A 70,348-nucleotide genomic window follows, 5' to 3' on the forward strand; every position below is an offset into this window, starting at 1 on the left:
AGTCCCGCTGCTTTTCCTTTGAAACTCAAAAAAAAGTTACAGAGGAACATTTTTTTTTCTTTTTTAAATTTGGCTGCATTAGTTCCCCTACCAGAGGTTGAACCTGAGCCCTCAGCAGTGAAAGTGCGGAGTCCTACCAACTGGACTGCCAGGTAATTCCCCTTCCTTTGTAACTTTAAAAAATATATATTTATTTATTTAGGCTGTGCTGGGTCTTAGTTGTGGCACGTGGACTTCTCAGTTGCAACATGCATGCTGGGATCTAGTTCCCTGACCAGGGATCGAATCCGGGCCACCTGCATTGGGAGCCCGGAGTCTTACCCATCGGACCACTAGGGAAGTCCCTTCTTTGTAAGTTGTTTTTAAAATGAATTGATTAATTTATTTACTTTTCTTTTTGGCTCTGTTGCATCTTTGCTGCTGCATGCGGGCCCTTTCCAGCTGTGGTGAGCAGGGGATACTCTTTGTTGCCCTGCCCAGGCTTTTCATTGCGGTGGCTTCTCTTGCTGCGGAGCACAGGCTCTAGGCCCACAGGCTCAGTAGTTGTGGCGCACGGGCTTAGCTGCTCCGCGGCATGTGGGATCTTCCCAGACCAGGGCTGGAACCCGTGTCCCCTGCATTGGCAGGTGGATCCTTAACCACTGCGCAACCAGGGAAGTCCCCCTCCTTTGTAACTTTTAAAGACGGAGTTTAGCTCATTAGTTTGGACCCTTTCTTATTTTCCAATATATACAGTTGAGGTCATAAATTTCTCTCTAAGAATTTTTAGCTGGGTCCTCCAACATGGATATACGATATTTTCATTATGACTGTAATCTAAAACAACACAAATTTATAATCTATTTTCTAATTTCTGTTGTGGTTTTTTTTTCTCTTGGCCAGACATCTCATAAAATGTTTCTTAATTTCAAAATAGGATTTTTTTTTAATCTGTCTGTTGACGATGTTTAACTTAATTATATTGTGGTTAAAAAAAAAACAAACAAACCACAGACTGAATGATTTTAACTTTTTGAAATTAGTTCCGTTGCCTGATGATCTAGAATTTGATCGATTTATTGGGAAATGTTCTGCATACACTGTTCTGCATTTAGGTGCAATGGTCCACTAGGTCCAATTTGTTAACCATATCCTTCATATCTTTTATACCCTTGCTAATTTTTTCTTTTTTTTTGCCTGCACGTGCCATAGAATCTACAAATAAGATTGTGATTTAATCTGCTTTTCCTTGTGGCTTTATTCTATATATATACATCTTTACTGCTTGTTAATCTTACTTTTAAGAATAAATTAAGAATAAATAAATTTTAATTGCTGTGTATTTTAGAGCTTTTTTTTTTTTTTGCGGTACGCGGGCCTCCCGCTGTCGTGGCCTCTCTTGTTGCGGAGCAACAGACTCCGGACGCGCAGGCTCAGCGGCCATGGCTCACGCACGCAGCCGCTCCGCGGCATGTGGGATCTTCCCGAACCGGGGCACGAACCCTTGTCCCCTGCATCGGCAGGCGGACTCTCAACCACTGCCCCACCAGGGAAGCCCTGCTGTGTATTTTAAAAATCACTAAGTAAGCATGCTCTTTCTCCCTAGTAATGCTTTTAACCTGAAATTTATTTTTTTCTGATACTAATACTGTATAGCTATTCCAGCTTTTAGTAGGCATTTGCCTGATATTTTTTCCATCCTTCTGTTTCCAAACGCTTTATATCCTTATATTTATATGTATCTTTTATAAATACAGGCATACCTCAGAGATAGTGTGTGTTTGGTTCCAGACTACTGCAGTAAAGTGAATATTACAATAAAACAAGTCACAGATTTTCCGGTTTTTCAGTGCATATAGAAGTTATGTTACACTCTACTATTGTCTATTAAGTGTACAGTAGCATTATATCTAAAAAAATGTACATACCCTTAATTTAAAAATACTTTATTGCTAAAAAATGGTAACCATCATCTGAGCCTTCAGGGAGTCATAGTCTTTTTGAAATAGCAACACCAGTCACTGATCACAGGGACTTCCCTGGTGGCGCAGTGGTTAAGAATACCAATGCAGGGGACACGGGTTTGAGCCCTGGTCCGGGAAGATCCCACACGCCGCGGAGCAGCTAAGCCCGTGCGCCACAACTACTGAGCCTGTGTGCCACAACTACTGAAGCCCGTGCGCCTAGAGCCTGTGCTCCGCAACAAGAGAGGCCACCGCAGTGAGAAGTCCGTGCACCACAACGAGGAGTAGCCCCTGCTTGCTGCAACTGGAGAAAACCCACACGCAGCAAGGAAGACCCAACGGAGCCAAAGAGTCACTGATCACAGATCACCATAACGAATATAATAATAATGAAACAGTTTGAAGTTTTGCAAGAATTACCAAAACGTGACACAAAGACACGAAGTGAGTGAATGCTGTTGAAAAAATTACACTGATAGACTAGCTCGACACATGGTTGTGATAAAAGAAACGTTCACATATTGAGGTGTGGGGAAGTCTTTCTGGCTTATACATGAGTTAACTTGAATTTTATGCTAACAAAAACAGCCTGTTTGTGGCCTATCAAACATACATTGTACATCTGCTTTAATTATTAAATAAAAAGACACATTGACCAGAAGTAAAGAATGTCCATGTTTAAAATGATGATTAAATGCCTCTCTTCCTGGGATGTCAATGCTGATCCTCCTTTGATGATAAGACCGGTTCCCAGATGCTAAGGCCATACTGACTTGCTGTATACTTGCTGGTCTGTTTTTTTTTTTTTTTTTTTGAAACCGTGAAGAAATGTATTCCTGATTTGTTTAATGGTCTTTGTTCTGGCAAGATATAAAACCATGCTGAAAGTCATGCTTCTCTGGAGCAGTTGCTCAGAGTAATCTGGAAAGCTGGCTTCCGGGCTCTAGCCCTCAGTTTGGCTCAAATAAAACTCTTTTCTAGGGTATTTCCTGGTGGTCCAATGGTTAGGACTCCACGCTTCCACTGGCAGGGGCAACTAAGATCCCACAGCTAAGATCCTGCAAGCCGTGCGATGCAGCCAAGAAAAAAACAAACAACAACAACAACAAAACAAAACGACTCTTCTATTCCTATTATAGGTTGTTTATTCATTATTTTTGTTGACAGTTGTCACAAACCTTCGATTTGTAAAAAATGCAAAATAAAGCAAAACGCAGTAAATGGACATACGCCTCTAACTTGTAGTGCAATTATTTCACAAGTAGTATATTAGTTAGCTCAGTAGAAATTATGCTGTGATAAATGTAGTAGGCAGAATAATGACCTCCCAAATATGTGCACCTCCCAATTCCTGGAACCCATGAACATATTATCTTGCACGGCAAAAGGGACTTCACAGATATGATTAAGGACCTTGAGATGGCGAGATTATCCTGGATTATCCAGGTGGGTTCAATGTAATCACAAGCGTCCTTAAAAGTGGGAAAGGGGTCAGGGTCAGAAGATGCTATTCTGCTGTCTTTGAAAATGGAGGAAGGAGGCCACAAGCCAAGGAATGTGGTGGCCACCGGAAGGAATTATACCTTGCTGACACCTTGATTTTAGCAGAGTGAGACCCACTTTGGACTTCTGGCCTCCAGAACTATAAGATAATAGATTTGTATTATTTTAAGCCACTGAGTTTGTGGTAATTTGTTACAGCAGCAAATAGAAATCCAATACAATAATACCCAACTCCAAAATCTCAGTGGCTTTCAAAAACAAGTTTTTTTTTGTTAGAGGAATTAGAGAAAACGTTGTTTAACAAGAGTCTCCTTTTTTAAAAAGAAATTGAGGGCCTCCCTGGTGGTGCAGTGGTTAGGAGTCCACCCCTGCCAATGCAGGGGACTCGGGTTCGAGCCCTGGTCCGGGAAGATCCCACATGCCGCAGAGCAACTAAGCCCGCGAGCTACAACTACTGAGCCCGCGAACCACAACTACTGAAGCCCGTACACCTAGAGCCCGTGCTCCGCAACTAAGGGAAACCACCGCAATGAGAAGCCCGCGCACCGCAACAAAGAGTAGCCCCCGCTCGCTGCAACTAGAGAAAGCCGGTGCACAGGAATGAAGACCCAACGCAGCCAAACGTAAATAAATAAATAAATTAAAAAAAAAAGAAGATTGTAAAATAATATTTTTTAAAAATTGAATTATATTTGATTTACCATGTTTCAGGTGTACAGCAAAGTGATTCAGTTATACATATATTCTTTTTCAAAAAGTTTATTTCTTATTCATATTCCATGTCCTTTACTGTTTAGCTTTGGGTCTGCTCCATGTCTTCTTTATTCCAGACCCCAGGCTAGAGAGGCTGCCACTACCCGGGGTACACCTGACCCGGGGCAGATGGAAAAGGGGAAGTGCAGAACCACCTTGGAGTTCTTAAAACAATTTCTGCTCAGATTCCACTGACTGAAGCAAACCACGTGAGTAAGCATACATGGAGTAGGGAGTAGCATCCTCCCAGAAGGAAGGACACTTTGTCCTATTGGGAGGGGGCAGCATGTATGAAGGTCCTGGGGCAACTGGGGGTGGGGGTGGGGATGGGGGAGGATGGGGTTGACAGAAGAACTGAAAGAAGCTGCTGTAGCTGGAAGATGGTGATGGAGGGGCAGGGTCGGGGTGCAGTTGGAGAGATGAGCAAGGGCCTCGTAAACCATTCATTCATCCAAAAAATGTGAGCAACACGCTTACACAGGAGGCTCTGAGTCAAGGCTGGGGGTTTGGGGACTGACAAAGCTGCAAGGTCCCTGTTCTTTTTTTTTTTTGGCCACGCTGTGTGGCATGTGGGATCTTAGTTCCCCGACCAGAGATGAACCCGCACCCCCTGAAGTGGAAGTGCAGAGTCTCAACCACCGGACCACCAGGGTAGTCCAAGGTCCCTGTCCTGAAGGCACTGACCTGGTGGGAAGAACGCATGAGAAGTCAGTATTGTAAATAAGGAAGCAAGATGATTGCAGACAGTGATCAAATAAGTGCTATAGTTAAAACTTTGTGCTTTATTAAAAGGACTATTTTTAAAAGATCATTCCAGCTCTAGAAAGAGCTGGGAGCACAGGAAGTTGGGAGACTGTTTAGGAGAGTGTTGACGTAGTCCAGGCAGGAGATGAGGCCGCTTTGGCCAAGGGAGGCAGTGGGGAGGAGAGGCAGGCATGGATTAGAGAGAGAGCTAGAATCCATAAGATGCGGTGATAAATTTGATGTTGGGGGCAAGAAAGAAGGTAGAAATACTTCCGAATACTCATCTGAGAGAACACTGCCCAGTGAGGGGAAGGAACACGCAGCCTGACAGAATCTCCCCCCAAAGCAGACCTACTGTGTGCTTCTATTTACATCAAGTTTTAAAACAGGTAAAACTTGGGACTTCCCTGGTGGAGCAGTGGTTAAGAATCTGCCTGCCAGTGCGGGGGACACAGATTCGAACCCTGGTCCAGGAAGATCCCACATGCCGCAGAGCAACTAAGTCCATGAACCACAACACTGAGCCCGCGAGCCGCAACTACTGAGCCGGTGAACCACAACTACTGAGGCCACGTGCTGCAAAACTGAAGCCTGTGCACCTAAAGCCCGTGCTCCGCAACAAGAGAAGCCACCGCAATGAGAAGCCCACACACTGCGACTAAGAGTAGCCCACGCTCTCCTCAACTAGAGAAAGCCCGCGTGCAGCAACAAAGACCTAACACAGACAAAAGAAACAAACAAAAAAAGAACAGGCAAAACTAACTATGATGATAGAGGCCAGAAGGGTGATTAACCTTGGCAGTGTGGGGAGGACTGGAGCCTAGGAGGGGGCATGAGGGGCTGCTGTGATGTGCTGTTTCTTCATCTGGTGCTGGCTCCACGGGAGTGTTCTGAAAATTCATCAAGCCAGTTCTTTCTTTCTTTCGGCTGTCCATGCAGCTTGTGGGATCTTAGTTCCCCGACCAGGGATCGAACCTGGGCCCTCGGCAGTGAAAGCACAGAATCTTAATCACTGGACCACCAGGGAATTCCCAAGCCAGTTAGTTAGTTTTTTTTTTAAGATTTATTTATTTTATTTTATTTTATTTTTGGCTGCATTGGGTCTTACTTGCGGTGTGCGGGCTCTTCGTTGCAGCATGCAGGTTTCTCTCTTGTGGCCTGCGCAGGCTCCAGGGCACCTGGGCTCTATAGTTGTGGCGCGCAGGTTCCAGAGCACATGGGCTCTGTAGTTTGCAGCACACAGGCTCTCTAGTTGAGGCGTGCGAGCTCAGTAGTTGTGGCGCTCGGGCTTAGTTGCCCCTCAGCATGTGGGATCTTAGTTCCCTGACCAGGGACTGAACTTGTGTCCCCTGCATTGTAAGGCAGATTCTTTACCACTGGACCACCAGGGAAGTCCCCAGTTAGTTATTTCTGATCTGTGCACTTTACTGTCTGGCTGCTGTGCTGTAATAAAAAGTTTACTTAAAAACAATGACTCTCAGGTTTGTTTGTTTGTTTTAAATTTTTTGATCAACTATTGGTAAGTAGATGGGGAAACTGAGGAAGGAACAGGTTCGTGGGGACAGATAATGAGGTACCTGGAGAAAACAAGTGGAGGTGTCCAAGAGGCACCTGGAGGTACAGGTGTGGACTTGGAGGAGCATTAGGGCTGCGAGAAACTTTGGAACCCCTGGAGGGATTCAATGCCAGTGGAATAGATGAGGCAAATCAGGGAGGGTGTGCAGAGGCAAGGGGCGCCAGAACCAGGCTTGAAATGGTGGCTGCCCTCTGCCTCCTGGATCTGTGATCTATGGCAGTCCTCTGGCCACACCCACTCAGGGCTCATCCCCCTCATCTACAACTCCCATGCCCTGCCCACCTCCCCACCCAGAGGCCTCTCTGCCCTAGCGTGGCCTCCTACACATCTGACCAGGGCAGCTTGGAAGCCCCAGGCCTCTGGCTCCTTCTTCTACAGTGGCCTGCCTTTGGCTGCCTCTTCTCTTGGGTTTTGTCTACTCTCTGGGGCTTCTTGAGGTCTTGGGGGATGGGAGAATCCTGCCTTTGAAACCCTTCCCACAATCCATACCCAAAAAAAAAAAAAAATTGATAATTGCACATCATCAAGATGAAAGACTTGCTCTGTGAAAACAATGTTAAGAAAATGAAAGGATGAGGGACTTCCCTGGTGGGCACTAGAATTCAAATTACCAGATGTTTTAAAGAGATGGGGTGCCAGTTTTCAATTCTGGTTTGAACACCACGTTACAAGGAACTATTTTTAAAAATAAAAAAGGATTATATGTATATGTATAACTGATTCACTTTGTTATAAAGCAGAAACTAACACACCATTGTAAAGCAATTATACTCCAATAAAGATGTAAAAAAATATTAAAAAATAAAAAAGTATTAAGGGAAAAGAACAAAAAATAAGAATATCAAAACCGTTGAATGCACCCGTTTGTTCCCAATAAACTTCAATCACATCTGCTCTCTCCATTCCCAGTTCTTTTGGAGTGTGATTATCAGCAATTCTCTGACCTTCGAAGAGAAACCTGAGTGAATTCATGGGAACTCCCTGTCTTTGACATTATGATTCTTTGAGTTTCTTGAGATGTGTCGTCATTTTCACTTTGAAGTGAATCTCACTGCCATCCTGTCCGATGACTTTGAGTTTTATATATTCTCCTTCCTTCTTAGCCCCCGAGTCCTCAGTTGAAGGTTTTGAAATGGGGAGGCATTTAGTGAGTACTTAAAAGTGTGAACTTAAAAATGTTAAGGCAGGGACTTCCCTGGTGGCACAGTGGTTAAGAATCCGCCTTCCAATGCCGGGGATACGGGTTTGAACCCTGGTCTGGGAAGATTCCACATGCCGCGGAGCAACTAAGCCCGAGCACCACAAGTACTGAGTCCGTGCTCGTGGAGCCCGTGCTCTGCAACAAGAGAAGCCACCTTAATGAGTAGCCCCCGTTATCGGCAACTAGAGAAAGCCCGTGCACAGCAACAAAGACCCAACACAGCCAAAAATAAATAAATAAATTTATTTTTAAAAAGTTAAGGCAGTAAATACTGTTAAATTTATGTAATGTGTATTTTATCACAGTAAAAAAAAAAATAGGGAAAAAATGTCACCTGTCCCATGTGGAAAGTAATGCAGGTTCTGACTGTCCAATACAACTGGCTGTAAAGCATAACTGAGCCAGTGAAGATGAAAAGGCTTAACGTCTGCTGTGTGTGTGGCGGGGGCGGGGGGTGGCGGTGTGGAGAGGATGAGCTAGGTGGTCCTGGGCAAAGCCTTCCTCCCCCACCTTGGAGCTGCTGGCCGGGCTCCCCATACCCCTAAAAGACCTTGGGAGGAGGATGTGGCCCCTGGGAATTCTCACGCCAAGACAATTTCCTCTCTGGCTCCCAGGTTTGGGGATTCCTGGATCTGAAACAAACACAGACACATCCAGCGACCCTTCCCCAGCAAGGCTCAATCCCTGAATCACATCTTACTCATCAGCCGCTCGCCTCAGCCCAGGTCGGTAGCATTCCCGCCCCGCGCCTTGGCTCTGCATTTGTAAAGAGCCGAGAGGGGCTCCTGCTGCCTTTCAGGCTGTGGGGTCCAGCTAGCCTGCCTTCACCCCTCTTGTAGGTGATGAGATCAACCCTCTTGTAGGTGATGAGACTTTGGAGGAGCTTTTACCTTGGGGAGCCGCAGCTGGGAGAGGAGTGGTGGAAACTGACTGGATTTTCTCCAAGTAGAGGTGGGTGGTGATGGCGAGAAGCCCCACCCTTTCCCAGGAAGGGGCCTGATTGGTGGAGGGCTGAGGGGGCGGGGCAGCCCTGGGGCTATATAAATGCGCTGGCTGAGCTTGGAGTTGCGCTGTAGGTTAAATCCTGAGCTCAGGTAATGCTTCTGGAGGGAAGAGGCTGGGCTGCTTGTGGGAAGCAAGATGGAGGCCCCTAGGTTGACTGAGGGGTGGTGGAGGGGTCCCTCCCTTAAGTCCCATAGTTGGAGTCTCTCTCTTCGTAGCTAAAAATGTTTGAGGTGGCCCCACCTCAACTTGCCCTAAACCCCAGTATTTGTCCAATAACCTTCCTCTCTCTGGGCCTCAGTTTTCCTTCTGGGCGGTAAAGGGTTGCTGGTTCTTTCAGGGCTGCCGCTTTGGTGAAGGGTGAGGGGGTTGTTGTGAGGTGGGAGACAAGAGGAGCCGTTAAACTCTGGCTTTGGGGTCAGACAGGCTCCACCTTGAAGTGGCCTTGAGACCTCCATGCTTCAGTTTCCGTGTTTGCAAAATGGGTCTACTTACCAGGATGAAATAAGATAATGTCCTTAAAGCATTTAACACAGCTCCAGGCACTTAGGAAGCCCTCAGAGGTGTTTGTTGCTGCTGTTCTTCCTCTCTGGCCTGGTCTGGGGTGCCAGGAGGAGGGCGGAGGGTGCTGTAGCTTCCAGGAGCTCTGCTGCTTTTCTGCCCCCATCCTCGCCCCTTCCCCCCACCCGCTGCGCCACATCTCAGTTTCCTTCTGTTCTGAGCCCCCATTTCTCCATTTCCCATGCCTCCACTTCCCGGAGGTCATCTGTCAGGCCAGCATGCTGATCCCCTTGACTTCTGGGGGGCAGTGGGGTAAGTGCTAAGTCCTGGGCTGCTTCCTTTACAGGTCACCCCATCCCACCCCACCTCACCCACCCCCACCCCCCAAGAGATGAGTGATGCCCAAGATCCTGCCACAATCCCTGCGGTTGGCACCCAGGTGAAGCTGAGGGGCTGGAGCCGTCAAGGGGAGGGGGGTGAGTCTTTCCATTTCCGCCGGCATGAGGAGTTCCAGGCCTTCCTCAGCCTTCTGGGTGAGTCCACTTGGGGGCTGGCACGGCAGGGGCCGTGGGGACCAAGCGTGAACAGGTATGGGAGGTGGGATCTCAGCTTGCCCGTGCAATCACCTGCAGCCTCTGTCCCTTCTCTTCTCAGGTGGCCCCAGTTTGGCAGGTGGGGAGTGTCATGTCAGAAAGTGGGTTCAGGGGAGGCTTGGGCTTTGGAACGACTACTGCCCCTCTTATCTTGTGTGTGTTGGGGTGGTAACCCCAGTCCACCGTTTCTCCTCTCTACCCCCAGAGCACAGTTTCCTCCAGGATTTCCTCTCCAAAGATCCCTGTTTCCAGATTTCAGATAAGGTGAGAGGGCACAGTGGGGGCAGAGGCCAGCCTCGCTTGGGGAAGATTGAATTAGTGGGGCTCCGGTGCTGCTAATTCGTTGGGTCCTCTGGTCTGGTGGAGGGAGCGCCTCCCTTCTAACCCTTCTCTTTGCAGGCCCCTCCCCACCATTTTACCCCAGAGTTTTTAGCCCCACCAGAACTTCCTTGGGTGCAGAAGGGGCTGGCGCAGCCCCTCCCCACCCAGTGCCTCACTCTAACTCTCCCCATTTCTGTGTCTGCAGTATCTCCTGGCCATGGTGCTGGTCTACTTCCGGCGCGCCAACCTGCAGCTCAGCGAGTACACCCACAGCAATCTGTTCCTGGCACTGTGAGTGGCCTGGGCGTGTGATGGGGACCCTGACTCGGAGTGGCAGGGTGGGGCAGGGCAGATGCTTACAGCCTGTGTTCCCTGCCCCCTGCCTCTGTGGCCAGGTACCTTGCAAATGACATGGAGGAAGACCTGGAGGACCCCAAAAGCGTGATTTTTCTGTGGGCCCTGGGCCAAGATTGGCATCATCGAGTGTCAGACTTCCTGTGTCAGAGGGACAAGCTATGGGCACGGATGGGCTTCAGGGCCGTGGTGAGACGCCAGAGCTGCGAGGAGGTGAGGTCCCACCAGCACCCTGGGGTGGGGGAAAGAGGCTGGACCTCCCACCTCCCATTTATCATCCACTCTTCTCATGCCAGGTCATGGCCAAGGAGCCGACCCATTGGGCCTGGACTCGGGAGAGGCATCCCCACCACGGCAGGGCTCAGAGGAGCTACCCAAAGGCCCAGATCCCCCTCCCCCGGGGCCCCGGCCTCTCGCCACCCCACTGTCCCCTGTGTGGCTTGCCCCCTTGCCACAGCCACCGCTGCCACCACCCCTGCCCCTTGCCTGTCATATCCAAGTGCCCTTCCCAAAACCCTGAGCGGCACCGCCCTCCCTCCCAAGCTTGTCTCTCAGTGGCTGGAGACTCCTGGAGTGGGGCCTTCCTCATTGTCCTGCCCACCCAGCTGCAACTGGAGCCAGGCACCTACACCCTCCACAGTGAGTAGGGTACAGTAGGGGGAGGTGAGAGGGGCTGGGGGGCAGGTGTGGGGCCAGCAGAATGGGAAGGAGGGGCCTGGGGTCCAGCACACCTGGGCATGTGTCCAGCCCTGCCATCTCCTAGCCGCCTGGGCTTGGCAAGCTTCCTCTGAGCCTCTCTCCATCCTTCCTCCCCCAGTCTTCTCAAAGCTGCTGCCGTGCCCTCGGCGCTGACACTCACAGGGTGAAGAACAGCCTGTCTGCTCGCCGGCTGACCCAGTGCTCTACTGGCTGGGGCCCCTCCGGCCTCCTGTCTACTTGGCCTCAGGCTGGCAGGGCTGCCCATGCCCCCTGCCCCTTCCTCCCAACCTGCAACTTGTACGCACTCTGACCTGACTCCTCAAATAAATTCACGTCCACAGGACACCAACTGTGCTTAGGCCCTAGTCTGGGTCCCTGACCCAGGGTGGGGGTAGGGAGGGAGCTACCGGGAGAGGGGCATCTGCCAGGTTTAGGTACCAGTGGTTGGAGACCCATGAGCACAGGTCCTGTACTAGCTCCTCTCCTCCCATTCATGACCAGTCATCCTGAGCCTGTTTCCCCTTTTTAACATCCATGTGGATGGTGAGATCCACACAGTGCAGATGGGACTAAATGAGATGAGGTATATGCAGTCCTTAGAAGAGGGTCTGGAACCTACTGGACAAAAAAATGCTCAGAAGGAAAACGGCTCCGTTGTCAGTCTAGAAATGCCTGCAGGGTCAGGTCTATTTAGGGATGAGCCTTGGTCCTTGCTCTGGGCGGCAATCGAATATAATGTAATTATTATAATACAAGACCCCCTCTCCCTTCCCCAAAGTAAGTTTGTTAATTGGGGAGCAGGGAAGACTCACCCGAGGAGCTGGCATTTGAACGGGGCCTTGAACAATGTCAGGTTTGTCCGTGCTCGGGTGGTGGTGTTGGGGTGCTGGTGGTGAGGAACAGTGTTCTTGGAAAGACAGTCCAGAGTAGTGATTAAGACTTGGTCTCTGGTGCCAGACAGCTTAAGTTCAAAGTCCAGGTTTATGTGTGACTTTAGCCTGTTATTTAATCTCCTCTACTGCCTCATCTGTAAAATGGGTATTACACTAAAAAGGGTGTCGGTTGAGATTTGAATGAGTTAATCCTAGAAGGGTTTAGAACTAGGTCTCAAGAGTAGAGCTCAAATGTGGGTGTTACCAGGAGAGGGAACTGCTGCCCGGAGAAAGGCTAGAGGGGCATGTACGTTTGGGGAGCGGCCGGAACACAAGACAGAGAAGTCTAAAGGGTCAGGTGGCAGAGGAATCTGGACGTGATTCCCCTGCCTCTCTATGAGTGGCTCCCAAGAAGTAAGGAGGTAAAGCCTGGAGACTGCGACCATTAGAAGCCATGACAAGGACTGTAAAGTATTTGTAAGAGTTTTTCAAATAGGTAATATATTCACACGTATGTTTTGAATTTTGCACCAAGTGTCACCTTCTACCCCTGACTCCCAGCCATCTGGTTCCCCTTCCTGGAAGCAATGAAAGTAATAATTCATGTCCTTCCAGAGAAAGAATCTGAATGTATATAACCAAATGTGGTATAATAAAAATATACATATTTGGTCTTTGTCCTTGGTTCCTGGCACAGAGCTCCTGAAACCCTTGGAATTTCCAGAGTTACAGGAGTGTCTTTTGTTTTTCATAATGAGCTCCTTTGGATCATACCTGAGTTTATGCTAATGAGGTTACTCAGGATGGGGGAAAACTGATCACCAGAAAAACTGATCTAGAGGGTGGGAACTTTCAGCTTCCCTACTTCCTCCAGGAGGGGCAGGGCACTGGAGATTTGGAGTTTGTGGGGAGGGTGGCTCCGCCTGCCCCCCCCCCATCTTGCCCTATGAATCTCTTCTATTTGGTTGCTCCTGAGTATCCTTTATAAGAAACTGTTAACAGTAGGTAAAGCACCTTCCTGAGTGCTGAGAGCGTTCTACTGAATTATCAGGCCTGAGGAGGGGTGTTGTGGGCATCCTCAAATTTGTAGTCGGCCAGACAGGAGCGTGGGTCACCTGGGCACTCCATTTATGGCTGGCATCTTGTGGAACTGAGCCCTTAACCCATGGGGTCTGCGCTAACTCTGGCAACTGGTGTCCGAATTGAATTGTAGGCACCTAGATGGTGTTGGAGAGTTGGTGTGGATCTGTCACATGTATTTGGTATCCGGGAAAAAAGCTATTTGGTGTGAGACGTGGTGTCAGAAAAAAGATACTACACCAAATATGCATATATGTCCCACCCCCATTTTTAAAACACTCCAGTGGGAGAATTCCATACATCCTACTGTGTATTTATCAACGTATTTTAAAGATGGTTCCTTGTCTGCACATTCCTTTTGACAGCTGTGTAGTATTCCTCTGTGTGGATGTACTATAATGTATCTTTTTTCCTATTGATTGGCATTTGTTTCCACACTTCTGCTTTTCCAAACAGTGCTATAGAGAGTCACTAAGACTTTGTAAGAACAGCATTATTCAAATGTGAAAAGGTATCTGTAGAGTGAATTCCTAGAAGAATTGTTCAGCCAAAGGTCAAGTCAAAATTGAAGGACTTTGCCAAATGTCCCTCTGTTGGGGCTATGCCTGTACTGACCTTCCCCCCCCAACCTCTAGCAGAGCATGTGAAGGCTGTTTTCCAGAACACTCACCAATCAGTGAGGTACCAGATTGTTTTATGTTTGCCAAACTGCTAAGTAGAAAATGGTGTCTTGGTGAAGGTTTAATTTGTATTTTTCTTTTGAGTGAGCTCAAGCATTGTTTCATATGTTTACGAGCTCTTTGTCTACTTTTTTGTGAACTGTCCTTGTCTTTGCCCATTTTGCCACTGTTTTTGGTACCTGACTCACATATAAGGAAAAGTAGCCTTTCAGGATGTAAATTGGAAGTATTTTCTTTGGTTTATCATTTTAACTTTGCTATGCAGATTTTTTAGTGTAGTAAAATAAATTTTTGTGGCTGCTGGGTTTTGTGTCATAGTTGAAAAGACCTTTTCCACACTGAGATGATTAAAAGACTGTCTCCCTTAGCTGCTGGCTGTATTTTTGTTTTCATTTTTTACATTTAAATCATGAGTTCATCTGGAATTTATCATATACAAAATTCCTGCCCATTTTCCTAATGCCTTTTAGTGAAAAACTCATCTTTTCTCAGCAGATTTGAATTGCTGCTCTTATACTAAATTTCTATATGCATTTGGATCTATTTCTAGGTTTTTCTATCTTTCATTGATCTTTGTGCATTAGTACCTCTCTTCATTACGTCTAATTATTATAGATTGGATTTAATATCTGGTAGGGTTAGTCTCCTGTCTTCAGGAGTCTCTTAGCTATTCTTTTTTTTTTTTAATTTATTTATTTTTGGTTGCATTGGGTCTTCGTTGCTGTGCACGGGCTTTCTCTAGTTGCGGTGTGCGGGCTTCTCATTGTGGTGGCTTCTCTTGTTGCGGAGCACGGGCTCTAGGCTCACGGCCTTTAGTAGTTGTGGCTTGCAGGCTCTAGAGCGCAGGCTCAGTAGTTGTGGCACACGGGCCCAGTTGCTCTGCGGCATGTGGGATCTTCCCGGATCAGGGCTCGAACCCATGTCCCCTGTATGGGCAGGTGGATTCTTAACCACTGTGCCACCAGGGAAGTCCCTCTTGGCTATTCTTGCTTGTTCAATTTTCCATATGAAGTTTAAATCAGCTTTTCTAGTCCCTCTTCCCCTCAAACAATCTGTTAGAATTTTTAAAAATCTGTTAGAATTTTTTATTTTTTTGGCCACACCACGCGGCATGCGGGATCTTAGTTCCCTGACCAGGGATGGAACCTGCGCTCCCTGCACTGGGAGCGCAGAGTCTTAACCACTGGATGGCCAGGGAAGTCCCTAGAATTGTTAATTTCGATAAATCTATAGATTACTTTAAGAACAGACATCTTTATGAAGCATCTTTGTGTCCAGAATGAAGTGTCTGTCCCCTGCCTCTACGTACTTCTTTCAGGTGGCACCGATGGCCAGTGACTCCCAAATCTGTACCTCTATTCTGAGGGCTAGTCCCACCCCCAGGCATCTCCCCTTGGATGGGGGTGGGTCCCAAAGGTACCTCCCAAACCTGATCCTCCAGTATCCCCTCCAGATTAGTGTCCCCCACACCATTAATCCACCCAGATTCCTCCCAATCAGTGGCTAAGTTCTATAGGTGTTTTCAACAGCTTTATTGAGGTATAGTTGACATACAATAAACTATGTATACTTAAAAGGTACATTTTTGTTTTGACATGTATACCGCCATGAAACCATTATCACAATCAAGGTAATGAACGTATCCATCACCCCAAAAAGTTTCCTCAAGCCCCTTTGTAATCTCTCCCTCCTGCCCTTTCCCACCTGCCGGCCCCTCCAGGCACCACTGACCTGCTTTCTGTCACTAAATGGCCATCCTTTTCCTCGAATTCTCATAGAAATGGAATTATATAGAATTCCATTATATTATATATATTCCATTATATATATATATATATATATACTTTGGTCTGGTTTCTTACACTCAGTATAATTATTCTGAGATTCATCCATTGTTGTTCCTTTTCATTACTGGGTAGTATTCTATTGTATATATACGCACCACAATTTGCTTATCCGTTCACAATTTGTTGATGAACATTTGGTTGTGTCGAGTTTTGGCTGTTACAATTAAAACTGCTATGAATATTCACACACAAGTCTTTGTGTGGACACACGCTTTTATTTCCCTTGGGTAAATGCCTAGGAGTGGAATGACTGGGTCGTGTCATAGGTGTGTACTTAACTTTATTTTTCTTTTTTTAAGATAGACTATTTTTTTAGAGCAGTTTTAAGTTTACAGAAAAACTGCTCAGAAAGGGTAGAGAATTCCCATATCCCTTTTCCCACCTGCGCACAGTTTCTCCTATTAACATTTTGCATTAGTGTGGTATATTTGTTACAATTGATGAACCAATATTGATACATTGTTATTAAAGTCCATAGTTTATTTTAGGGTTCACTCTTAGTGTTGTACATTCTATGGGTTTTGCATAATGTTATGTATCCACCACTACAGTATCACACAGAAGAGTTTCACTGCCCTACAAATGCCCTGTGCTCCCTTCCCCCACCTTCCCTGAAATCTTGGCCATCACTGATCTCTTTACTGTCTCTAGTTTTACCTTTTCCAGAATGTCATATAGTTGGAATCATACACTATATAGTTTTCTTATACTGGCTTCTTTTTTAAAAAAATTAATTTAATTAATTATTTATTTATTTTGGCTGCCTTGGGTCTTTGTTGCTGCGCGTGGGCTTTTCTCTGGTTGTGGCGAGCGGGGGCTACTCTTCGTTGTGGCGTGCGGACTTCTCATTGCGGTGGCTTCTCTTGTTGCAGAGCACGGGCTCTAGGCACCTGGGCTTCAGTAGTTGTGGCACGTGGGCTCAGTAGTTGTGGCTCGCGGGCTCTAGAGCACAGGCTCAGTAGTTGTGGCACACGGGCTTAACTGCTCCGCGGCATGTGGGATCTTCCCGGACCACGGCTTGAACCCGTGTCTCCTGCATTGGCAGGTGGATTCTTAACCACTGTGCAACCAGGGAAGCCCCTATACTGGCTTCTTTTACTTAGCAATATGCATTTAAGCTTCTGGCATCTTTCTGTAGCTTGCTAGGTTATTTCTGTTTATTGCTGAATATATGTTTAACTTTTAAAGAAACTACCAAACTGTTTAACAAAGTGGTGGTATTCTGAATTCCCACCAGCATCGTATGAGAGTTCCAACTCCTCCACATCCTTGTCAACACTTGGCATGGTCGGTCTTTTTAATTTTAGCCATTCCAGGTTTGCAGTGGTGGTCCTTCTAGTTGATTTAATTTGCACTTTACCAGTGAATGAGCATTTTTTCATGTGCTTATTTGCCATCCAATATCTTCTTCGGAAATGTCTATTCATATCTTTCAACCATTTTTATTGGATTATTTTTTTAAGTTGTAAAAGTTCTTTATATATTCTAAATACAAGTCCTTCATCAGATACACATATATATATTTGCAATTATTTCCTAGTCTGTGGCTTGTCTCTTCATTTTCATAATAGTGCCTTTTGAAAACAAAGTGTTTTATTTTGATAAAGTTCAACTTAATGTTTTTCTTTTATTGTTTCAGCTTTTTGTGTCATATTTAAGACATCTTTGCCAAGCCCAAGATTGCTAAGATTTTTCCTATGCTTTCTTCTAGAGGTTTTATAGTCCTAGAGTATATATTTAGGTGTATAATCCAGTTGGAGTTACATTTTGATATGGTGTATCCTAAATAGTTATCAAATCCATCTATTTCCCACTTGTGTCTACCACCTCCCTAGTTTGATCCACCCACTCCCAGGCATCCTTCTCCTTCATTTGTACAAATCTGAGCAGCCTTCTATGTAGAACAAAATCCATCTTCCATGGCTGACCCAGACCTGCCACAACTCTTCTCTCCCTTTCTCCCTCTGTGCTCAAGCAACACTAAGAATATTTCAGTTCCTCCATATGCCAAGGCAATTAATTCCCCTCACTGGCATCTCGCCCACCCCTGCCATAACTCCCTTTGTCTGATTTATGCCTCTTCTAACACCTAGATTAGCTAAGGCTTCACTTATGGGCTTCCTTCACACCATTCTTCTTCTCAACCAATCGTGGGTCTAAAAGTTGAGGCAATGTCTGCTTCCTTCAGAGGGAGCCAAGGCCATAGGTCTTCACCATCTTATGCCCAGGTGAGCACAGTGCCTTGCACATACAGGAGGTGGTCAGTGCCCATGAACAGTCAAACGCAGTCAGCAGGAGTGACAGTTGGGTGGAAGTAATTCTGAGGACTGTGGGACAATAGATTGAGCCAGAGGGCTTTGAGGGGAGGGGTGGCCTCTGCTACCTCTCCAGAGCATCTTTCCTCTCCCAGGCCCCTGCTCTCTGTGATCCAGTCACAAGGAACACTTGCAATTCCCCTTACTGGCCTGTTCCCCCAGCCTCTGGACCTTTGCACACGCAGTTCTTTCAGCTAAGAACACCCTATCCAGCACCTCACTGCCTGGTTAATTCCGACTTTTCCAATAGGATTCACCTTCCTTAATCCCCAAAGCTGAACCAGGAGAGCAGCCTCCCTCTAGCACGCGCTGGTCTGCCTTAGTCATGGGTCTCTGTTAGGCAAAGACCTGTCGGCGGTTTAGTCAAGATCGGACACATTAATGCCCGGTGGTGAAGAGCAAAGAGCTCAGAAGCTGGTTCTAGCCCTGACTCACCAGTTGAAGGAGCTGAGCAAGTCGCACTCTCTTAGGCCTCAGTTTTCCTCATCTGTAAACTAGGAGTGAGAATGGAGTCAGATTAGATCAGTGGCTCTTAACCTTCTTGGGGTCATGCGCCCTCAAGTCCTAGGAAGGCTATGCACTGTTTCCCCAACAAATGCTTGTGTGTACATCATATAAGGGCTTCGACCTGCTGGGTCGGGGCCCCCAAGGTCAATCAAAAGCCCTGAGCTCGGGGACCGGACCGCTGCAGTCTCGCTCCCTCCTGCTTCGACTCTCCACCTTCTGCATCTCGGGAGGTGGGGTCTCTCCCGGTCCCGGGTGGGCCTACTGTCCTGCTCGCAGTCTCTCCCGCCGCCTCCTGGGTAAAGCGGCACACGGGCATTCCCAGGTGGATGGGAGAGGGAGGGCTTGGAGGAGAGGGCAGGGATGCCGGCCTCGCAACTTCCAGGTTCAAGAAACCTCAGAGAGTAAGAGAAAGATGGGCTTCCACAGTTCCTCATTTCATCACAGTCGCTGCGCGAATGGGGAAACTAAGGCCGAGAGGGGCAGGGACTTACCCAAGGTCACGCAGCCAGCCCGGGCGTGGGGGACCGGTTCCTCGAGCCCCGCCCGGCGCCCGGAGCCTGCGCCCCAGGGCGCGGGGGTGGCGTGGAGGGGAAGCCGGCCCTGCCCAGGAGCCGGTCTGCGGCGAGGACCCGGCAGGGTGGGGCTGCCGTTTGCAGAGCGTCCGGCAGGGGTCGGCTCGCCCGCCAGCCCGGCCCCTCCTCCGAGCAGCTGCCTCAGCCCGAGGTAATCTCGGCCCCGCGCTTAGGGCGCGCGGGGCCGGGGGCGGAGGGACAGCTGCGGCCCCGCGGAGGAGGGGCGCCGGGGGGACGGACCCGGGGCTGCGGGAGGCGGCGCCGCCGGGCCAGACTCCCGAGAATGCCTTCTGGGGGCGCCGCGTGGGGTGGGGCCGCCGGGCCCTGCAACTCGAGCTGTTGCCCCTGGTTAAAAATACCCCCTGTCCTGTCCTCTCCCTCCCCATCCCCCGCGGTGCCCTTCCGTCCGGGCCCCAGCCCTCCCCACCCCGACTGGCGCTGGCCCCTCCCCGGGGACAACTCTGCCTTTTACTAATTTGTCCTCTCGCGCAGTTGGCCCGGCGTCTGCGGAGGGAGGGGCGGGGAGACACCGTGAGTTAGAGAGATAGTCTGAGAAGGTGCCCGAGAGATAAGGGAGGGCAGAGAGGAAGCGGGCCTGGAGCCCGAGGAGGAGGAAGAGAAGGGGCAGAAGGAGGGAGGGAGGGAGGAGGGCGGAGGGGCCGCAGGAGGAGGGCGGGGAGGAGCGCTCTTCCTGGTTGGGCCCTGTCCTCAGCTGCCACCGGGAAAGCCAGCCGCAGGGACCGCAGCGACCCCCCGAACACTCCTCCCCCAGGTAAGGAGGTGGGTGGCCGGGCCGCTGTTCCCGGAGCCTGGCCACTGCTCCCGCTCCCGGGCTGAGGGGCTACCTCTACCCCGGGCTCTCTGAGTGCCTGGGACTGGGGCAGGGGCTGGGGAAGCCGCACAGCTCCGGCGCCCGCCCCAGCCTGCGTTCCTCACTGCCTCCAGGGGCCGGGCTGCGCTGGGCTGGGGGAGGGCCGGAGGGGGAAGGACTGAAGCGCAGCAGCCCTGATCATTCAACCTGTCTCAGGAGCTTGGGGAGGGGGACCCCGACTGCCTGGAGTACTCAGCCCCCAAGCCAGGGAAAGGGGCCAGTGTACGGGAGCTCGGCTAGTTTGAGGAGGGGGGTTACAGGCAGGCAAACGGTCAGAGGCCTTCCCTCGGGTCTCCCACCTTCCTGGTTCCTTGTGTTATTTCGGGCTCCGCCCTTCCCCAACCTGACTGGCTGACCACAGGACTGCAGACCCAGGACAACGGGCATCTGGGAAAAGAGAGGTGGTAGCACTGGGTGGGGGTAGGGAGATGGTGGCCACCATACCTGGGGGGATGGGAAGCCCCCTCTCCAGGGTTCTGGGAGCAAAGGGAGGTGGCAGCCCTGATTCAGTGAGAGGAGCAGTCGCGGGGGGAACCCCAGGTCTGGGGAGGAAGGAAAGCAGTGTTAGCAGACAGGAGTCCCAGCTCTAGTCCTGGGAAGGCCTGGGTTCTGAGCAGGCCCATCTCTCCCACAGGATGGCTGAGGAGGTCATCACTCCGGTGTACTGCACCGGGGTGTCTGCACAAGTGCAAAAGCAGCGGGCCAAGGAGCTGGGCCTGGGCCGCCATGAAAACGCCATCAAGTACCTGGGCCAGGATTATGATCAGCTGCGGGTTCACTGCCTGCAGAGTGGGGCCCTCTTCCGTGATGAGGCTTTCCCCCCAGTGCCCCAGAGCCTGGGCTTCAAGGACCTGGGCCCTAACTCCTCCAAAACCTATGGCATCAAGTGGAAGCGTCCCACGGTGAGAGGGGCCACCCTGGGTGGGATTCAGTTTACCCCCTTCCTGGGTGAGGAGTGGGAATAGGACTCCAGGTCCCTAGAGTGGGGTCTGGGGTACCTGGGTTCCAGTTTCTAGGAGGGGCTGGCCCAGAGACAGGACTCTGGGTCTCTTGCAGGAGCTGTTCTCAAACCCCCAGTTCATCGTGGATGGAGCCACCCGCACAGATATCTGCCAGGGAGCACTGGGTAGGCCCTGGGGCATTTTGAGTGTTTTTCCAAAGTAGTTCCCTATACCCGTTCCTTCCTGCTCTGCCTCGGCCCCTCCCTTCTGCAAGCCCAAGCGGGCTCTGGCTATCAGTGCTGGGGCTGGTTTGCCCAGATTCCTGGGTCTTTTCTGTAAGTTGAGGGGAGCCCTGCCCAGGGAACCCGTTTCTCCCCAGCATGGCACTCGTGTGCACCATTGGGCGCAGATTGGTAGAGCAGGCCTGACGTGGCTCTTTCCCATCCCAGGGGACTGTTGGCTCCTGGCGGCCATCGCCTCCCTTACCCTCAATGACACCCTCCTGCACCGAGTGGTTCCACATGGCCAAAGCTTCCAGGATGGCTACGTCGGCATCTTCCATTTCCAGGTGAGGAGCCCCACATGCACCTTGGGCAAGGGGGGTGAGGGAGAGAGGGGTAGCAGGCACTGCAGGTGGTGGGGACACTGAAGTTAGGGTGGCTCAGGGCCACACCTTGCAGGGCCAGCCCTCCCTCTCGAAAGTATTGTGTGTGACCTCTTGATTCCATCTCCGATCCGTCATGTGTGAGAACCTGTCATGTGTGAAACGGCTGGACAGGTATTTCGGCTGGCAGCTTTCCTGGATGCTTGTGCACATCGGGGGAGAAAAGTGCTTAGAAGAGTAGAAAGATCTCTGTGTTATATCCTGTGGGACAAATCCTTTTCCTCCTCAGGGTCTCAGTTTCCCTATCTGAGAAACAGAGAGTGTTCTGCCGGGAAAACCGACCAGCACATGTGGCCATCTACATACACCCTTGGCATCAGTCCACCCACCCACCCACTCCCAGCTCCGCCTGCACTTTGGCAATCGCCAGCCTCTTAGAGAGCCTTGCAGAAAAGAAAGACTCGGGATTAAGCCTATTTAAACCAGCGTTTCCTGATGTTGTTTGCGCACAGGGCCCATTTTTCAAATCACACTAATGAATTCTCAGTAGGCTGGTTTTGGGAGAGACACACCCCCAGGAAGCCTGGATGAGAATCTCTGGCCCCAGTGTCCTCTCCTTCCGCCTAGCCAGGGAGCCCCTTGCCCTACCTCGTCCTCACCGGCCTCGGCGCCTAAGGCTTGACTTACAGGACCCACCGTGCGGTGGCAACTACTGTGGCCAAGTGCGGCACCTGCCAGCGTTGGCCCACCGGGGCGTGGCCTCACCGCCCTTTCCCCACCCTCTCCCCTCACTCCACCAATCCGCTCCTCCCCGGCCTCTGATTGGCCCGTTCGCTCCCTCACAGACAGTGCGGTGGGCCCACCTCCTCCCCTCGCCCCCTTGTTCGGCGCGCACACACACAGCCCCGAATGCCAATGCCGTAGCACTGAGTCACTTTTGGCCTCGGCGGGCCGACTCCTACCTCTCTGGGAAACTTGGCCCTCAAGGCATCTATGAAGCAAACCCTGCGGTTTGCTGTCCACCTTGTGGTTGAAGGATCTGGATGACACATTTTTATTCCACACCTAATTTACATAGGTATCCACAGCCCCCCTACACACACACACCATGGCCTACACACACACACACACACACACACACACACACACACACACACACACACACACACACACACCATGGCCTAGAATGGGGAGGGGGAAAGGCAGGGGTCATGGCCTTAAAAGGTTCCGGGAGAGCCAAGGCCCAAGGGCTTTGCAACCTCTCCATCCCTTGGTCTGTTTCAAAAAATATCAACAATGCTGCCCTAAAAACTACCTTCCTAATCTTCTTTAGTTTTCCCATGAGGAAGGCATTGCCATTCCCTTTTGTGGAGAGGGAAGGTGAGGCTCAGAGAGGATAACTGGCTCAGATCCCGTGTCTAGGACATATGACCTAGAATCAGGTATCTAGTAAGTGGGAGAGCTGCTGAGTCCTGAGCTCAGGCCCCGGGGATCTCAAAGCAGGTACTCACTATGCTTCTCTTCCCCCAGCTGTGGCAGTTTGGGGAGTGGGTGGACGTGGTGGTGGATGACCTGCTGCCCACCAAGGACGGGAAGCTGGTGTTCGTGCACTCTGCCCAAGGTAACGAGTTCTGGAGTGCTCTGCTGGAGAAGGCCTATGCCAAGTGAGTAGGGGCCCAGCGAGAGCTCCAGGCCACCCCCAGAGTGTGGGGTCCCGCTTGGTACAGAGTGCTGACCGGGGCCTCCCACAGGGTGAATGGCAGCTACGAGGCCCTTTCAGGAGGCAGCACCTCCGAGGGCTTTGAGGACTTCACAGGTGGGGTCACCGAATGGTACGAGCTGCGGAAGGCGCCCAGCGACCTCTACAGCATCATCCTCAAGGCGCTGGAGCGAGGCTCCCTGCTGGGCTGCTCCATTGATGTGAGTGCCCTCCATCCGGTGACCTGAGCCTCCTAGTGGCTCCCTTTCCCTACCCAGCCCAGCCTCAGACTCGCTGCAGGCTTGGCTCCAGACCCCATCCTTCACCTCACACCATCCCCGGATCCTCACCCAGCCACGCCCATCACTTCAGTCCCATCTTCCACCTCCATGCCTGGCGTCATCCTGGTCCCCAAAGCCTCAGACCTCAGCTTGTTTTCCTCACTTCAGCTCCTTGTTCCTGTCATCTAAGGCCTTGCCTGTCCGCTCTCCAGTTCACAGCCTCAGAACTCAGCTCCTTCCTAGTGCCGGCTCCCGTGGGCCCCCGCTTCTTCCCGTACTCCATTCACTCCCTCAGTTGCTTTTCTGTTCCCACGACTCATCCTCAGACCTCCTTCATCCTTGATGTCAGCCTCCACCCCCACCATCACTGCATCCTCCACTCCAGCCCCGCCCCCATGCTCTTCCCCAGTCCTACCCGACTCTAGTCTGTTCTCCGCCTCGCTGTGTCCCTCCACACGAGGTCCTCTGAGGACCTCGTGGCTCTGTGGTGAGGCGAGGGGCTATGCATGGCTGTATGTGTGTGTTCATGCATGTTTGCACAGGGTGTGGCCAGCTGTGGCCAAAAGCAGTGTCAGTGGGGTGCCCAGGCCCCGCCACCAGTGGTAACATTGGTGGAGTAGCAGGCAGCACCCCTTCCAGGGGCTGAGATGGGGTCAGGGTTCCTGCCTATCACTTTGCATAGCTGTTGTGTGTGCAAGGGAGCGCCAAGACTCGGGGTTCATCTCCTGACCGCGGATGGGGACACTGGCCATAGTATGTGCGTCTTTCTGCAGATCTCCAGCATTCTGGATATGGAGGCTGTCACCTTCAAGAAGCTAGTGAAGGGCCATGCCTACTCTGTGACCGGGGCCAAGCAGGTACTGCCCCACATGGAGGTCTTCCCTGCAGGGCCATTCCTGCTTCCTTGTCTCTCTGGCCTGTGGCCAGGGCTGTGGGAGAGGCCGACTCTTCCTTTGACCTCCTGCAGCACCTTTTCTATCTCCTGGGGACTCTCATCCAGAGATGTTTATCTTGTGCCCCCCCTGACTTACTCTAGTTTGTGCACATAGCTGCCTTCTTCAGCAGGTTACTCCCCATCAGACTTCTCAGCTGTGCTTCCCATGGTGGGTGCTGGGTGCTGAGCTGGGCTCGGCGAGGGTGAGGTGGAGGGAAGGGGTGCTAAAAGTGTGTACCAGAAGCAGGCACTGATGGGAGCTCTGGGGAACAGGTGAACTACCAGGGCCAGATGGTGAACCTGATCCGGATGCGGAACCCCTGGGGCGAGGTGGAGTGGACAGGAGCCTGGAGTGACGGGTGAGGGGCCACGGACACTGGCCAGGGAGGCTGGGGGAGGCTGTTCAGTGCCACTGGCATTTCTGCTGGGGGCTCTGCCAGCCCAGGGTGGGCTCAGGATTGGACAGAGGGGCCCATCTGCATGTGACTGGGTCTGAGGACTGCCCTGACAGAGCTCAGGCTGTGCGGGCCGCTGTGCCCAGCCTGTGAGCATCCTTGGGGCATCTGACCCGGCCCCTATAAGACAACTGGGACTGGGATCTCTGGACTTGGCCTGGAGGAGGCCTCCTGACCCGGGCCAGGGGAGGACAGGCCTCAGGGACAGAGGCTGGGCAGGTCAGTGGCCGGCAGCCCCTGGCAGTGCCCTTTCCCCACAGCTCCCCGGAGTGGAACAACGTAGACCCTTATGTTCGGGAGCAGCTCCGGGTCAAGATGGAGGACGGGGAGTTCTGGTGAGCAGCCCCCTCTTCAGTCTGGCCGTTCTTGGGGACAGGCACCCCAGCTCCCAATCCCCCCAAACCCAGCCGTGCCACATCCCTCGGTGCCCTGGCAGGGGGCCCTGGCTCACCTCTCACCTCGACCCCCCCAGGATGTCCTTCCGAGACTTCATGCGTGAGTTCACCCGCCTGGAGATCTGCAACCTGACGCCCGACACGCTCAAGAGCCAGAGGTTCCGCAACTGGAACACCACCCTGTACGAGGGCACCTGGCGGCGGGGGAGCACCGCGGGGGGCTGCCGCAACTACCCAGGTGACGTGGCCTTGAGAGCGCAGGGGGGCGGGTCTGGGCCCTGCTGCCCCGGACATGTCTTCTCTCTGAGCCTCAGTTTCCTTGCCTGTAAGGTAGCGGTAGTTGTGCTGACCTCGTGAGTTTGCTTTGAGGATGAAATATTGAATGTCCTTGTAAATTCCAAAGAGCCACATTTGATTCCCTTGCTGGGGTCTGAGCCAGAGTGCTGACGAGGGGAGAAAGCTTCGTTGCCGTCCAGCCACCTTCCTGTCACTCCTCATTCCAAGACCTTCCTCCTGGCCCACTGTCTCCCTCCTTGATTCTCTGTCACCTTTCCCTGGGCGTCTACATCCGTGGGGTATCCTTCCTCTCCCATCTCGCCTTCTCTTCTTACCAGGCTAGAGTCCTCATCCTTACCAGGTTGGAGTCACCATTTTAATCTTCCCCCTGCAAACGCTTGAGTTTCCCGGCCCCTTTGTCCCTCTGCCCCATAACCCTAGTTGAACCCTCTCCACCGGCTCCAGAACCGCTGACTGTGCCTGGAGAGAAGTTACACACCTGGGGCAGTATTTTCCCTGTAAATTCACAGACGCAAACCTCAGTCGTGCACTTTGCATGACCCCAGCAGCTCGTATGAGTACGTTCCCACTCTCTCCTCAGACCTGCCTCCACTGTCACTCTCATATGATTTCATGGGACACCCGTCCCATTCCCACCCCCAAGTCCCCCAGCCTGACTGGACCTGTGCCCGCCTTTGCTGCCTTGCCACCCGGGACAGTGGCAGAACTATCCCTGCTCGTGGGGACCCCGCACCTCTGCTCCAGACTCCCTTCTCCCTCACTCTGAAAGCCTCCCGCTCTTTCATCTGTCACCTCTCACTCTGTGTCGTGATGAGAGAACTGCCGGCCTCAGAACCGTCACCTGTCTCTCGACCCACTCCCCCGCCCATTTCTCTGCTCCCCTTCAAAGTGAAATTTCTCAGCAGTGCCGCCCTCAGCGTTTCCTTGCTCGCTTCCAGTTCAGCGTTTAACCCCCTCCAGTCCAGCTTCCACCCCACCCCGATGCTGCAGCGTCTCACTGGCCAGCTTCGGCTGTGCCGCGTCCACCACTACAGCTCTGCTCTCATGACCTGCCCCTGTTAGCAGTTCTCAGGCTGGCTCACAGCCCTCTGTTTTCAAGCATTCTTCTCCCTCACAGGGATCTAATTTCATCAGTTTTTCCCCAAACAGATGACCACTGTTCCCTGTACCACTTATTGAGAAGTCTATCCTTTCCCTGCAACGCCAGCCCCGTCATACAGTTCCCACGTATGTGCGGGTCTGTTTCTGAGTTGCTTTTCTGTCCCTTGGCCTGTCCCACTGCCAAGAGTGCATTGGTTTAGTAGCTATAGATTTATAAGTCCTGAAATTGGACAGGATGAATTCTTTCTTCAGGAGCCTCTTAGCTCTTCGTGCTCCTTTTTTTGTTTTTTCTATGTGAATTTTAGGATCAGTTTACCAAGTCCTACAAAAAGCCCCTTTTGAGATTTTACTTTGGAATTGGGTTGACTCTGCAGACCAATTTGGGGAGAATTGACATCTTTACAATTTTGAATCTTCTTATCCAGGAATGTGGTATATCTCTTTATTTATTTAGGCCTTCTTTAATGTCTTTCCTCATAAAGGGCTTATACATCTGTTGAAATTTATTCCTAGATACGTTATCATCTTGTTGCTGTTGTAAATGGTATCTCTTTTAAAATTACCTCTCCCAAGTAGTTGCTGATACTGTAGCATGCAGCTGACCTTTTAAGTTTATTCTGTATCCAGCAAACTTGTTAAACAGTAGTTAACTTTACTCATTTTTCTGTAGATCCTTTTTGCTTTTCTAACTGACAGTATAGCATCTGAGAATAGTGATGAATTTGTTTCTTTTCCAATTCTTATTATTTTTGTTGCATTTTCTTGTTTAATGTGCTGGCCAGGCCTGCAGCATGCTGACTAACACTGGCTATGTCCTGGTATTACCCCTCTCTCAGAGGAAAAGTTTTTTTTTTTTTTTGCTGTACGCGGGCCTCCCACTGTTGTGGCCTCTCCCGTTGCGGAGCACAGGCTCCGGACGCGCAGGCTCAGCGGCCATGGCTCACGGGCCCAGCCGCTCCGCGGCATGTGGGATCTTCCCGGACCAGGGCACGAACCCCTGTCCCTCGCATCGGCAGGCGGACTCTCAACCACTGCGCCACCAGGGAAGCCCAAAGGAAAAGTTTTTACTAGTAAATGTTGACTGTAGATTTCATCACTAAAAACTTTTCTACTCTAGGTTTTTGGTTTTGTTTATACATTTATTTATTTATTTTTGGCTTTGTTTGGTCTTCGTTGCTGTGTGCAGGCTTTCTCTACTTGCAGTGAGCGGGGTCTACTCTTCGTTGCGGTTTGCGGGCTTCTCCTTGCGGTGGCTTCTCTTGTTGTGGAGCACTGGCTCTAGGCGCTCAGGCTTCAGTAGTTGTGGCGCACAGGCTTAGCTGCTCCGCGGCATGTGGGATCTTCCCAGGCCAGGGCTTGAACCCGTGTCCCCTGCATTGGCAGGCAGATTCTTAACCACTGCACCACCAGGGAAGCCCCTTGTTTTCATTTTTGTATGCACCTTTTATCAGATTAATGAAGCTTAACGTTATTAAATACTTTATTATTAGAATTAGCTTTTGTCTTCTATCTGTTAAAAAGGTAAGTTACACTGATCACTTTTCTAATATTAAATTAACCTTACATTCCTGAGATTAAAAACAACAGAGTCAGGCTTCCCTGGTGGCGCAGTGGTTGAGAGTCCGCCTGCCGATGCAGGGGACACGGGTTCCTACGCCGGTCCGGGAAGATCCCACATGCCGCGGAGCGGCTGGGCCCGTGAGCCATGGCCGCTGAGCCTACGCGTCCAGAGCCTGTGCTCCGCAACGGGAGAGGCCACACAGTGAGAGGCCCGCGTACCACAAAAAAAAAAAAGAAAAAAAAAAAGAAAACCAGAGTCATGACATAACTTTTTTTATACAATAATTTTACATCCATGCTCATGACTGAGATTTGCCTATAGTTTTCCTTTCTCATACTTACCTTGTCTGGTTTTGGTATTGGTGCTGTATTTGGCTGGTAAAGTGAACTGGGAAATGTTTTCTCTTTTTCTGTTTTCTAGAAGAGTTTGCATAAGGTGGGTATGATTTTTTGCTTGAATGTTTGGTGGAACTGGTCTATAAAGCTGTCAGGCCTGCTCTTTTATTTGTGTGAAGATTAACTTTTGTTATTGAGTATCTTTAATGGTGATTGAATTATTCAGGTCTTCTATTTCCTCTTGAGACTCTTTTGATGAGTTTTATTTTCTAGAAGTTGATCCTTTGCATATTGTTTTCACAATTATTAGCGTGAAGTCATGCTTAATATACGATACCTCATCTGCAATGATATCATCTCTTTTATTGGTAATGTTGCTTGTTGGCATTGTCTCTTTTGTTTTTACTAATCCTGTGAGGGGGTTGTCAATATCAGTCTTTAAATAGAAATGATTTTTTTACTTTACTGATCCTTTTTAGTTTTTTTTCTATATTATTAATCTTTGCTTTCTTGCTCGTTATCTCATTCCTCTGCTTTCTTTGGATTTATTTTTAGACTTTATGACATCTTTTTTCCTTTCCAGTTTTATTGTGATGTAATTGACATTCAGCACTGTATAAGACGCACAGCATAATGATTTGACTCACATACGTCATAAAATGATGACCACAGTAAGTTTAGTGAACATCTGTCGTCTCATAGATACAACATTAAAGAAATAGAAACAATGTATCTTTTCCTTGTGATGAGCACTCTTAGGCTCTTAGGGTTTACTCTCTGCACAGCTTTCATATATAACGTATAGCAGTGTGAATTCTGTTTATCATGTTGTACATTGCAGCCCTAGCACTTATTCACTTTAAAACTGGAAATGTATACCTTTTGACCACCTTCATCCAATTCCCTCTGCCCCCACCCTTTGCCTCTGATCACCACAAATGTGATCTCTTTTCCTATGAGTTTGTTTGTTTGTTTGTTTTTGAAGGATAATTGAACTACAACACTATGTGAGTTCCTGGTCCACAACATAGTGATTCGATATTTCTGTACATTTCAAAACCATCACTACAATAAATCTAGTTGTCGTCTGTCACCATACAAAGATATTACAAAACTACTGATTATATTTCCCACACTGTACATTTCATATCTGTGACTCGTTTATTTTGTAATTGAAAGTTTGTACCTCTTAATCTCTCTTACCTATTTGTCTTCTCTCTCTCTCCCCCTCCTCTCTGGCAACCACCTGTTTGTTCTCTGTATCTCTGACTCTGTTACTGTTTAGCTGTGGTTTTTCGTTTGTTTTGTTTTTTTAGATTCCACATATAAACAAAATCATCCAGTATTTGTCTTTTTGAATTAGTGTTTTCATTTTCTTTGGAAAAATACTCAGGAGTGGAATTGCTGGATATCATGGTAGTTCTATTTTTAATTTTTTGAGGAATCTCCATAGTGAGGAATTCCATTTTGAGGAATCTCCATGTTCTCCATAGTGGCTGCACGAATTTACATTCCCACCAACAGGGCACAAGGGTTCCCTTTTCTCTACATCCCTGCCAACACTTATTTGTTGTCTTTTTAATAATAGCCATTCTGACAGGTGTGAGGTGAAATCTCATTGTGATGTTGATTAGTTATGTTGAGGATTTTTTCATGTGTTCTTTGGCCATCTGTATGTCTTCTTTGGAAAAATGTCTATTCAGTTCCTCTGTCCATTTTTTTTTTTTTTTTTTTTTTTTTTTGCGGTATGTGGGCCTCTCACTGTTGTGGCCTCTCCCGTTGTGGAGCACAGGCTCCGGACGCGCAGGCTCAGCGGCCATGGCTCACGGGCCCAGCCGCTGTGCGGCATGTGGGATCTTCCCGGACCGGGGCACGAACCCGCGTCCCCTGCATCGGCAGGCGGACTCTCAACCACTGTGCCACCAGGGAAGCCCTGCCCATTTTTAGATCGGGTTGTCTTTTCATATATTTTATATATATATATATATATATATATATATATCTTTATATATTCTGGATGTGAGCCTTATGAGGTAGATGGTTTGTATGTATTTTCTCCCATTCTGTGGGTTGTCTTTTCATTTTCTTGATAGTGTCCTTTGAAGCACAGAAGGTTTTAATTTTGATGAAGCCCAATTTTTATTTTTTCCTTTTGTTTCTCATGCTTTTGGTGTCATAATCTAAGAATCCATTGCCAAATCCATGGTCATTTATCTTTGTGTCTTCTTCTGAGACCATTATGATTTTAGCTCTCTTATATTTAGGTTGTTGATCCATTTTGAGTTAATTTTTGTTTATGGTGTAAAATAGGTACCCAACTTATTTCTTGTGCTTGTGGAAACCCAGGTGTCCTAGCATCATTTGTTGAAATACTTTTCTTTCCCCATTGAATGGTCTTGGCACCCATGTCAAAAATCAATTGGCCATTTATGTATGGGTTTACTTTTGGACTCTCAGTTGTGTTCTTTTAGTCTGTATGTCTATTTTTATTCCAGTACCACACCATTTTGATTATTATAGATTTGTAGTAAGTTTTGAAGTCAGGAAGTGTGAGTCTTCCAACTTTGTTCTTTTTCAAGATTGTTTTGGCTTCTGGGCCCCTTACAATTCCATATGGATTTGAGGATCTGCTTTTCACTTCTGTGGGAAAAGGTTGTTGGGATTTTAATAAGGATTGCATTGACTCTGAAGATCACTTTGGGTAATATTGATCTCTTAATAATATTAAGTCTTCCAATCCATGAAGATATGTCTTTTGACTTTTCTATGTCTTCTTTAATTTGTTTCAGCAATGTTTTGTAATTTTCAGTGTACAAGTCTTTCAACTCCTTGGTTAAATTTGTTCCTAGGTATTTTATAGTTTTGGATGCTATTATAAAGAAATTGTTTCCTTAATTTCCTTTTTGGATTTTTTCATTGTTGGTGTATAGAAACACAACTGATTTTTATATTCTAATGTAATCTGCAACTTTGCTGAATTTGTTATTAACTCTAAACTTTCTTATGGATTCTTCAGGTTTTTCTATATACAAGATAATGTCATTTGCAAGTAGAGATAGTTTTCTTCTTCCTTTTCAATTTGGATACTTTTTCTTTTTCTTGACTAATTGCTCTAGCTAGAACTTCCAATACAATGTTGAATAGTGGTGGTGCAAGTGGGCATCTTGATCTTGGGGGGAAAGCTTTCTTTTTTTTTTTTTTTTCACCACTGAGTATGATATTAGCAGTGGGTTTTCCATAAATGCCCTTTATAATGTTGAGGAAGTTCCCTTTTATTCCTAAATTTCTGAATTTTTAAAACAATTTATTTATTTAATTTATTTATTTTTGGCTGCACTGGGTCTTCATTGCTGTGCACGGGCTTTCTCTAGTTGGCAGCAAGCAGGGGCTACTCTTTGTTGTGGTGTGCGGGCTTCTCATTGCAGTGGTTTCTCTTGTTGCAGAGCACGGGCTCTAGGCACATGGGCTTCAGTATTTGTGGCATGCAGGCTCAGTAGTTGTGGCTCGTGAGCTCTAGAGCATAGGCTCAGTATTTGTGGCGCATGGGCTTAGTTGCTCCGCAGCATGTGGGATCTTCCCAGATCAGGGCTCGAACCCCGTGTCCCCTGCATTGGCAGGCGGATTCTTAACTGCTGCGCCACCAGGGAAGTGCTGAATATTTTTATCATGAATTTGTTTTGGAGTTTGTAAAATGCCTTTTCCATGTCAGTTGAGATGGTCATGTGTTTTTTTTTTTCCCTTTGTCCTATTAACATGATGTATTACATTGGTTGATTTTCTTATGTTGAACCATTCTTGCATTCCTGAGATAAATCCTATTTCATAGTATGTAATCTTTTTAATATACTGTTGGATTTGGTTTGCTAGTATTTTGTTGAGGATTTTTGTATTGATATTCATAAATGTTACTGGTCTGTAATTTTCTCTTCTTGTGATGTTTTCATCTGGCTTTGGTATCAAGGTAATGCTGGCCCCGTAGAATGAGTTAGTTTATCAAAAGAAATAGTAATGTAAATGAGAAATCACATAGAATAGTAATTAAAGCACTGTGTACCTATATTGAAAAAGAAACAACTGAAAACAATTGCCTAATTTCCCACCTTAAGAAACTAGTAAACGAGCAAACTAAACCCAAAGCAAGCAGAAGAAAGCCAAATAAATGAAACAGAGAAACAATAGAGAAAAATCAATGAAACCGACAGTTGGTTCTTTGAAAAGCTCAGCAAAAAGTGCAAACCTTTAGCCAAACTGAACAAGAAAAAAGACAAGAAGGCTCAAACAACTAAAATCAGGAATTAAAGAGAGAACATCACTATCAACCCAACAGAAATAAATGATTTATAAGAAAATACTGTGAACCATTGTATGACAAATTAGATAACCTAGATGAAACTGACAAATTCCTAGAAAGAAACAAACTATGAAAATTGACTCAAGAAAAATAAAATATCTGGATAGACCTGTAACACTTAAGAGATTGAATCAATAATCAAACCTCCCAGTTATTATTTTATTGTTGATTTTTAACTTAATTTCCTTGCAGTCAGAAAATATGATCTATATGAGATCATAGGTTTGAAATAAACAGAAGCTGGTGCTATGGCCCAGCATGTGGTGAGTTTTCATGCATATTCACGTGTTCTTGAAAAGACTGGCTAACACATATATTGTGTTAGCACTCCTGTAAATATTTTAAATATAACAACCTGCTTAACTTTCACACTGACCCTATGAGGGATGTACTACATTATCACTATTTTACAGATAAGGAAAGTGAGACAGAGTGATTAAGCAGTTTGCCAAAGTCGCTAATAAGGGGCAGAGCTGGGATTTGAACCCTGTCAGTGTGAACCTGGAGTCTGTTCTCTTGACCAGTATACTGTTCTCTGAATGTTAGGGGGAATCTTCTATAATTGTTTATTATATCAAACTTATTGATTACTTTGTCTGCTTAATCTATCCATTATTGGAAGAGGGATAATAAAATCTCACACCATCTTGCTGGCTTTGCCAATTTCTCCCTTTATTTCTGTCAGTTATTTTTCTTTGCATATGTTGAGCTAGGTGTATCAAGTTTAAAATTGATATAAGTTCCTAGTGAATTAAACTTTTTTTTTTTTACTATCTGGTGACCACCTTCATCTTTAGTAATTCTTTTTACATCCAAGTCTGTTTCAGTCTGTGTTACTATGCTGTTGCAGTTTTCTTTTAGTTTCTACTAGTGCTTTTGTGGTATGTCTTGTTATACCGTTTGATGTCCGATCTTTCTATAGCCCAGTGTTTTAGTTATCTCTCATAAATAGCATATAACTGATTTTTTTAATAGCTGAATTTGGAAAACATTGTCCTTTGATTGGAAAGTTTAATCCATTTACATTCATAGTGATTACTGATATATTTGTATTTATTTCAGCAGACTTACTATGCATTTTCGATTTGTCCCTCCTGCTATGCCTTCTTTTGGGTTGAATTTTTTCTTTTCTCTTTGCTTGTTTTTCCCTCTGAGTGTTTGGAAGACAGAAGAGCTTGCCTAATAAGTTCCAAAGTTAGTTGATCAGTATCTTTACCCTCCACCTGAATAATGTAAAGACTTGAGAATATTTAAGTTGGATCACACCCTCCCTTTGTTCAATCTGCTATCCTTAGCTAGTATTTTAATTCTTAACAGTTTGCTGCCTGTCCTAAATTAGCACCATCATCATCCCCATTATTTGATATAGCCTGTATTTGTTTGATTACCCACATAATATCCGTATTTTTGCTCACTATTCTCATGAACGGTGAGACCTTTCATCTGAGATCATTTTCTGTCTGTCTGAAATATATCTTTTTGAATTTCTTTTACTGAGGGTCTTTTGGTGATAAACTTTCTCAGTACTTGTATAAAATGCCTTTATAGTGTGCTCATTCTTGACAATTCTCTGGATATAGAGCTCTGAGTTGACATTACTTTCACTTCCCTGAATATGCTATATTACTCTTCACTGTGCTTCCACTGTCACTGTGTGGGTCGGGAGTCTGTCTACCATGCCTTCTGAAATGGTTTGTCTTTTCTCTCTTTTAAGATTCTTTTTCTTTGATATTCTACAGTTTGACCATGATGTGTTGAGGTGGGGATTTCTTTTTATTATGCTTTGGATTTGTCGAGCTCCCTGTGTATGAAGATTGATGTCTTTCAACAATTCTAGAAAATTGTTAGCCATGATCTTTTAGAATATCACCTTCCTACTCTCTTTATTTTCTTCTTTTGTAATGCCAATCAAATGTAAGCTGGACCCCCTCAGTCAACCCTCAAGATCTCTTAACATCTCTTAAATGTTCCATCTCTGAATGTCCCTGGATTGCATCCTGGGTAGTTTCTTTAGATCCATTCTCAACGCGCAAATTTTCTTTTTTGCTGTTGGTTAATCCTTCCAACAAATACTTAATTTCACTTGAAAAATTTATTTCTGGAAGTGTTAATGGCTCTTTTTCTGATCTGTTCATCCTTGCTCATATATTTAAGCGTCTCATTTATTTCTTTAAGTATAGTAAGCCTAGGCTTTCATATTCTGTGTCTGATCATCTCAGTATCTGAAGTCTTGGTGAGTTGTTTGTCGCTGCTCATCCTCAGCCATCGTGAGGTTCATCCGTTGTGGCTGCTGGTTCTCAACCTTCTGAGGTTTTTGGCTTATTTGACCTAGAAGTTTATCTTCAGGAGTTGTTTGAGTTATTGGATGAAGTTAAGTTCCTCTAGTGTTTCTGCCAGAAGTTTATCTTCAGGAGTTGTTTGAGTTATTGGATGAAGTTAAGTTCCTCTAGTGTTTCTGCCAGAAGTTTATCTTCAGGAGTTGTTTGAGTTATTGGATGAAGTTAAGTTCCTCTAGTGTTTTTGCCAGTCACCTGGGATACTCCCGACCCAGGACTCTTAAAAATAAATTTTCTCCTTAATGGTTTTTTTTTTGACCTCATGGGCAGCATGAATTAAATCTGCAAGCTCATGAGAAGGCTGGCTTGTGGTTATAAATCCTCAGAGAACGTTCTACTTCCTCCCAGTGGTTTTATTTTTCTTTCACACTTGCACTGCTGGCATTCCTCACGGGGCTTCCAGTTTTATGGCTGTGACCTCCTACTGGACCTTATCTCCTGCCCCTGAGCCCAGGCAGGACTCAAGACCTCTAGGAGTCTGCAGAAATCCTTTGGCATTATTTACCTTTCATGGCTCCCAGTTTCCATTTTTTAAAACAGCTTTATTGAGATATAATTCACATACCACATAATTCACCCGTTTACAGTGTGGCCGTTACTATGTTCACAGAGTTGTGCGCCCATTATTACATCAATTTTAGAACGTTTTCATTACCCCCAAAAGAAAACCTTTTCCCCCTGGCTGTTACTCCCAAGCCCCTCCTCCCCCTCATTTCCAGGCTACCACTAATCTACTTTCTGTCTCTATGAATTTGCTTGTTCCCGACAATAATTTAATATAAATGGAATCATACAACACGTTGTCCTTTGTGACTGGCTTCTTTCACTTAGCATAATGTCTTCAAGGTTCATCCATGTTATGTAGCATGTGTCAGTACTCCATTCCTTTTAATTGCTGAATAATATTCCATTGTTTGGTTATATCACATTTTGTTTAAATTGGGTTGTTTCTACCATTTGGCAATTATAAATAATGCTACTTGGAACAGTCACATGTTTTTTGTGTGGGTGTATGTTGTCATTAATCTTGGATATACACACACACACACCCCCAGAGGAGTGGAATCGCAGGGTCGTATGGTAATTCTGTGTTTTACCATTTGAGGAACTGCCAGACTATTATGCAAAGTAGTTGCACCATTTTACATTCCCACCGGCTATGCTTGAGGTTCTGATTTCTCCACATCCTCGCTTATTTTTTTAAATTTTTTAAAAATAAATTTATTTATTTTTGGCTGCGTTGGGTCTTCACTGCTGTGCATAAGCTTTCTCTAGCTGTGGAGAGCGGGGGCTACTCTTGGTTGCAGTGCACGGGCTTCTCATTGCAGTGGCTTCTCTTGTTGCGGAGCACAGGCTCTAGGCGTGTGGGCTTCAGTAGTTGTGGCACACAGGCTCATTAGTTATGGTTCATGGGCTCTAGAGCACAGGCTCAGTAGTTGTGGTGCACGGGCTTAGCTGCTCCGCAGCATGTGGAGTCTTCCCAGACCAGGACTCAAACCCATGTCCCCTGCATTGGCAGGCGGAGTCTTAAGCACTGCGCCACCAGGGAAGTCCCCACATCCTTGCTTATTATCTCTTTTTTTGATTAATGTTAATTTTGTATGTGGGGAGGGGGAAATGCTGGACTTATTGGTGCCTTTAAAAAGAAGTTTTGCATATTCTCTCCGGCGCTTGGCTGTTTTAGTCAGGAGGATTGTTCAGGCAGCTGAATCGCTAAATTGCCAGAAATGCGAGTCCCCCTCAGCCCTTGCAGCTCAGTGGCCTCCTCTCAGACCCTGCTTTCTCTCGCCCTCTTCTAAGTCACTGTCCACACAGCAGCCACCTTCTTTTTTTTTTTTTTTTAATATTTATTTATTTGGTTGCGCTACGTCTTAGTTGCAGCAGGCAGGCTCCTTAGTTGCGGCTCCAGGGCTCCTTAGTTGCAGCTTGCCGGCTCCTTAGTTGCAACAGGCGGGTTCCTTAGTTACGGCAGGAGGGCTCCTTAGTTGTGGAATGTGAACTGTTAGTTGCAGCATGCATGTGGGATCTAGTTCCCTGACCAGGACTCACACCCGGGCCCCCTGTGCTGGGAGCATGAAAACTTAATCCACTGCGCCACCAGGGAAGTTCCTTCAGCCACCTTCTAAAATCCTGATCCAGTCATGCCCCTCCCAGTGTAAACCAGTCAGGGAGTCCTTCTGGTCTTTGATTCAGTCCACACTTCTTATCACCGACCCTGCTTCCACCAACGTCTGCCAACCTCCCTGGATCCCCTGTGCTCACTGGAGCCCCAGGTGTGGGTCTTTTCTTCTCCCTCTGCCTAGGCTTCCTAGGCTCAAATGTCACCTCGAAGATTCCTTCCCTGCCCGACTTCAGCTTGCTTTCTTTGTAATTGTTCCATTAACTAACCTGACTTGTTCATGCTTTGCCTCCGCTTCGTTCTGGAATGGGAGCTCATGAGGGCAGGGACTCTGTGTGTCCCTGTGGCACATCTGTCACTTGGCACACGGTGGCCACAGTAAAATTTGTTGAATGAATGAAAACATGGGGGAGGGAAGGCTTGGGGGCACTGCTCTGCTTCTCCTCTGATCCTGCCTCCCTACCTCCTGCAGCCACCTTCTGGGTGAACCCCCAGTTCAAGATCCGGCTGGAGGAGACGGATGACCCGGACGACGACGACTATAGGAGTCGGGAGTCAGGCTGCAGCTTCCTGCTCGCCCTCATGCAGAAGCACCGCCGTAGGGAGCGCCGATTTGGCCGCGACATGGAGACCATAGGCTTCGCTGTCTACGAGGTGAGCGAGCGGGCAGATCGCCCAGCACCCGGCAGAGAAAGCGGCCTCCCGGAAAGCTCCGCCAGGGGGCGCCAGGGGCGCCAGAGGACAAGGCGGCGCCCGCCCATCCAGAGCCGACTGGGGCCAGTCACACCCCTGAGGCACGCTGCCCTAGACTGAGCCTTCGGGAGGCACCTGCTGAGGCCCTCCGCCAGGACTGGGGCAGCCGGGGGCCTAAAATTCATCCCGTGAGGCAGATGGAGGATGAGGAAGATGTTTAGCTAGGAGAGGGGAAGATTCTGCAGTTCTCCCCTGTCCTTAGAGGCTGCATGGCTGCTTTTGGGCAGAGGGATCTGCCTTAGCTGACACCTGGGAGAAAGACTTTGACTCAGTTTCGGAAAGAAGCGGGCAAGTGGTCTCCTGAAGGAGTAGTGAGCTCCCTGTCTTGGAAGTATGTATGCAGAGGCTGGCCACGGAGGGCCCCGCTTCACGCGCTGTATTCAAGACAGAAACTTCTGGATCTCCCTGGTGGGGATAGAGGACAGTCGCAGCCTCAGCCCAGGCCCACGGCCCCTTGTAGCAGATTGGGGTGGACCTCCAGCGTCCCTGGGCCGGAGGACTCTGCAGTTGGCCGCCCCATGGGGCAGTCCTGGAGGCTCTGGTTCAGAGCTGAGGTGCAGGGCATTCCAGGGACAGAGGGCCCTGCCTGGGCCTCCCTCCTGGGGTCCTGGGGTCCCTCTCTGGCATGAATACAGGTCTGGGTCCACACTGGCCCCTGTCCAGGACCCTGTCTCCTGGTCTCTTCATCCCATCATTTTCATCTTAAGAACTCAGGGCCGCTGCCCAGCACACACCACAGCATCTGCCCCTGGGCCAGGCCAGCATCTCTGACTTCCCTCGTCTCTCTGGCAGGTCCCTCCGGAGGTAGGTGTGGCATCTGGCTCGCCTGGATTTACACACCCTTGAACACACACGGCCCAATGGTGCCCGGAGGGAGCAGGACGGCGGCAAGCCCGCACGTAGAGAGCTAAGGAGTCTCCTCACCGTGGGGCTAACACAGCGCCCCAGCCCTGCCTGCTGTTCAGGGCAGAGCAAACACCGTCCTCCTGGGGGTCAGAGCAGGTAATAAGTAAGGGGGCCGGATTGGAACCCTGGCCCTCAGAGCCCCACCTGGCACGCACCCGTGAGGCTCTTCCTGTCTCACCGTTCACACTGAGGCCGTCTGGGGTGCTGGTTAGGGGCAGGTTGGTAGTGGGCTGAGTGACCTGGACCCTTGGGCAAGTTGCTTAGGCTCTAAGCCTTGGCGTCAGTGTCTGTAAAATGAGTTGTCATGAGCGTTAAGTGAGGTGACGCGTGAAAGGCCCTGCGGTGTCTGACACAGGGGAAGCTCCAGGTAAGGATAACGAGAAAGTTATTTCATGGTGTCACGGTATCTACATTCACCTCGTGGTGTCTCCTCCCCTCCACCTGGTGCAGTAGGCAGGGCTGTTACCCCCATTTTACAGATGAGGCAACAAGCACTGTGACTTGTCAGGGTCGGGTAGCCTGTGGGTGACGGAGCCGTGACACAGCTCTCCAGCCGCTTGGCCAGAACCTGGAGCCTGGGGTCTGGATCTGGGTCTGGTTCTGGGTCTGGATCTGGGTCTGGGGGCAGCCCCTAAGGGTGGGCTGAGCGGGCAGCTGCAGCCCCCGCTCCCTCCTTCCCTCCTGCCAGCTGATGGGCCGGCCGGCCGTGCACCTGAAGCGGGACTTCTTCCTGGCCAACGCGTCTCGGGCCCGCTCCGAGCAGTTCATCAACCTGCGGGAAGTCAGCACCCGCTTCCGCCTGCCACCCGGGGAGTATGTGGTGGTGCCGTCCACCTTCGAGCCCAACAAGGAGGGCGACTTTGTGCTGCGTTTCTTCTCAGAGAAGAGCGCTGGGACCCAGTGAGTAGAAGGGCCCCCCACCCCGCTCTCTGCGCCCCCCCCAACGCCCCTCCTGCCCCCCCCACCACTGCTAACTGGCCCCCTGTCTCCCCACCCTCTGCAGAGAGCTGGATGACCAGATCCAGGCCAATCTCCCTGACGAGGTACGTGCCCTGCCCCCACCGGCCACCCTCCTCCTCTCCCTCACCCTGGGTGTCCTGTGCCCTGGGCTCCGGCTGGCAGCGCAGAGCCCCTCCTGGCAGGAGCCGTAAGAGTAATACTAATCCCTCATTTGCCCAGCACTTTACAGTTTGCAAAGGACTTTGTCATAATAATGGCACAGGGTCCCTGGGTTCTTGCTCTCTGCTGGGTCTGTGCTGAGCTCTTTACCTGGGTCACCCCGTTTCCTCCATAACAGGTGTGTCAGGGTGCTGTCACTACCCTCTCATTGGGAAACTCAAGTTCAGAGAGGTTAAGGAACTTGCCCAAGGTCGTGCAGCAGGGAATCAAAGCCTCACTGTTCATCACTGAGCTGACCTTCACCCTCCACATTTAGGCCACAGAGGCCTGGACAGGGATAGAGCAGGGGCCAGGTTCCCATTTTACAGATGAGAAGGGTGAGGCTCAGAGGTGAAGTGACACATAGCTGATGAGTGGTCCCAGCCCTGCCTCCAGCAGCTGCCCATGCAGGGGCCAGGCTGGGGTGCCCCTGACCTGCTCTCCCCCGCTTCTCCATCCAGAAAGTACTCTCAGAAGAGGAGATTGATGAGAACTTCAAATCCCTCTTCAGACAACTGGCAGGGGAGGTAGGCTGGGCGTGGTGGACGGGCGGTCGGGAGCACCGAGGGGCAGCCTTTCCCCAGAGTGGGTGCCATCCTCCCTCTTCCCCCAGGACATGGAGATCAGCGTCAAGGAGCTGCAGACCATCCTCAACAGGATCATCGGCAAACGTGAGCGTCCCTGAGTGGCTGCTCTCCACCCCATGCCCTGCTTCCCAACACCCCTACACCCCCACCTCCGTTCCTCCAAACTCCAGAATCTCGCCTTCTGCTCCCACCCTGGGCTGAGCCCAACCCCTTGGTCTCCGTGGGTGGGGCACCCTCCACCACCTTTCTGAGCCCTGCTCACCCCCTTTTTCCTCCCAAACTCCTCATGCCGTCTTGCTGCTCTCCGTGCCTGAGCGCGGTGCCTGGTGTAGTTAGAGGCTTCGCCGGCTGACAGCACCTTAGGGCCAGTGTGTGGGTGCCCCTTCCTCCCAGAAGGCAGGTGGCCGGCTTCACTCCCCGATGTGCAAAACTGAAGGCAACCACCCTTCAACCTTCCCTTTGCCCCCGCCTCTAACCTCTCACCTCCGACCTCTGTCCATGCTGTTCCCTCAGCCCAGAGCCCCTCTCCTGCTCTTCTCACCCTTCGGGGCCTGCAGCAAACCCCACCCCTGCCGTGACCACCTATGCTGCATGTTTCTACCGTGTTTCTTTCACTTATACTTAGCACTGTTCCTTTTCACTCGGGTCTGATGGTGGTGTTGACGTACCTGTTGGGACACCGGCTTGACTGCTAAAATACCTTAAACTCTTTTTTCTGTTGATGGAAACAATCCTACATACCTACTAGCCTAGATTTTACACACTAGGGGACAGAAATGGTGCCTCCCGGACCCTTGTCCCACCAGTGTGCCCAGCACGGGGCAGGCCCAGGAAGCTGGCTGGGTTGAGGTGTTGGGACTGGTTTTTCTTGCAGACAAAGACCTGCGGACCAAGGGCTTCAGCCTGGAGTCCTGCCGCAGCATGGTGAACCTCATGGACGTATCCTCCCTTTGCTTTTGCCTCCTGAACCGGCCTTTGGGGTGGGATGTAGGCACGGGGAGAGCCCTGGGTGACCCATTCCAGGAGCAGCTCAGAGAAAGGGATAAGTGTGGACAGACCAGTTCCTTCCTGGCATCTTCCCATTGATCGGGGTGGGGTGGGGACCGAGGCACAGGCTTGTGTTGAGTGAGAGGCTGGCAGGGCCTCGTCTGCAGGTGACCCTGAGGCTGGTGCTCTGTTTGCGCCCCTTCTAGCCACCCCGATTCAGGCCTGGCCCCAGGCAGCTGTCTGCGGGCTCCTGCCCCTTCTCCCCTCCCCCTCCTCGTCTTGCTCTCCCCGGTGCTCACTCACCCAGTGCCTGGTTTAAGCTGTGGAGTTTTCTTCTTAATGGCCGCCCAGCGTGACGGCAACGGGAAGCTGGGCCTGGTGGAGTTCAACATCCTGTGGAACCGCATCCGGAATTACCTGGTAGGTGGTCCCTGCTGGCAGCACCCTCCCCTCCTCTGCGGCCTCAGTCACAGCGGGCGGCCGGGCTCCGGCTCCCAGACCAGCTGTGTGGACTAGGCCCTTGCCCTGGGTCTGCCTCTCCGAGCCCACGTATCCCAGTGGCTGACCCCCTTCGGGCCTCTCCCCTCCACCCTCGTCAGCCCTCCACCCTGGGCAGACGGGAAGGGCTGGATGCTCGCCAAGCCCTCACCCTCTGCCCCCCGCCCCCACCCCCACCCCCCCGCCAGTCAATTTTCCGGAAGTTTGACCTGGACAAGTCGGGCAGCATGAGTGCCTACGAGATGCGGATGGCCATCGAGTCTGCAGGTGAGGCCTGAGGGCTGGTGGCACTCGTGGAGCCCCAGGGAGATGGCCCTGGCTCGCTTCTCTGACAGCTACCCAGGGCGGTGGCCCACCCACTAGCCCTTGTCCCTGGGGGGGTGATGGCAATGGTGGTGAAGCTGTAACAGCCATCTACTGCCTTTTTCTCCTGGTGACTGAGCCAAGCGCTTTATCGGCATTTCCTTTTGTTCTGACTGCAGCCTCATGAGGATAGGGTCTTTTAGTATCCCATTGAGCAGAGAAAAGTGCATCTCAGAGAGGGGTAGTGACTGGCCTGAGGCCACACAGCCAGGGAGGAGTGGAGCTGGCCTCCAGAACTTCCAAAGGGAGCAGCGCAGGGCTCGTCCTCAGTCCCATGTCAGGATGAGGCCAGGGCATTCAGAACAAATGAAACTGGACCCTGGGCCCTGATGGCCAGCACCTGCTTCCCTGGGGCAGTCTGGGTCCTCAAGCTCCCTCTGGACCAGCACTTGCCCAGCTCGAGGCCCTGCCCAGGAGGTCTTCATGCCCCCCAGCCCTGGGGCTCACCCTGCCCAGCCTCAGTCCCCCTCTCCGCCCCCTCTGGCCCGGCTGCACGTCCCTGGCCCTCACCTGCTCTCCTGCGCCAGGCTTCAAGCTCAACAAGAAGCTGTACGAGCTCATCATCACCCGCTACTCGGAACCCGACCTGGCTGTGGACTTCGATAACTTCGTGTGCTGCCTAGTGCGGCTGGAGACCATGTTCCGTGAGTGTCCCCGTCGGCTTCCCCCTCCAGCTCAGTCCCCAACGAGGGTCTCGGGGAGGTGGGGTCCAGGCAGGCTGAGTGCCAGGCGACACGGAGTTGGGTGGGAACTCTGGAGGGGGCTCTCGAGCAGCAGGAAGGGCTGCTCCCCGGCTGTGAGGGTGAGAGCTTGCGGCGCTGTGGGAAGGTGGGGGTGAGGCAGGAGGTGGGGCCTGGTCCTGGCCCTGGCCCTGGCCCTGGCCCTGGCCCTGCCTGAAGGTCCCACTGAGTTCTCAGCCCCGGTTCATCATTTCTTGAACACACAGGGTTTTTCAAGACTCTGGACACGGATCTGGATGGAGTCGTGACCTTTGACTTGTTTAAGGTGGGGCTGTCCTCCGGTCCGGTTGGGGAAGGTGCTCAGGGGCAGTGTTTTCTTACCCTCCTGGGCTGGAGGCTGCGGCCTCAGCGCCAGCCCTAAGGCCGGCCACCTGGGTCCTGCAAGGACACGCTTGGGTGTCTGGGTCCTGGGGAGGATGGGCCAGACCCCTGGAGGCCTGTACAGGAGCCAGCAGCCTGGGCTCCCAGGGGTGGAGGAGGTAAGGGAGTGCCCTGCCCCCTCCCCGGGAGGGTCCCTCTCCCACCTGCCCTCAGGGGGGTGAGGAGATGGTGACTCCTGAGCCATGGAGGTGGGAGGCCAGACTTGGGGTTTCTGCCCTGGCTGACCCCTCTCTCCACCCTCTCTCTGCCTGGCAGTGGTTACAGCTGACCATGTTCGCATGAGGGGCTCTTGCACAAGCCCCTTGCTGTGCTTCTCTGCCCTCCTCGTCTGCCGGGCCGTGCCTTCCCGCCACGCCACACCAGGCCCTGCCAGCTGCAAGTGCCTTCCTTGGAGCAGGAGGCGGCCTCGTCCTCCTTGTCCTCACTTCCCGGCCGCCCCGGTTCATTTGCTCCGGGCAGAGCTGTGTGGCCCTCCCTGCCTCCACTGGCCACGGGCTCAGATGGGCTCCCCCAGCCCCTCTGGTTGCCAAACTGGGAAGGCAGCTTTTGCTAGTTCCTGCCTCACATGGGGCCCCAGGGGGAGCTGACGGCCCCAGGCCTCTGGACATCCTGATGTGTCCCCTCCCCTCCCTCCACAGGCCACCCATTCCACCCCCAAGCCCACCACGCCCCAGCTGCAGCCTTTAAACTATAACCACTAGCTCTGCACAGCCTGCCGTCTAGCGGTGCGGAGCGCCCTCCCAGCTGGGGCGTCCTCCGCAGGGCTGGGAATGAATGCCTGTTCCTTCCTGTGCCAAAGCCAGTGCCCCCCTCTGCCCCACATTCCCCCCAGCCCTGCGGGGTGGTCAGGCCTTCCCTCCCTCCCTCCCTCCTTTTTTATATTGGTGATTTTAAAGGGGCCTCTGTGGGGACTGATGTACCACCTATGGGGATGCCAGAGGCACCTGGGCATGGGGTGGGGCAGTCTCATGTTTCCATGCAGAGAAACCCCAAATAATAAAGGAAACGGCCCCACCTTTGACTCCGGAGTGTGTTTCTGCCTAAACCTGCCGCCCAGGAGGGCGCAGCAAGCCTTGTCCTGCAGGGACTCTGCTCAGGGCCTCACACCCGCCCCTGCCCTGCCCTCCATCCCCTTCCCCATCGCCCTGGAGGCTCGCACCTCTGCTGGAGTCCTGGGCGTCTGGGAGGGGAGGATGGGGTACCCCCTGCAGGGACAGGGCCATACTGCTGAGGTCCCGCATGGCCCTGCTGGTCCTACATGCCCCGCTCCTCTAAGCCCTGACCCCTTCTTTCCCCACACACTCTGTCCGTGCAGCTCTGGCTCAAACCCAAACCCCTACTTAGCGCAAACCTGACCCCCAGGAAGCTCCCCAGAACACAGAGCCTCCTTTTAAGTCTTCTCGAGGTTGGGGGAGGGGAGTTGCCCCTGTGATCCAGACACCTGCAGCTTATATAAGCTGCTCCAGCCCCTCTGGGATCCCAGCTCTTCTTACCAGAGATAAGACAAAGAGTAGGTTGAGGTGGGGGTAGAGGAGGGGCTGGGACAGCGTGGGGAGGGGTGAGCCGCAAACCAGGGCAGCGTCTGCAGAGCAAAGACTGAAGGAGCCCAGCTGGGGGGTGGGGGCTGCCCTCGGCCACCAGGAGCCCCAGGTGGAGCCCTGAGTGGCAGACTGTCGGGCACAGGGCCTGGAATCTGCCTTTTGCCTTTGGGAGTCCCTGGGCAAGTCCTGCTAGGCCTCAGCCTCCTCATCAGTGAGAGGAGTGGTCCATCACTTCCTGGAATCCTGGGCTGGTTTGTGAGAGGGGCCAGGTGGAGGGGCGGGGAGCCTGGTGCACCAGGTGCCACCCGCTTAGCTCTCTGTATTGGGTTTCCTTTGACGAGAGGTTGGAACACTGCGGGTCTGGATGAGTGGAGACCCTGCCACCTCCCACACCCCCAGCCTGAGAGTACCTGGGATGGGGTTAGGGAGAGTAGGGCTTCCTCTTGGTTGCCCTATTTGGGCATTTTTCAAGGACTTTTTTCCAAGTGTCTCCTATGCAGCCTCTGACTTCCGGGGAATTTGGGGAGGGGCAAGCAGCTGTAATCACTGGCACCCCCTTGTGTGACCTCCAAGCATTTAAGGCTCCGGCGTCAAGGGAGCCCAGGGACAGGACTGGATCCCATGTGCTGAGGCTGGAATTGCGCGTTTTTTTTTTTGGCCGCATCACTCGGCTTGTGGGATCCTAGTTCCCCGACCAAGGATCGAACCCGCGTCCCCCGCATTGGAGGCGCAGAGTCTCAACCTCTAGACTGCCAGGGAAGTCCCCTGGAATTGGGCTCTTGAAGATGCCTCAGAGTGGCCTCCAGAGAAAAGGGGAGGGTGACGATGGTGCCACATTTACTGCTGGGGTCCCCCCTGCGAGGGCCATGGGCAGGGGGCTGAGCCTGGAGATCTGGGCAGTGGGATATGAGGCGGCCCTCTAGGACCCCTCGCTTTTCTAACTCGGAGGTGAGAGGCTGGGAGAAATGAGGAGAAAGGGCCTGGCAGGAGGGGGAGGCCTGCAGACCTGGGGACACCCGAGGCCTCCTGTGAGGTGTAACCCGACCCCTCTGAGTTGCGGGACACGGGCATCTGAGGTCCTAACCCTGGCCTGTTCCTCCACCTCTCAGGGCCCCGTCCCAGCCCCTTCACATAAGGCTCCGAGGCTGGGCCTCAGGTCAGGCCCGTGGCCATGGCCTTCACAGACCCGCTGGACGCCCTGGGTGGCGTGGGTGGCTTCCAGTTGGTCTACACGGCCCTGCTGCTGCCCTGCAGCCTGCTGGCCGGCCACAACTGAACTTAATGGCCGCCGTGCCCCGCCACTACTGCCAAAGGCCCGCCAACCACACTGCGGCCACTGTCAATGGCTCGGGGGCCTGGCTGAGGGCCACCATACCCCTGGACCTGCTTGGGGCCCCCCGAGCCATGCTGGCACTTCATGCAGCCTCAGTGGGCCCTCCTGGGCCCCAGCACATCCGTCCACAGGGCGGCACCAAGGGCCGCAAGGACGACTCAGTCTAGGACCACAGTGTTTTCCCGCCCACCATGGTGATGGAGGTCGGGGTGGGGGAGGGGGCGGGGGGGTGCCGTGGGGCTGCTGCCCGAGGCCGAGGCTAGAGCATCCCTCCCTTCCCCGCGGTGGGATCTGGTGTGTGAGGCCCGCGCCCTCTGAGACCTGGCTCAGTCCGTCTACATGACCGGGGTGCTGGTGGGCGCCACAGGTCCCAGCCTCCCGCGCCTCTTCATTAACTTTTCTTTATTAAAGTTTGTGTATTTTAAAATAGATAATACATACAATACATTCACAAGGTTCAAAATTCCTGACGGTACAAGCGGGTATGCAAGGAAGCGTTCTCCCCTCTGCCCCACACTCTAGTAATTTCTACAGGGCAGCCTGGTTTCCATGTATCTTACAGAGATTTTTTATGATTTTATACAATCTAGGTGAACATGTACATGTGCTCCATCCCCCTTTTCTATACAAATACTGACACACCCATGCATGGTTTTGTATCTGGCTTTTAACCTCATTCGTGGCCTCTGTGTATTCCTTCAGAAAAAGCTCTCCTGTCCTCCCTGCTTCCGGGCTGCATCCCACTGTGCAGATGAGCCACAGCTGACCAAAAGAGCCCCTGAGGGGGGCTTCCCAGGTGGCGCAGTGGTTGAGAGTCCGCCTGCCGATGCAGGGGACACGGGTTCGTGCCCCGGGTCTGGGAGGATCCCACATGCCACGGAGCGGCTGGGCCCGTGAGCCATGGCCGCTGAGCCTGCGCGTCCGGAGCCTGTGCTCCGCAGCGGGAGAGGCCACAACAGTGAGAGGCCCGCGTACCAAAAAAAAAAAAAAGAGGTATATTCCTTTTTAAAAAAAAAAAAAATCTATTTATTTGGTTGCGCTAGGGCTTAGTTGCGGCACGCGGGCTCCTCAGCTATGGCATGCAAGCTCTTAGTTACGGCATGCATGCAGGATCTAGTTCCCTGACGAGGGATCGAACCCAGGCCCTCTGAGTTTTAACCAGGGAAGTCCCTTGGGAGGCTTTAAAAGGAAGGGAGTCAGTGTTCATTCAGGAGACGTCAATGCAGGGAAACATTATGGATAACTTTATTGTATTTTCAGTGACGTGACAAAGTTTCTTCAATGATGGATTTCCTTCCCCAAATGCTGGTCTCCACACCGGACTGGAAGCCCCGATAGGGCTGTGTGCCCAGAACATAGTAGAACGTTTACATGGCAGCGTGCAGGAGCAAATTAAAGAACAAATGAACTCGTGAAGGTAAGGAAGGCAGGGGCATCTACACTTGAGAGAAGAAAGAAGGGGGAAGAAGACAGAGCAACACCAGACAGAGTGGGGAGGAGAGAGGTGAAGGAGCCGTGTCAGGGAAGCTGAGACAAGAGGAACCAACCAGAAGGGAGTGACCAGTGGAGGACAAGCATGGGCGAGAAGACAGTCCATGCAGTGACCATGATGTCCAGGTGGGGTCAGGAGACCAGTGAAGCAGAACTGGTCCCTCCAAGGTCAGATTATCTACTCTCAAGCTTAACAACTCCAGACCAAAGGAAGCCCACATCACACTGCCTCCCCTGCGGTGCTAAGGGCCGTGAGATGTTTCACCTGAGTTTGTTCAGCATCATATCGGGGGCCTTGCCTCTCGTGTCCACCTGGGAGGAGCCGGAGTGGTGAAATCAGACCTGCATTCCCCCTTGACGCCCCCCGGCCTGCCTAGGGCCAACAAGAATTACTGTCACCTTTTCTAGAAGTCTCTTCTCTTTTGCTCCATCTCCACTGACTCACACACTTGGGGATGGCTGGGACGGACGGTAGGAGTTTCTCGGTAAGTGGTTTGGGGGCAGATACTGGGCCCTGCTAGGAGAGAACCCACTGCAACATTCTATTTTTCCACTTCTCCTCCCTCTAGGTTCCTGGGTCTGTGCCAGCATGTCCTGCAGAGAAGCAAGACCTGGGGCCCAGAAGCACTTACAGAAGTGCTACTGCTGGACAAAGAACTTCTTTTCTGAAAGACGTTGACATCTCTTTCAAATATATTCATGGGTATTTCCTCCAAGGATGTTCTCCTGTATGACCACACTATAACCACCACAGTCAGAAAGTTAGTGTTGCTATAGGACTACCATTTCACCCTCAGACCTCATTCAAGTTTCCCTAGTCCTCCCCAACAATGTCCTATAAAGCAAGAGGATCGGGTTCAGAATCGCAAATGGCATTTAGCTGTTGCTTCTCTTTCAGGAGTAGGTCCTTTGCTCTTTGACTTTCGTGACTCCAGCAATTACACAGGGTTTTATAATTGGAAGAACTAATAAGACTCCACAAAGCACACTTATTTAAGGCTTTCATAAGACCAAGGACAGGGACTTCCCTGATGGTCCAGTGGTTAAGACTCTGCTCTTCCAATGTAGGGGGCTCGGGTTCAATCCCTGGTTGGGGAGCTAGGATCCCACATGCCGTGCGGGGCAGCCAAAAAAAAAAAAAAAGACAGAGGATACAATACAGCAGGAGGAAGAAAATACAGGCAAACATCAGGAAGGGCCAGGGCACCCAGGTGCACCTCCCAGGGTCCTCACAGCCCCCAGGGTGTCATTCATCCCTGCATCACAAGCCATTGGATGGATGTGAGCTATCTCTATCTCAGGGAGGCCAAGTACAAGTTTGCTGAGGAGTTTTTTCTATCCCTCTGGTCACAGCCCAAATCAGGCTGTGTAACCTGGTAAACCAGGCGCAGACCATGAACCTACAATTTTCAATAAACAATGCAGACAAGCTGGTAGAAGCTGCTCCAAGAGGAGGTTCAGACTTCACCAGCACATTTATAAATTACTGGCTGGTACGTGGGCTTCTTCAGTGACCTGTCCAGGGTTCTTCTTGACAGTACTTGTCCAAGCAAACATGAGATGGAAACAACTGGACTTGTTTTAGTTTGTGGGGAAACGGTGACATTGGGGAAGGGGAGGCGAGAGACAGCCTCTCTCACGAGATAGTCAAGTGGAGTTTCAGACTTCTGGACAATAAGAATTCAGAACTCCTCAGCTCATCTCATTTTTCTCAATTTCTTTTTTTTTTTTTTTGCGGTACGCGGGCCTCTCACTGTTGTGGCCTCTCCCGTTGCGGAGCACAGGCTCCGGACGCGCAGGCTCAGCGGCCATGGCTCACAGGCCCAGCCGCTCCACGGCATGTGGGATCTTCCCAGACTGGGGCACGAACCCGTGTCCCCTGCATCGGCACGCGGACTCTCAACCACTGTGCCACCAGGGAAGCCCTCAATTTCTAATCTCATCAAATAATTATGAGTGCTGGTCATAGGCTCGGGATGTTAAAGATTAAGATGAAAAGAAAATGCCTGTTTCTAGGGTTCAAGTTACTGATCCCCAAGATCTTTAATGAATCACGAGACCAGATACTGTTTTCAGAATGGTCTGAATGCCTGGTGTAGTCTGGGGGTCAGCCACGGTGACCCAGTTGGGTTTATGCCCGAGTTTGTTGGAGCAGCGTAGCAAAGGAGCACCTGACTAACCCCGTTCAAAAAAAATCCTTTTATGTAAGAATAGAACATTCACAAAGGAGACAATACCAATAGGAAGTAAACAGAGGAAAAGATTCCACATCAGTCATAATCAGAGAAATGCAGTTCAAACCAGGAGATGCCCTGTTTCAAATATTTAAGGAAACATTTTCAAACATAGTAATGTCAATGCATAGTCAATGCAGGAGATGTACGGGTAGCAAGGAGGAAACTCCTGCAACCTTTCTGGAAGTTTCTTTGGCATTATAGATCATGAGTTGGAAACATTTTCACATTCTTCTAAGCAGCAATGACATTTCCCGGACTCTGCCCTAAAAAAATAAGCTGAAATACGGACAAAGTTTATTTACAAGGATATTCATCATCCTGCTTAATGTACCAGAAAAAAATGTGAACTCTCCAAATATCGAACAATTTAAATAAATTATGATACATTGTGCGTTAGTTAAAAGCCATGTTGATGAAGAGTTTTTAATGGCAGGGGGAATGTTTACAGTATGCTGTTAAACAGTGTATTATAATTACTTATGATATTTTCCTAATGATGTCAAGAAATAGAGACTCGGTAGAGAAAAAACAATATATTAAAATGGTGACAGTGGTTGACTCAAAGTATAGGTGATATTTTATTTTTTTCCTGGCTGCTTCATATTTAAAATTTTTTTCTCCAAATTATCTACATTGAGCAGGTTTTCTCTGGTAATCAAGGGAATGAGGCACACAATGAAAAAAATTATAGGAATTCAATTAGGCCGTTTCTCAGACGCAGGGCAGCCCCTCTTGAGGCTTGGAGTGAGGGAAGGATCTGTGCGATGCTGAAGTTCCCCAAAGCCTGTGAAGTGGGAAGACCCAGAAGGCAGCCAAGGCTCCAATCAGTGACCTCCCATGGAGCTCGTCCCACTGGTAGGGGGCATGGAGAGGTGAGGGGCAGAGGGATAGGTTTTCAGCCTTTCAGCAGAGGTCTGGTTCTCCACCAAGGACAAAGACCAGGTCAGCTGGGGCTACCGCGGTAGAAAGGAATAACCTGTTTTGTAGCCCACAGGCTCTCCTGTGTGCATGTCTGACCCTAGACCAAGTTGCGCATCACTGATGCCAAGAAGTCATTCTAAAAAGTCCTCACGGCAACAGTCCCTGTTTCCAGCATTGTGCAAAAGAACTGGGATCAGCACACCCCCCTCCCTAATCTCATGGTAATGTGTTGGCTGCCCAAAGGAAAGAAATAGGGGCAAAATAGAATTCAAAAATTATTTTGTGAATGATTCTTGCTTTACAGATTTGTAGAAAGATAGCTACTAGCTGACATTTTTGAGCTGCTGGATGAGTTTAATACTGAAAAATGCAAAGGTCAAATGAAAGTAAGCTACAGCATGTTCTGACAAAGTATGTAGAACAGAATTCGGACATAAAGAATTGTTCACTCGGGTTGTGTAGTTGTTAAAAACTGAACTCTAAAGAATTATCAAGACTAGAAAAGCAGGGACTTCCCTGGTTGCTCAGTGGTTAAGACTCCGCTCTCCCCTGCCGATGCAGGGGACCCGGGTTCGATCCCTGGTCAGGGAACTAGATCCCACATGCATGCCGCAACTAAGAGTTCACATGCCACAACTAAGGAGCCCACGTGCTGCAACTAAGGAGCCAGTGAGCCACAATTAAGGAGGCTGCCTGCTGCAACTAAGACCTGGTACAACCAAATAAAAATAAATAAATATTTTTTTAAAAAGACTAGAAAAGCAGTATCTGGGTCTGCTTGAGGAAAACCTACACTATTGTTTTGAAATATTGATGTGAAAAAATTTGATCAAAGTAAAAACCCATTAACAATATCCTAAGAAATCTCAACATTGCAGGGTTTTTGTTTGTTTGTTTGTTTTTTTGCGGTACGCGGGCCTCTCACTGTTGTGGCCTCTCCCGTTGCGGAGCAGAGGCTCCGGACGCGCAGGCTCAGCGGCCATGGCTCACGGGCCCAGCCGCTCCGCGGCATGTGGGATCTTCCCGGACCGGGGCACGAACCCGTGTCCCCTGCATCGGCAGGCGGACTCTCAACCACTGCTCCACCAGGGAAGCCCAACATTGCAGTTCTTAATGACAGAAGATGCAGAACTATTGGATTTAAAAGATAATCTCACCATAGAAAACAATTTAAACTGATAGAATTATCTACATTCTGATTAATGGCAAATTAATGGTTATCAATTAATGGCTAAGAATATCCATCAAGGAAAAAAGATGATAATCTTCTGTTACTTGCTACTAGCTACCTGTACAAATGCAATTCTGCATTGATGGTGACTATCAAGAATTTGAAGAATTCTTGAATTCAAAAGAATCATCATGAAAAACAAGAACTGCATACAGCCATCTTGAGCATAAAACCTGATATAAAAAGTTATGTTCTGAAGCAAACTCAACTTTCCTATTAAAATATTTTAAAAGATTTTAGAGACAAGTATAATACAAATTCAAATGTCTTTCCTAATACATTGCATCATTTTTTATTATTTTAGTAAAAAAGTAAATACTAAGACAATGTAATGTTTTCTCCGTGCTCCATGGAAATAGCCCAAATCTCCCTCAATCCCTCAATTTCTCCCAGTGGGATGAACAAATATATTTTCTACTAATTCCATAAAAAGAAAAAGTTGGGGATGCACTGGAACAAACACAGAGGTATAGAGATAGCCTGTTCCTCCCTCTTCTTTTAAATGATTTTTACCACTTTTTAAATTTTTTTTATTTTATTTTTATTTTTATTTTTGGCTGCGTTGGGTCTTCGTTGCTGTGCGCGGACTTTCTCTGGTTGCAGTGAGCGGGGGTACTCTTCATTGCGGTGTGTGGGCTTCTCATTGCAGTGGCTTCTCTTGTTGTGGAGCGCGGGCTTCAGTAGTTATGGCACGTGGGCTCAGTAGTTGTGGCACGCGAGCTCTAGAGCACAAGGCTCAGTAGTTGTGGTGCACGGGCTTGGTTGCTCCACAGCATGTGGGATCTTCCCAGGCCAGGGCTCGAACCCGTGTCCTCTGCATTGGCAGGCGGGTTCTTAACCACTGTGCCATCAGGGAAGCCCTTACAACTGTTTTTTGATGTTACATGACATCATGGGAAGTCTCAAAAACAGAGTGAAATAATCGACCATGATCTCTACCCGACTCCACCCACCCCCATATTAGTTATCTATTGCTGCATAACAAATCATTCCAAAACTTGGTGACTTAAAAATACTAATAAATATTTATTATTTCCGATGGTTTCTGTGGTCAGGAATTCAAGAAGGACTCAGCTGGGTGGTTCTAACTCAGAAACTTTCATGAGGTTGCAGTCCTCTAAAGGCTTGACTGGCGTTGGAGGTTCCACTTCCAAGGTAGTTCACCCACATAGCTGGCAAGTTGGAGCTGGCTTTTGGCAGGAGGCCTCAGTTCCTCTCCACACAGGCCTCTCCACAGGGCTGCTGAAGTGTCCTTACAAAATGGCGACTGGCTTCCTCTAGAAGGAATGATTCAGAGTTCAAGGTAGAACCCAGAATGCATCTTATGACCTTAGCCTCGGAAAGCACACGTTTCTGCCACATTCTATCGATCACACAAGTTAGTCCTGAGTCACGTCAAAGGAATCGACATGTGGTCTTGGGTACCAGGAGTTGAAGATCTCTGGGAGACATTTTGGAGGCCAGCTGCCACACTCCCCTCAACACTCCGACTGTGGCTATGTCAGGGTATTTCCTTCCCAGACTTCACCTGACCTTAAAGCCTTCATAGAGTGACAATCGTATCATTCAGACATTTTTATCTATACCCACCCCCAGATTCACATGTTGTAAAAACTCAAACACGAGAGGAAAATGTTTGAAAAAAAAAGGTGAAAATTTCTTCCCCATACTCTGTCCATTCCCCACTCTCTCTTCACAGTCAGAAGTAAATTCTTTCAGAGTGTTTTTTCTTACACGATCTTGGGCAAGTCAATCGACTGCTCCGATTCTCAGTCTCCTCATCTGTAAACTGAGGGAAAATAAGGTCTACCCAACAAAATTATCTTAAGGGTTAAATGACATTATATATGCAAATCACTGTACCTGATACCTATGAAGTGCTCAGTTTATACCTCTCCTGGCTAAAAGTCACATGGCCAGTAAGTGACAGAGGTGTAATTTGAACCCAGGTCTGTATTTCCATAAAACCATTCTTTTCTCATTATTCCAGGTACCCATATGTCCCAGTGCTATCACTAAGTGTGTAAATTTGAGCAAGGCATTTAACCTCTCTAAGCTTAGCTTACTTCATCTGTAAAGTGGGGACAATAACACCGTATGCAGGGAAACCAGTCTAGTGAGAAAGTAATTCAGCTCTGAGGGTGTACGACAGGGGTGCACGGGTATGACCAGAGCAAGGGGCACTTGTCTACTAAAATCCTTCCAGCCTTAAGCAACAGAAACTGACTCTGGCTAAACTGAGTCCCAGAGGAGGTTTTTCTGGACAGCTGTTGGGTGAGTTCACGGGGTGGAAGAAAAGGCAAAAGGATCCGCGCAGCCCCAGGCCTGCTCGGCAGGAGTGCTCCAGCCTTTTCTCTAGGGACCTACGGTAGATGGTGCAGCTCCGAGCATCTTCTGCCACTGATTCTTCACTTAACATTTTCAAATCTCTGGAAGGAATTTGACTTGCTTTGCTTGGTTCCATTGCATTCAAACTCATGGATCAGAAAGCCTCAGCCACGGGACTTCCCCGGTGGTCCAGTGGTTAAGACTTCGTGCTCTTGCTGCCGCGGTTGTGGGCTCCATCCCTGATCGGGGAACTCGGGGAACTAAGATCTCGCGTGCTGCACTGCACAGCCAAATAAAAGGGGGTATGGCGTGGTCACAGGAGAACTGCGGGCCTGACAGCCCCATCCCACCCCAGCTGGCCTCTGATCCTGCCTGGCGCGTTACAAGGAATTTCCTGCGGGAAATGAATGAGAGACCTGAACCTTTAGAAGTTGGCATCACCTTGGTGGGGAATGGGGGGAGATTCCCAGGAAGAGGAAATGGCATAGGCAAAGCCAGAGAAGTAAGAGAGACTGTGAAGCATATTGGGAGATGCAAGATGGAACCCTGTGGCTGGATGACTGCAGAGCGAAGGTAACTAAACACCCCACTTCCAGGTGGGAAACTCATTCCTTAGAGTTCAAAAGAGGCTGACTCCATGGCCAGCCTGACCAATCAGAATATGCCATTTCCTCAGCACCAGGGATTGGTGCAGGGAGGCCATGTGACCCAAGGAGGGCCAATCAGATTCACTCTATGAAATCCCGACTGGGGTTGGGAGGAAGAGAATCCTCTGGGTCCTGACTCAAGACGTCTTCAGGAAGAGACCAATGTCCTGGATGCTCTGGAGGCAAACTGCCTGGTTCAAGTCTTACCAGCTCCCTTACTAACTGTGAGAACTTGGGGGAGCTAATTAGACTCTCTCCTCCGTGAAATGAGATTAATAAGCCTTGCCTACACCCTAATAGGACAGTTAAATGAGAAAATAGACACAGAACAGGTAGAGCAGTGCCAAGTGCACACAGAAAGCCAGTGTGAGAATGAAACCAACAGAGAAAAAAGCAAGCCAAGAGCATAAACTAGTATGAGTCATGTTTCTGTCATGTCCCATGCATAGGTCCTGACTAAAACACTGGAGCATCGACTGGGATTGAAAAAAAGTGGGAAATGAGGGATGAGAGAGGGCAGATCATTTTTGCCGTGCTAAACAACCGGCTTTTTCTCCAGATGGCAATGGCAAGTCAGAGAAGGATGTAAAGAAAAATATGAAGAAATACTAAGCAGGAAATAAACTAGGACTCTCCTGAACAAAAAGACCCCTGTTGACATTTTAAAAGCAGAAGTCGTACATGTACAAATTAGAAAGTATAAACGGCACAGAAAGGCCCAAGATGAAAAAAAGATATCCCCTGTCCGTCTCTCTCCCCAGAGGTAAGTACCATTCATAGTTCTTTATGAGTTTTCAGTCAAGAGTTTTAAATAAGTGATGAGCGCAGATTTGCATTTTAGGAAAAACCTCTCTGGCAGCAGTGGGGAGGGACACGTGTGTCAGGGTTAGAAGCCAAGGCAGCAAGAGAAGGGGATGAATCGATGGCTCACGCTCCTCCATCACCCACCTCTATCCTGGCTAATGCCTTCTCACCCTTCAGGCCCCAGGTAGGTATCACTCCCTCCAGGAAGTACTCCACTCCCCCCACCCCCGGCCAGAAGCCCCCTCCAGATTAGGACACATGCTATTAGAATAGAACCACAGCACATTTCATCATCACATTTGTCCCTCGTGTTCAATGTCTTCCTTTTCTGTTAGATTGTAAACTCTGTGAGGGCAAGGACCATGACTGCCTTGTTCTCCCCAGAGCCAAGGGTGGTACTACACACAGAACAGTCACTCAACAAATATTTATTAAATGAATGATTCATGATTGTTTTGGGAAACCCTGATAATGCAGAAAAATCTAGAGAAGAAAATAGAAATCACCTGTGGTCTCATGACCCACAGATGATGACTGTTAACATTTTGTACACATCCTTCCAGGCATCATTTGTATCCAGGTGTCATTAGAAGGACCCTGACAGCTATGACAAGAGAGCCAGGCAAAAGACAGGAAAGATACTCAGAATCTCACTGGGTGTAATTTCCACATCTGTAAGGGTTGTGATCCTGCCAGGTGGGAAGGATGGGAAGGGAGGTCAGAATGAACACAAGCAGCGAATGGATTAGATGGACCAATTAATAGTAGACAGTATTGACATGTACAATAGAAACTTAAGTTTTATCATGTCTATAAATTAAGTTTGTTAGAGTTATAGAATTACTTAAGAACTTGTTAAGATCCTACTTGTTAGGCAATTAAGTGCTTACATTTATAAAATATTTAAACTGTAAATTTCATTAACTAAATTAACAATTATATAAGTTATATAAGGCTTGTAAATTGAACCTAAAAGCTAAAGCACATATCAAAATGAAAAACTTTTGTGCATCAAAGGACACTATCAACAGAGTAAAGACAACCTACAGGATGGGAGAAAGTATTTGCAAATCACATATCTGATAAGGGATTAAAGAGAACTCCTAAAACTCAACTACAAGAAACAAACAACCCAATTCAAAAACAGGCAAAGTGGACTTCCCTGGTGGCGCAGTGGTTAAGAATCCGCCTGCCAAAGCAGGGGACACGGGTTCCAGCCCTGGTCCAGGAGGATCCCACATGCCACGGAGCAACTAAGCCCATGCGCCACAACTACTGAGCCTGTGCTCTAGAGCCCGCGAGCCACGACTACTGAAGCCCGTGCACCTAGAGCCTGTGCTCTGCAACAAGAGAAGCCACCGCAATGAGAAGCCCACGCACCGCAACGAAGAGTAGCCCCGGCTCACCACAACTAGAGAAAGCCCACGCACAGCAACAAAGACCCAACGCAGCCAAATATATAAATAAATAAATTTTTTAAAAAAACAGGCAAAGTACTTGAATAGACATTTCTCCAAGGAGGTACAAATAGCTGATAAGCATATGGAAAGATGTTCAGCACCACTAAATGCTATGGGCCGAATGTTTGTGTCCTCCCCAAAGTTCATATGTTGAAAACCTACCCCTCAACGTGATGTCATTTGAAGGTAGGGCCTCTGGGAGGTAATTAGATTAGTTCATGAAGGCAGGGCCCTTATGAAGGGATTAAAGCCCTAATAGAAAGAGGAAGGACCACAAGATTCACCTCTCTCTCCCATGTGAGGACACAGTAAGAAGGTCATCGCTTGCAAACCAGGAAGAAGATTCTCACCAGACACCAGTTCGGCACCTTGATCTTGAACTTCCCAGCCTTCAGAACTGTAAGAAATAAATGTTTGTTTTTTAAGCCACCCAACTTATGGTATTCTGTTATAGTAGACCGAACTGACTAAGGCACTCATCGTTAGGGAAATACAAGTCAAAACCACAATGAGATACCACTTCACACAAATAACAAGGGTTGTCAAGGATGTGAAGAAGTTTGAACCCTGTGTACTGCTGGTGGGAATGTAAAATGGTGCAGCCACCGTGGAAAACAGTATGGCAGTTCCTCAAAAAATTAAAAATAGAATTACCATATCAGCCAGCCATTTCACTTCTAGGTATACACCCAAAAGAATTAAAAGCAGGGATAAGAAGATGCATGTGTACACCAAGTGTCATAGCAGCATTATTCACAACAGCTAAAGCATGGAAGCAACCCAAGTGTCCATCAATGGATGAAGAGATAAACAAAATGTGGTACGTACATACAATGGAATATTATTTCGTCTTAAAAAGGAAAGAAATTCTGACCCATGCTACAACATGAATGAATCTTTAGGACGTTATGCTAAATGAAATAAGCCAGTTGCAAAAGGACAAATATTGTATGATTCTAGCTATAGGAAGTACATAGACTAGTCAGACTCACAGAGGCGGAAAGTAGAGTGGTGGTTGCCAGGGGCTGGAGGGGAGGGAGGAATGGGCAGTCATTGCTTAATGGGTACAGAGTTTCAGTTTCTGTGGATGGATGGTTATGTCCGTGGTACAACAATATGAATGTACTTATGCCACTGAATTGTACACTTAAAAATGCTTAAAGTGGTCCATTTTATGTTATGTGTATTTTATCACAATTTTAAAAGTAAATAATGAAAAATAAAACAGGGAAGTTCCCTGGCGGTCCCGTGGTTAGGACTCGGCACTTTCGTGGCTGAGGCCTGGGTTCATTTCCTGGTTGGGGAACTAAGATCCCACAAGCCGCCAAAAAAAACCCCCAAAACAAACAACAAAACAAAACAAAAAGGCTAAAGGACAAACTAGTTTTTTTAATTGGTAGCTTTATGTGGTGGTTTTTAATAACAGCTTTACTGATGTATAATTCACCTATCATAAAGCTTACTTTTTTAAGGTTCATAATTCTGTGGTTTTTAGTGTATTCACAGAGTCGTGCAACCATCACCACTGTCTAATTTTATGATATTTTCATCACCTCCAAAAAGAGACTCAGTACCCGTTAGGAGTCATTCCCCATTTCTCCCTTCTCCTAATACCTGGCAATCAATTATCTACTTTCTGTTTCTATAGATTTGCCTATTTTGAATATTTCATATAGATGGAATCATATAAAATCTGGTCTGTTGTGTCTGGTTTCTTTCACTTTGTATAATGCTTTCAAGGGTTATCCTCGTCGTAGCACGTATCAGTGTGTCATTCCTTTTGATGCCCAAACAATAGTCCTTTGCGTGGATAAACCGCACTTTGTTTAGCCATGCATCAATTAACTGTCGTTTGAGTTGTCTCCACTTTGAGGATATTGTGAGTAGTGTGGCTCCGAACATTCGTGTACAAGTATTTGTTCGAATGCCTGTTTCCAATTCTTTTGGTTATATACCCAGGGGAGGAGTTCCTGGGTCATCAGGTAACTCTGAGCAACTGCATAGTGGCTGCAACGTTTTCCATTCCCACCAGCAAAGCACTGTATGAGAGTTCCAGTTTCTTCACATCCTTGCCAATACTTGTTATTTTCCATTTTTTAAACTATGGTCATCCTAGTGGGTGTAAAGTGGTATCTCGTTGCGGTTTTGCTCTGCACGTCCTTAATGACTAATCTGTTGGGCATCTGTTGCAAGCCTTTGACTAATTTTGATGAATTTTCAGAGCTCTGGAAAAGTTGATTTTTAACATCTTTTGCCAGTGTTCACATGGTTTTATGCAGGAGAAGATTTTGCAGATCCCTACTCCGCCGTAAGGCCCACTGTCCCTGCTGACTCTTCGTGGATGACATTGATGACATTACCCTCATCCTGATGCAGGCTGGTCCCTGTTATACAACAGAGTCGAACGGCACAGTGGGAAAGGGACTGAGTCCATTTTAGATGCCATCAGCTCACAGATTCTATAACTTTTACATCTTAGTTCATGTTCCATATCCTGTCTCCTTGTCAGTACAAGCTTCTGGAAGCAGGAGCTGTGGGTCGCTTTGCAGCCTTCCCTCTGGTTCCCAGCACTGTTCTTTGCCTGCTTAAAACGTTTAATATAACCACTTTGGGACATTATTTGGGTCTTTACAAATATTTTAAAGTTGTGTGGGGTTACGATGTTCTGAATCTAGACTCCAGATTTAGTTTGCATTGTCCAGTGTGATTGCTATAGGGTCCCTGTGGCTACTGAGATTGAAATTAATTAAAATTAAATAAAATTTAAAACGTAGTTCCTTGGTTTCACTAGCCACATTCCAAGTGCACAGTAGCTACATGTGGCTAGTGGCTACCGTATCAAGCGGCACAGAGCTAGAAATTTCCACCATGACCCTGCTCTAGATACTTCCTCTCCAGCTGTCTCAGAGCACAGGATCATCACTGTTGGGAAGTTGAAGGGGCACTGGGCATAGATTCTCCTTCATTTGCAAGGAGGCAGCTCTTTTAATGAGTCCTGATTACTTTTTAAAAAATTTATTTATTTTATTTTATTTTAATTTTTGGTTGTGTTGGGTCTTTGTTGCTGCGCGCAAGCTTTCTCTAGTTTCGGGGAGCGGGGGCTACTCTTCATTGTGGTGCGTGGGCTTCTCATTGCAGTGGCTTCTGTTGTTGTGGAGCACGGGCTCTAGGCATGCAGGCTTCAGGAGCTGTGGCTCGTGGGCTCTAGAGTGCAGGCTCAGTAGTTGTGGTGCAGGGGCTTAGTTGCTCCAAGGTAGGTGGGATTGTCCCAGACCAGGGATCGAACCCCTGTCCCCTGAATTGGCAGGCAGACACTGCGCCACCAGGGAAGTCCCCTGATTACTTTTAATGATAAGGTAATGGATAAAGGATATGATTTTCCTGGGTGATTTCCAACTACTAGACAAAGTTTCCAGAGAGGATGACTGTGCAAAGTACAAAAAAACAAAACAAAACCAACCTTAAATAATGCTAGCATTGTTATCTCTTCAGGGCAGCCTTTCATCAGCTCCCTGGCACCAGGACCACTTCTCTCTTTATCAAGCACCCACCCAAGGTCAGTCGTAATATAATCCTAGCCACAACCCAGCCTTACCTGGAGAGAGAACCCAGCCAGGTCTCCTGGTTCCCCAGCCGGGGCTGCTCCCAGAGCACCCCTCCCCTCTCACAGACCAGCCTCCCATCTCCGAAAGACTTAGTGAGGATTATAAAACAGACCCATCAAGCCGAGATGAAGCAGCTGAGACGCCCAAGTCAGGAGGAGGGCAGCCAGCCCACGTGGTCCTGGCCCAGTGCTGGCTTCAAGCAAAGGAAGGCTCTGGCATTAGCGAGAATGACTGTGAACACAGCTGACTTCATGGGTGTGCAACCTTGCAGTTGCTTGGGACCCCACGCCCAGAAGGGTCCCACATTTGGGTTAATGCTCTGCTGCCGCCATCTTGAAATTCTCCATCATTTCTAACGAGGAGCCCTGAATTTTCACTTTGCACTGAGCCTTGCAAATTATGTGGCTGGTCCTGACCTTTTCCATGGAAGGCGTTAATCTTCGAGCAAGAGACAGGCCAGGCAGGGAGATGGGGGGAGTGAAGAGCTGGGCAGCAGCCATGGAGAGCCAAACAGGGGTCAGTGAGCTGCAGAGCCACCTCAGGGGCCCCTGGGGTCCAGGCATTTAAGGGGTAAATGCTTGCTTGTTGCAGAAACATAACTATTCAGAGAAATTCTTTTACTTTTCTTCTTTTTTTTTTGGCCACATGCGCGGCTTGTGGGATCTTAGTTCCCCGACCAGGGATCGAACCCGCGTCCCCTGCAGTGGAAACACAGAGTCCTAACCACTGGACCACCAGGGAATTCCTCTTCAGAGAAATTGTAATGACACATAACAAAGGTTTCCATGTTGTAACTTTGTTTTACCGTGATGTTGACAGTTTATTCTCTTCCCAAACTTTTGCCTGGTTTCATGTTCAGGTAAAAGCTAAGAAGTGTTTGAAAGGAAATTCAACCAACAAACTTGTAAAGATAATTTTTCATTCAATATGCCAAACAAGACACTACTATTTAACAGCAAGCCATACTACATGCAATACATTTTTGATGGTTTAAAAAGCAACAAAGTGACTTTAAAATAAAGGAATACTTAAATATTACTCACAGAAGAAGAAATAGCTAAATGTCCTCTTGTATCTGAAAAAGACTCAAAATGTTCTAGATTGTTTTTTCTTTTGGCCCAATTAGGAAAGAAGAAATAACTAATAAACTATGTAAATATATTAGTTAAGAGAAAACAAGATAAAGAAACAGGAAATAAATCAACTATACTTCAATTTTTAAAAAAAGATAAAACTTTTCTTTTATGCCCACACACAAAAAAGGAAGAGACGGGAAGGAACAGAATGTCAGAGTCAGCCTGCTAATTTTGATGAGGAAGCTCATTGTAACTACTAACACAAACCGAAAATCTGCTGTTTACTAAAGTAGGAGGATGTATAACAACTGTAGCTTTAATTCCATATAAATGGAGCTAAAATGCACTACAGCTTGTGGTCACTTGCTAGCTACATGCATGCAGGTATTTCGGTATTTGTTTTGCTTTGTTCATTAATAAAAAATCAGCTAATTCTAAAAAACAAAACAAAACAGGAAAAAAAACTTGCCTTCTTGATAGCTCCATCTTCCCAGCTTGTCTTCCTGAAAGCTTATACTGTGCCCACAACCAGCCAGAAGAACATTTGGACTCATTAAACTCGCCCACCCCTCCAGCCCAAGAAGCTGAAGTGCTTGGGACAACAGGTCTGCTCTGGCTGGACCTCGGGGTGAAACACCTTAGAAGGGGAACAGCATTCCTCCTCAGCTGCTGTCCCCACCCACTCACCAGCCTTGAGGGAGAGGGGCCGGGGAGGAACAGCTCTTCTTTGATAAATGGGGGGGTGGGGGGGGAGGCCACAGGACCACAGGGGAGAAAGGAGTCGCCTCGGGTTTCCCTTCAGTGAGTGCTTCCTAAAGGGAGAAGCACAGTTCGTCTTGTACGCTCACATGATCCTTGGAGACACAACTCATCTCCCACGACGTCACCTGTAAGGACAAGATAAACAGCCCAACCTGGGGCCCAGCTCAGGCTGACCCTGGTTCTAGTTCACGTCACGTCCTGAGGATCCTGCCCCTCAAGAGCAGGGCTGGGACAGTGAGGGGAACAAAGATTGACGGCATTTCCATATCTTCCCTTTTATACACAACACTCCCCAAATAAACAAGTTGCCTTTTCTTCCTAAATTCTTACAGTACAGAGTGCTTGATTCAATTAAAACATGTGAGGGTATAGGGCTTCCCTGGTGGCGCAGTGGTTGAGAGTCCGCCTGCCGATGCAGGGGACACGGGTTTGTGCCCCGATCCGGGAGGATCCCACATGCCGCGGAGCGGCTAAGCCTGTGAGCCATGGCCGCTGGGCCTGCGCGTCCGGAGCTTGTGCTCTGCAACGGGAGAGGCCACAACAGTGAGAGGCCCGCGTACTGCAAAAAAAAAAACCAAAAAACATGTGAGGGGACTTCCCTGGTGGTCCAGAGGTTAAGACTCTGTGCTCCCAATGCAGGGGGCCTGGGTTTGATCCCTGGTCAGGGAACTAGATCCCGCATGCTGTAACTAAAGATCCTGCACACGTGGCAACGAAGATCCTGCATGCCACACTAAAGACCTGGTGCAGCCAAATAAATACATTAATTCATTTAAAAAAAATTAAAAAGTAAAACATGTGAGTGGACTGACCACAACTGACCATAAATGCAGGGCCACCTAGTCCATACACCACACCTGAGTGAACTTGGAGAAGGTACCCCCCTCCAGGAAGATGCAGCATCCTGGGCACCCAGCTTGGTGGGTGAATGGTGCCCACCCCACCCCCAGGGAGATCCAGCTTCACAGTAGGATGCACAGCTTGGCCAGTAAAACATAGGTTCAATTTCGGCAGCCTGTCCTCACCCATCTGGCCGGGCCTCCTTGCTCAGTGAACAGCCTGCACAACTGCACTCAGAGGTTCTGCTTAATCACTAAACATTAAGCTGTTCTACAATAGGAGGAAAGCAGTTTGCCTGGCCCAGTTCCTATCGGGTACAGTTTACTGATAATCCTTAAAGCCTCACAGCAATAGCTACTTTCATTTTTTGTTTTAAAGAGGAGGCTGTTAACTCAAGAGAGTCTCAGGAAATGTTCTGGTTATGTAAAAGAAAGTGAACCAAATGAGACAAAACTCAGAAAGATATTGGGCAAAGGTGCAACAGAGGGATAGATGACTTGGTCTCTAGAGTCAGCTGGAGGTGAGTTCAGATTATGGCTACATGACCTCGATAAGTCATTTAGCCTCAGTTTCGCCATCTGGAAAATGGAGATAATAATGTGCACCTCATCGGACTATTCTGAAGATTAAAGGAGGTAACATTCATGTATTCATTCATTCATTCATTCAACTGATACTCACTAGCACTTGTTACATGCCAGGCACTGAAACATAACTGTGAATATAATATAGGGCCCCTAGCATCTAGAATGGGGTCCAAAATAGTATAAAGTTTCCATTAAGGTGAGTTATGAGAGAGTATGATGAAGGGTAATTGGCCTGGTCAGGTGGGTCAAGGAGAGTTTCTTGTTGGTCTGTGATCTAGAGAAAGAGTGGGAGCTACCAGGCAATGAGAGACCCAAGTAGAGGGAAGGGCATGTGCGAGGGTCCTGTGGCAGGAGGAAGCTTGGCTCATTCATGGAAGCTAGACCACTGGGGCTGGAGCACAGGAATCAAGGGGAAGAGTAATATCAGAGGCGGCTGGAGGGCCAGACTGGGCAGAGGCTTCAGGCCTCAATGAGGATGTGGTTCTTCATCCTATAAGCAATGGGAAATGAAAGATTGGTCTTACGTTAGATGGGGCAAGAGGCGAGAGGTGGCCGGTGTGACAGGATTACATTGCTTTTTGAAAAGATTGCTCTGGCTGCGGAGTAGAAAATAGATTGGAAGGGAGCCAGAGGGGTGTGGGGACCAATTGGTAGGTCACTTCAGCCATCCCGGTGAGATAGGATGGTAGCCTGGACTAGCATGGTGGTGATGGAAAGAGGAAGGCGGTTTCATTGGGAAGAGAAGAGTGAAACAAGCATATCTTGGAAATACTGCACGTTCAGGTTCAAACCACCCCAATGAAGTGAATATTACAATAAAGCGAGTCACATGAAGTTTTTGGTCTTCCAGTGCATATAAAAATGTTGTTTAGGACTTCCCTAGTGGCGCAGTGGTTGAGAGTCTGCCTGTCGATGCAGAGGACATGGGTTCATGCCTCAGTCCAGGAAGATCCCACATGCCGTGGAGCGGCTAGGCCCGTGAGCCATGGCCGCTGAGCCTGCGCGTCCGGAGCCTGTGCTCCGCAACCGGAGAGGCCACAACAGTGAGAGGCCCGCGTACCGCAAAAAAAAAAAAAAAATGTTGTTTATACTGTAGTCTATTAAATGTGCAATAGCGTATGACTAAAACAGGTACATACCTTAATTCTAAAATATTTTATTGCTAACAAAATGCTATCATCTGAGCTTTCAGCAAGTCGTAGTAGTAACATCAAAGGTCACTGATCACAGATCCCCATAAAAAATATGACTGGGGCTTCCCTGGTGGTGCAGCGGTTGGGAATCCACCTGCCAGTGCAGGGGACACAGGTTTGATCCCTGGTCCGGAAGATCCCACGTGCCGCGGAGCAACTAAGCCCATGTGCCACAACTATTGAAGCCGGCACGCCTAGAGCCCGTGCTCCACAACAAGAGAAGCCACTGCATTGAGAAGCCCGCGCACCACAACTAAGAGTAGCCCCCGCTCACTGCAACTAGAAAAAGCTCGTGCACAGCAATGAAGACCCAACGCAGCCAAAAATAATTTTTTTTAAAAAATGACAATAATGAAAAAGTTTGAAATATTATGAGAATTAAAATGTGACACGGAGACATAAAGTGACCAAATGCCGTGAAAAAAATAGTGCCGATAGACTTGCTTGTTGAAGGGTTGCCACAAACCTTCAATTTAAGTGGAGTAAAATGAGGTATGCCTACAAACAGAATAGGTGATGTGGCGGGAGGGGATGAGAGCTTTGTCGTGGGGACTCCTAGACTTCTGATGTGTGGGCCTAGGTGGACACTAGTGTCACTTGCTGGGACAGACAATGCTAGAAAAGGACCAGGTTGTACGCGAAACCCTAATTTAGTTTTGGGAATACTGAAATTTAAGATGCTTCCTCTCTAAAAGAGGCACCAACAAAGCAGTTGTGCCTGTACCTCTGCCTCAGAGGAAATGTCTGGGCTAGAGATAAAAATCCATGTTGGGAGTTCCCTGGTGGCCTAGTGGTTAGGATTCCATGCTTCCTCTGCTGTGGCCCAGGTTCAATCCCTGGTTGGGGAACTGAGATCCCAGAAGATGTGTGGCACGGCCAAAAAAAAAAGAAAAATCCATGAGTCATCCGTGTACAGGTGGCGCCTGGGGTGAGACTGCTCAATACCACTTGGATCATTTGTAAACTTAAAAAAATGATATACCTTCTTGTGTATGCTTGTTCTGTAATCAAATCACTGAATTAATATTTTAAACTTTTTATTCCTAAAGATTTTATACAATATAAGAATTCATCCAGCCAAGAAGGATATGAGTTCAAGGGAAGCTCCCATGCAGAGAAATCTCAGAAAACCTATGTTAGTTATCTATTGCCATGAAATAAATTCATCTAAAATTCAGCAGCTTAAAGCAACAAACATACTATCTCACAGTTTCTATGGGTCAGGAGTTGGGGGGAGCTGAGCTGGGTTCTTCTGCCTCAGGGTCCCTCATGAGGTTGCAGACAGAATGTTGGCTGTTGTGGCATCATCTGAAATCTGGACGGGGCTGGAGGATCTGCTTCCAAGGTGCTCATTCATGGCTGTGGGCAGGAGGCCTCAGTCTTTGCTGTGTACATCTATCCCTAGGACTGCTTGGGTGTCCTAATGACACGGCAGCTGGTTCCCCCGGAGCAAGTGAACGGAGAGAGGCTGGCTTTTATGTCCTCGTTCCAGATGTCACACACGGGCTCTTCCACCACATTCAGTCCACTAAAAACAAGTCACTAGGTCCAGGCCACACACAAGGGGAGGGGGATGAGGCTTCACATTTTAAAGGTAGAAGTATCAACGAATTTGTGGACATATTTTAAACCTCTAAACTGAAATTACACAGTCAAATTCTTTGACTGACAAGAATCAACTCCTTCCTCTGGGTTTCTCCATGGCCTTCCACATTCAGAGGGAGTGGCTGTCGTACCCATATCCACTGATTTCCTTGGCTCTTCAGTAACCACCGGTAATTAAGCCCAGGGCTTTCATTTTGTCCTTCTGAGAACACAGAAGGTGAGTTGCGAGCTGGGAACTGACGCTGATGCAGCCCTGACTGTCTACACTGGTTCTTCACAGCTCCTTCACGCTTCAGATTCTGGTCCTCAGCTTTGCATGAAACAACAAACATGCATCACATGTTTGTTGGGATGGAAACAACATAAAACATGTATCACATCCTCAGAGATAACCAGGATCTGGAGAAGTGGTCCCCACTAAACTCACTTTTGAGAGACTACTTTATAAATACTTAGAATAATTCATACACCAGAACACCTCTGTGCTTGTGGCCTCCCAGGAATCTTTTAGGCCTTATGAATGCAGGTCCACCTAGGGCCATACGGAGCCACCTGGGCATCTCCGAGAGGACCTGGTCAGCCACCAGGGATATTGCATCCAAACACCCAGCCTGCTGGGCTCTTCCTTCAGGAAACAGGACAAAGGAGTAGAGATGGATGCCCTTGGAGAAGCAACGATGTCCATGCCCAGCTTCCTCCAGCCACACCAAGGACCTCAAGACACAAGCTCAGCCTTGCCTGGTTCTGAACCAATCTGGACCAAGGCAAGCATGGGAATCCTGGTATCCAAGGTGCCAGCTTGGGCAACTTCTGGGCACCAGAGCTGCATGAGTTAGAGTACACAGAAAGCCACAATAATAGTGGCCTTAAAATTGTATTATTATTATGATCACTATTTTGGCTACGCCAGGAAGCTTGTGGGATCTAAGCTCCCCAACGAGGGATTGAACCCGGGCCCTTGGCAGCGAAAGCACTGAGTCCTAAGCACTGGACCACCAGGGAATTCCCTAAAAAATTAATTTCTTCTGTAATAAGCTAGGCATAAGCCTCAGGGCTGGGAAGAATATGTCTCTACAGCATCAGACACCCAAGATTATTCTCTTTGTAGCTCTGTTGTCCCTTGAGCATTTCCTTTGTTCTCCGAGTCCCCATTCCAGATGGCTACCACCATGTCCCCATTCCAGCCACAGGGAAGGGAAAGAAGGGGAAGTGCCGGCATGCCCTTTCTTCCTCTTAAGGGCACAGCCCAGAGGATGCCCACTCACATGCTATCGGACAGAGCCTGGTCACATGACCACATCTGGCTGCAAGGGAGGCTGGGAGATGCAGTCCTGATTCTGGGGAGCAATGGGCCCAGCTAAAAAGCAGGAGTGTCTTGGCACAAGAAGAAAAGTATGGATATGGGGCAACTAGCTGTTCCCACCAGCAGAGTTCTGTCTAATCCCTGCCACGTGCATAAGTAGGATAGTTTACATTTATCAAGGGCATTCCAGGCACCAAGCATTGTGCAAGGGTTTCACTTACATCATCACACAATTTTCACAAAACTTACACTTACTGAGATTCAGGAATATCGGCAAATTTTTCCAGTCCACCCAACAGGGCAAGGCAAAGCCTGCATTTGGACCACCCAGCTAATATTCCACATCTGAACCACGATCTAGAACAGCACCAGTAGAAATATAACGCAAGTTACGTGTGTAATTTAAAGTTTTCTAGTGGCCACGTTAAAAAAAGTAAAAAGAAATTAATTTATAGGGACTTCCCTGGTGGTCCAGTGCTTAAGAATCCGCCTTCCAGTGCAGGGGAGACACAGGTTGGATGCCTGGTCGGATAACTAAGATCCCACATGCCGCGGGCAACTAAGCCCATGCACTCGAGAGCCCGTGTGCCACAACTACTGAGCCCACGCGCTCTGGAGCCTGCGTGCCATAACTAGAGAGAAGCCCATGTGCCGCAACTAAGACCCAATGCAGCCAAACAAATAAATGTTTTTTTAAATCTATTGTGACTTGTCAGAAAAATGAATAAATAGGCACATTATTTTTTTAAAAACAAATTAATTTATAATACACATTATAGTAAAATATAACATTTTTAACCCAATATTTTGGGTTAAATATGTAATCAATATAAAGCATTATTAATGAGATATTTTACATTCTTTCGTTGGTCTCTAGCCAACACTCCAATGCCCAGATGCTTCCTTCACATGTGTCAACTCATTTCATTTTCACAGCCATCCTGGAGTCCACCTGGTTTTATACCCATTTGACAAACTGGGAAACTGAAGTGCAGATGAACTGAAGTTCATCTGTCCAAGGTCACAAAGGGCTCAAAGCCAACTTGAGTGGACAGAGTGGAAATCTGCACCCAGTCTACGCTGGCATCTCTACTGGCTGCTGGACCCTAAGCAAGGCATTCCAACCTCCACTTCTTTCCTTTGGTCAATAAGCACCTCCTGAGAGCATCTACCTGCCACACGTCAGGCACCAGAATATAAGAACAGACACGTGGGACTTCCCTGGTGGCGCAGTGGTTAAGAATCCGCCTGCCAGTGCAGGGGACACGGGTTTGAGCCCTGGTCTGGGAAGATCCCACATGCCGCAGAGCAACTAAGCCCGTGCACCACAATTAATGAGCCTGTGCTCTAGAGCCCATGAGCCACACCTACTGAGCCCGTGCACCACAACTACTGAGCCTGCACTCTGGAGCCCGCGATCCACAACTACTGAAGCCTGCGTGCCACAACTACTGAAGCCTGCGTGACTGTAGCCCGTGCTCCACAACAGAAGACACCGCAGTGAGAAGCCCGCTCACCACAATGAAGAGTAGTCCCCGCTCACTGCAACTAGAGAAAGCCTGCACACAGCAACGAAGACCCAATGCAGCCAAAAATTAATTATTTTTAAAAAAACATTTAAAAACAAGAACACACATGTGATCTGCCCCAGGGAGCTTACAGTAAAAT

General features: G+C 48.9%; 2 protein-coding genes across 3 annotated transcripts; both read left to right on the forward strand.

The window, feature by feature from the left end:
• The first annotated feature begins 9,614 nt into the window (after positions 1–9,614).
• SPDYC (speedy/RINGO cell cycle regulator family member C) lies at positions 9,615–11,138 on the forward strand. The gene is made up of 5 exons (XM_065882465.1): positions 9,615–9,756; positions 10,022–10,080; positions 10,343–10,428; positions 10,533–10,704; positions 10,788–11,138. Exons 1-5 carry the CDS (start codon positions 9,615–9,617, stop codon positions 11,136–11,138), a joined length of 810 nt encoding a protein of 269 aa, XP_065738537.1.
• Positions 11,139–19,543: 8,405 nt separating this feature from the next.
• CAPN1 (calpain 1) lies at positions 19,544–44,730 on the forward strand. Of its 2 annotated transcripts, none has more exons than XM_065881302.1 (22): positions 19,544–19,620; positions 20,569–20,836; positions 20,991–21,060; positions 21,325–21,443; positions 23,010–23,143; positions 23,231–23,399; positions 24,233–24,316; positions 24,667–24,752; positions 25,109–25,183; positions 25,321–25,481; positions 37,816–37,997; positions 38,889–38,900; positions 39,691–39,902; positions 40,006–40,045; positions 40,622–40,687; positions 40,774–40,831; positions 41,622–41,686; positions 42,086–42,154; positions 42,421–42,499; positions 43,123–43,239; positions 43,542–43,600; positions 43,972–44,730. In XM_065881302.1, the coding sequence occupies exons 2-22, from the start codon at positions 20,570–20,572 to the stop codon at positions 43,996–43,998; spliced, it is 2,151 nt and encodes a 716-aa protein (XP_065737374.1). In that variant the 5' UTR covers positions 19,544–19,620; position 20,569; the 3' UTR covers positions 43,999–44,730. The 2 variants fall into 2 exon arrangements, with proteins under 2 accessions (XP_065737374.1, XP_065737373.1); XM_065881301.1 differs by lacking the exon at positions 19,544–19,620 and adding an exon at positions 19,711–19,835.
• The last annotated feature ends 25,618 nt before the right edge of the window (positions 44,731–70,348 follow it).

Source organism: Phocoena phocoena, chromosome 8, assembly GCF_963924675.1.
Source record: "Phocoena phocoena chromosome 8, mPhoPho1.1, whole genome shotgun sequence".
Classification (NCBI taxonomy): domain Eukaryota; kingdom Metazoa; phylum Chordata; class Mammalia; order Artiodactyla; family Phocoenidae; genus Phocoena; species Phocoena phocoena.

What these genes read in the sequence shown, in the direction of transcription:
- SPDYC (XM_065882465.1), top strand. Translation starts at nt 9,615, where the DNA reads ATGAGTGATGCCCAAGATCCTGCCACAATCCCTGCGGTTGGCACCCAG. An exon ending in GTTTCCAGATTTCAGATAAG is followed by an intron (nt 10,081 to 10,342) that starts GTGAGAGGGCAC and finishes CTGTGTCTGCAG; the next exon opens with TATCTCCTGGCCATGGTGCT. An exon ending in GACGCCAGAGCTGCGAGGAG is followed by an intron (nt 10,705 to 10,787) that starts GTGAGGTCCCAC and finishes TTCTCATGCCAG; the next exon opens with GTCATGGCCAAGGAGCCGAC.
- CAPN1 (XM_065881302.1), top strand. Translation starts at nt 20,570, where the DNA reads ATGGCTGAGGAGGTCATCACTCCGGTGTACTGCACCGGGGTGTCTGCA. An exon ending in TCGGCATCTTCCATTTCCAG is followed by an intron (nt 21,444 to 23,009) that starts GTGAGGAGCCCC and finishes CTCTTCCCCCAG; the next exon opens with CTGTGGCAGTTTGGGGAGTG. An exon ending in ACCGCATCCGGAATTACCTG is followed by an intron (nt 42,155 to 42,420) that starts GTAGGTGGTCCC and finishes CCCCCCCGCCAG; the next exon opens with TCAATTTTCCGGAAGTTTGA.